The 70,999-nt window shown below is 44.3% G+C and overlaps 5 protein-coding genes and 1 long non-coding RNA gene across 9 annotated transcripts in view; 3 read left to right on the forward strand and 3 right to left on the reverse strand.

Moving 5' to 3' along the window:
- katna1 (katanin p60 (ATPase containing) subunit A 1) overlaps positions 1–1,826 on the forward strand; it is an 18,655-nt gene extending 16,829 nt beyond the window's left edge. For both annotated transcript variants that reach the window (XM_061704502.1, XM_061704503.1), the window contains one exon: positions 1–1,826. This exon is cut by the window's left edge and continues 686 nt beyond it. The gene's annotated coding sequence lies outside the window, so the exon portion shown is untranslated.
- A 4,749-nt stretch (positions 1,827–6,575) lies between these two features.
- Positions 6,576–11,932, reverse strand: ginm1 (glycoprotein integral membrane 1). Its single transcript, XM_061704330.1, has 8 exons — positions 11,792–11,932; positions 11,067–11,132; positions 10,866–10,965; positions 10,627–10,781; positions 9,644–9,803; positions 9,335–9,555; positions 8,796–8,959; positions 6,576–8,342 (listed from the first exon to the last, which is right to left on the reverse strand). The coding sequence occupies exons 1-8, from the start codon at positions 11,864–11,866 to the stop codon at positions 8,240–8,242; spliced, it is 1,044 nt and encodes a 347-aa protein (XP_061560314.1). The 5' UTR covers positions 11,867–11,932; the 3' UTR covers positions 6,576–8,239.
- A 19-nt stretch (positions 11,933–11,951) lies between these two features.
- On the forward strand, positions 11,952–33,314 carry ppil4 (peptidylprolyl isomerase (cyclophilin)-like 4). The gene is made up of 13 exons (XM_061704329.1): positions 11,952–12,049; positions 12,356–12,423; positions 13,796–13,860; positions 13,940–14,057; positions 14,365–14,507; positions 14,612–14,708; positions 15,042–15,158; positions 15,244–15,368; positions 15,449–15,515; positions 21,455–21,566; positions 21,645–21,741; positions 21,839–21,977; positions 31,966–33,314. The coding sequence occupies exons 1-13, from the start codon at positions 11,980–11,982 to the stop codon at positions 32,158–32,160; spliced, it is 1,413 nt and encodes a 470-aa protein (XP_061560313.1). The 5' UTR covers positions 11,952–11,979; the 3' UTR covers positions 32,161–33,314.
- LOC133416948 (uncharacterized) lies at positions 21,338–28,154 on the reverse strand. The gene is made up of 3 exons (XR_009770306.1): positions 27,919–28,154; positions 25,738–26,075; positions 21,338–21,891 (listed from the first exon to the last, which is right to left on the reverse strand). It is a non-coding gene; the product is annotated as an uncharacterized LOC133416948 (long non-coding RNA).
- An 11,208-nt stretch (positions 33,315–44,522) lies between the features above and the next one.
- LOC133417113 (probable ribonuclease ZC3H12D) lies at positions 44,523–57,429 on the forward strand. Its single transcript, XM_061704615.1, has 6 exons — positions 44,523–44,655; positions 47,147–47,543; positions 49,848–49,987; positions 53,207–53,441; positions 53,538–53,644; positions 53,997–57,429. Exons 2-6 carry the CDS (start codon positions 47,257–47,259, stop codon positions 54,842–54,844), a joined length of 1,617 nt encoding a protein of 538 aa, XP_061560599.1. The 5' UTR covers positions 44,523–44,655; positions 47,147–47,256; the 3' UTR covers positions 54,845–57,429.
- A 7,746-nt stretch (positions 57,430–65,175) lies between these two features.
- Positions 65,176–70,999, reverse strand: part of tab2 (TGF-beta activated kinase 1 (MAP3K7) binding protein 2) — a 70,218-nt gene continuing 64,394 nt past the window's right edge. Inside the window, exon 6 of one of the 3 annotated variants that reach the window (XM_061703846.1) lies at positions 65,176–65,363. In XM_061703846.1, coding sequence (XP_061559830.1) covers positions 65,239–65,363 — 125 coding nt within the window. In that variant the 3' untranslated portion in view covers positions 65,176–65,238. The remainder of the gene's footprint in view (positions 65,364–70,999) is intronic. The other 2 variants (XM_061703847.1, XR_009770270.1) reach the window with 2 other exon arrangements.

Consider the following 70,999-nt stretch of genomic DNA (forward strand, 5'->3'; position numbering starts at 1 on the left):
GGACCCCCGGCTACAGAAACTGGCTCTAGAGACGTGGAATGTCAGCTCTCTGGCAGCGAAGGAGCCCAAGCTGGTGTGCGATGTTGACAAGTTACGACTCACCTCCCCACACACTTTGGGCTTCGGTCCCGGTCCTCTTGAGAGGGGTTGGTTTAAAAGCTCCTCGATGGCAGTGCCCCAGGGGGGAATGAGAGCCGCCCCAAATCTGAGGCCATTGTCCTCAGGTTGAAAAGGGTGGATTGCCCTCTCCGGGTCAGGGAGGAAATCCTGCCCCAAGTGGAGGAGTTGAAGTATCTCGGGGTCTTGTTCGCGAGTGAGGGAAGAATGGACCGGAAGACTAACAGGCAAATCGGTGCAACGTCTGCAGTGATGCGGACTGTGTATTGGTCTGTCATGGTGAAGCGGGAGCGGAGGTGAAGCTCTCGATCTACCTGTCGATTTATATTCCTTCCCTCATCTATGGTCACGAGATCACAGATACAAGGGGCCGAAATGAGTTACCTCCACGGGGTGTCTGGCCTCTCCCTTCGAGATGGGGTGACGAGCTCGGGATGGCCCAGGACACGCTGGAGAGACTACATCTCTTGGCTGGCCTGGGAACGCCTTCTGGACGAATTGGCTGGGGAGAGGGAAGTCTGAGCTTCCCTGGTTAAACCGCTGCCACCACGACCTGACCTCCGATTAGCGGTGGAAAATGGATGGGGCTTCTCCAGCAAATTTGAGGAATGATCTCGCTGAAATGCACCTTACGTTACCCTACTGCAGTGCTTCTCAATTGTTTTCTGTTACGACCCCCTCAGGAAGAGGAGGAAAAAAATTTGCGGCAGCCCCCGCGAGTACGCCTCTGTATGACATTCTATGTAAAGGATAATCTAATCTAATCCTTATAAACATTGGAGAAAGTACAAAAGAAAGATATAGACTGCCATCTACTGCAGTGGATGTGCAATTACACTTCATTCTCATACAGCAAATCATGTTCTTCAGGGTCTCACATGCCCCCCCCCCCCGGCGACCCCACTATTTGAGAAGCACTGCCCTACTGTATGTACTGTATAGACCAGCGATTCTCAAAAAGTGGGTCGCGAACAGTTACGGAAAGAAAAATGAAATGTATTTCTCCTTGTTTTTTCGGTACAGTACAGAGGCGTACTAGGTTCCCACACGGAAATTCGTAGTAAAGTGACACAAAGGTTACTTCCTTGGGCTCAAGAGGCCACTAGTTTACTCTGTAAACAAATACTGTTCAGCTCAGCCCTTGACTGGCAGACTTCATGCCGAGCAATATGCCTTTGGCGGTACAGCAAATGCATTTGAAATTAAAATATACTGTGCATGTTTTCGGAGGCTATTTTTAAACCCAAATCTTTATTGTTCTTAACTTCTCGGAAAGTGGGTCACGACTTTGCAACAATAGGAAAATGCAGGTCCCAGGGTGACGACAGTTGCGAAACACTATCGGCAAATGTTTTGAGACACCCTAATGGAGGGTTAGCTCGATACATTAGAACATAGGTGTCGAACTCGAGGCCTGGGGGCCACGTCATTTCATTACCCAAATTGTCATAATAATAAACAATATATATTGATATTGCATTTTTTTTGTTACCAAACCATTCTTCTACAGTAACACATACTGTTATCGTTGTCTTCTGATTTCAAAACTAGTTGTCCCTCAATTTGTTGTGTAATGGTAATCTGTTTTGGTTATTAAATATTTATATGGTTTCACTGTTCTAACGGCCCTCTGAGGGAAATCATAACTGCAACTACATTTAAAAAAAAAAACGTAATCTAAATGTGTAAAATGAAAATGGAATACAATGATTTTAAAATATTTCTCAACCGATATTCAATTGAATACACTACAAAGACTGTATTTAATGTTCAAACTGATGAATGTTATTTTTTTGTTGTTGCTTTGTTTTGCTTGCTCGTTTGTTTTATGCAAATATTGTCTCAATTTGACTTTGATGCCAGCACCACATTCCAAAATGTGGAACAGGGGCAACAAATGACTGGGAAAGTTAAGGAATGCTTAAAAAAAAATAAACCACGTTTGGAACATTTCGCAGGTCAACAGGTTAATTGGTAACACGTGAGTGTCATGATTCGCTATCAAAAGAGCATCCCTAAAAGGCTCAGTTGTTCACAAGCGAGGATGGGCCAAGCCTTGCCACTTTGTCAAGAACTGCGTGAGCCAATATGCTCTCTTCTCATTTCTCAACGTACAATTTCAAGGAGAGTAGGGATTTTATCTACGGTCCACAATGTCATCAAAAGATTCAGAAAATCGGAAGAAATCTCTGCACATAAGCGGCAAGGCCGAGAGCGAACATTGAATGCCCGTGACCTTCAATCCATTAGGTGGCACCGCATTCAAAACTGGCATCATGGTGTAAAGGATATTGCCACGTGGGCTCAGGAACACTTCAGGTAACCATTGTCAGTAAAAAACCGTTTGTCGCCACATTTACAAATGCAAATTAATACTCGACCATGCAAAGCGAAAGCCGAAGATCAACAACACTGAAACGCTGCCAGCTTCTCTGGACCCAAGCTTATCTGAGATGGAGTGACGCAAAGTGGAAAAGTGTACTGTGGTCTGACGAGTTCAAATTTCAAATTGTTTTTGGAAGTCATGGGTGTCGTGTCCTCTGGACCAAAGAACGAAAAGACCACCCCGGACTGTTATCAGTGCATCGTTCAAAGGCCAGCATCTATGATGATATGAGGGTGTGTTAGTGCCCATGGCGTGAGTAACGTCCACATCTGTGAAGACTGAAAAGGTACATACGGATTTTGGAGCAGCATATGCTGCCATCCAAGCAATGTCTTTTTCATGGCCCTCCATGCTTATTTCAGGAAGACAATGCCGAGACACATTCTTCACGTGTTACAACTGTGACTTCAGGGTAAAAGAGTTGCGAGTACTAGACTGGCCTGCCTGCAGTCCAGACATGTCTGCCTTTGAAAACGTGTGACACATTATGAAGCACAAAATACGACAACGGAGAGCCCGGACTCTTGAGAAACCAAGATTGGGAAAGAATTCCATTGACAAAGCTTCAACAATTAATGACCTCAGTTCTCAAACGCTTATTGAGATTTGTCCAAAGGAAAGGTGATGTAACAGTGGAAACATGCCCCTGTCCCAGCATCTTTTGGAATGTGTTGCAGGCATCAAATTCAAAATGAGTGAATATTTGCAACAACAAAAAAACGAAAAGGCTTATCAGTTTGAACATTAAATATCTTGTCTTTTAGTGTGTTCAATTGAATGTAGTTTGAAAAGGATTTGGGAATCATTGTATTCTGTTTCTATTTACTTAGCTTCATTGGAATTGGGGTTTCTACTTGTGCAATCCAGTAAGTCATCATACTTTGTGCGGATTTTGGTTGAAATGCATGCACACGTTTGCTGTGTTGCTTGTCTGCCTTTCGGTCCTCTTTCCAGAAACGTCGCATGTACGGTCCCCTCCAAAGGTATCGGAACTGCAAGGTCATTTCCTTTGTTTGTGACATTTGGTTTTCAGATCAAAAGTTGAATATAAGTCAAAGGTTCATAATTCCAGCTTTTATTTCATGATATTTACATCTAGACGTGTTAAATAACTCAGGACGGAGCACCTTTTGTTTGAAGCCACCTACTTTTCAAGTGAGAACAAGTATTGGAACAGACGTGATTACATTACTAACTTAAAGTGAGTAACATTTCATATTTGGTTCCATAACCCTTACTTGCAATAACTCCATTAAGCTTGCAACCCATTGACTTCACCAGACTCTTGCATTCTTCATTTGAAATGTATTTCCAGGCCTTTACTGCAGCCTCTTTTCAGTTCTTGTTTGTTTCTAGGGGGTTCTCTCCCACCTCCGACAGAACTTTGCTCATGTTCCGGGGGAGGCAGGGGACATGGAGTCCGAGTGGACCGTGTTCCGCGCCTCCATTGCTGAGGCGGCCGACCGGAGCTGTGGCCGTAAGGTGGTCGGTGCCTGTCGTGGCGGCAATCGCTGAACCCGTTGGTGGACACCAACGGTGAGGAATGCCGTCAAGCTGAAGAACGAGTCCTATCGGGCCTTTTTGGACTGTGGGACTCCTGAGGCAGATGATGGGTACCAGCTGGCCAAGCGGAATGCAGCTTTGGTGGTCGCTGAAGCAAAAACTCGGGCATGGGAGGAGTTCCGTGAGGCCATGGAGAGAGACTTCCGGACGGTTTCGAGGAAATTCTGGTCCACCATCCGGCGTCTCGGGAGGGGGAAGCTGTGCACCACCAACACTGTGTATAGTGAGGATGGGGCGCTGCTGACCTCGACTCGGGACGTTGTGAGCCGGTGGGGAGAATACTTCGAAGACCTCCTCAATTCCACCGACACGCCTTCCCATGAGGGAGGAGAGTCTGGGTTCTCCGAGGCGGGCTCTCCTATCTCTGGGTTTGAGGTCACCGAGGTAGTTAAAAAGCTCCTCGGTGGCAGGGCCCCGGGGGTGGATGAGATTTGCCCGGAGTTCTTAAAGGCTCTGGATGTTGTGGGGCTGTTCTTGTTAACACGCCTCTGCAACATCGGGCTGTTCGGTCCCTGTACGACCGGAGTCAGAGTTTGGCCCGCATATCCGGCAGTAAGTCGGACTCGTTTCCAGTGAGGGTTGGACTCCGCCAAGGCTGCCCTTTGTCACCGATTCTGGTCATAACTTTTATGGACAGAATTTCTAGGCGTAGAGGGGGTCCGGTTTGGTGGCCTCAGTATTGCATCTCTGCTTTTTGCAGATGATGCGGTTCTGTTGGCTTCATCAAGCCGTGGCCTCCAACTCTCACTGGAGCAGTTCGCAGCCGAGTGTGAAGCGGCTGGGATGAGAATCGGCACCTCCAAATCTGAGACCGTGGTCCTCAGTCGGAAAAGGGTGCCGTACCCTCTCCGGGTCGGGGATGAGATCCTGCCCGAAGTGGAGGAGTTCAAGTATCTTGGGGTCTTGTTCACGAGTGAGGGAAGAACGGAACGGGAGATCGACAGGCGGATCGGTGCGGCGTCTGCAGCGATGCGGACTTTGTATCGGTCCGTTGTGGTAAAGAAGGAGCGAAGCCGAAAGGCGAAGCTCTCGATTTACCGGTCGATCTACGTTCCTACCCGCACCTACGGTCACGAGCTGCGGGTCGTGACCGAAAGAACGAGATCCCGGATACGAGCGGCCGAAATGAGTTTCCTCCGTAGGGTGTCTGGGCTCCCCCTTAGAGAGAGGGTGAGAAGCTCGGTCATCCGGGAGGATCTCAGAGTAGAGCCGCTGCTCCTCCGCATTGAGAGGAGCCAGATGAGGTGGCTGGGGCATCTGATTCAGATTCCTCCCGGATGCCTCCCTGCTGAGGTGTTCCGGGCACGTCCCACTGGGAGGAGACCCCGGGGACGACCCGGGACACGCTGGAGAGACTACATCTTTCGGCTGGCCTGGGAACCCCTCAAGATCCCCCCGGAAGAGCTGGATAAAGTGGCTGGGGAGAGGGAAGTCTGGGCGTCCCTGCGAAAGCTACTGCCCCCGCGACCCGACCTCGGATAAGCGGTAGAAAATGGATGGATGGATGGGGGCTGAGGACCCCACCCCAACCACCCTAGAGTCTGGGCCAGGCCCAGAAGCCCCATCGGGGTGCCCCAAAACCAGCCACCCGGAGGAGGCCGCAGGAGAGCGAGACGTCCCTCACCAACTCACAGGATGTGCCACTGTAGCCAGTCCCTGCCCAGTCAGAGGGCAAAACGGTGTCCCCAATCCCACTGCCCCCCTGGAGATCAGTGCATGTAGTGCATTAAAAAAAACAAGATGAGTGTGTGTAATGCATTAAAAGACCTGGGGGGGGGGGGGGGGGGGGGGGGGGGGGGGGGGGGGGGGGGTAGGCAGGCAGGGCAGAGGAGCATCTGGACCGGCAACCAGCACTGACATCCTGAATCCCAGTCCCAACGATCGTATCCCCTCGACCCCGCACCAGCCCCACCCCAAGAAAGCATATGTGTGTGTGCCTGGATGTGACCAGTGGAAAAAAAATAAAATATATATATATATATATATGAGATTAATTTATAAACTTTTAAGTTGTTTTTTTTCTTCCCTTTGTGGGAAAGGTTAGGGTTAGTTTAATTGTTGTTTGTTTAACAATCCCCGGCAGTTCGAGTGCTCTGAAGTGTTGGGATTATTATTTTTATTTGTTTTAATTGTTGCTGTTTTTAATAGATTGTATTGCAGGACATTTCTGCTTATTTTAAATTCTTGGAACAATTCATCACGTGTCATAAAAATATTGTTAAATAATTGTTGTCGGTGGTCAATTCCACATTGTTCCCATGTGCTGCAATAAAGGGATATGTTGTTAATTTCGAAATCTTGATTGCGCCAGATTTGGGATTGTTTGGTGGAAGTCAATAAAATGTCTGTAGCTACCATTTATTATAGTTATTATTATTATTTTTTTAATTGTCTGTCCTTTCTGCCCCACCTTGTAATTTATATTATCCAACCCTACTCACTCCTCCCAACGTGTTCAGTGTGTTCCGCTTGTCTGTATTGGGCAACAAAAGACAGACAAAACATAAAAGATGGCGATAAAGCCTTTAATTCACAGGGTTATATACACGCACACACGCGCGCGCGTGCGCGCGCACATACGCAGTCCAGTAGTAATTGATGAAATATATGCGAACAAACGTGGCCGAATACGATTCAAAGAACATTTTAATCCGTCCGTGCATGCCTATACAGTATCTTACCACCAGGAGCAATCTGTAAAAAAAACTTAGCGAATCGATTTAGAATCGAAGCCATGCGTTCCAATTAACCTGTCACCATTGAATTCCCATGCTGGAGATAGAACAGCAAAATGTATTCACTGCATTGATTACACATGCATCTCCGTAATGCAGTACGTCATGCAATGTGCCGCTAAAATGGACCACGGAGCCGCGCGGCCTCAGATGCTCACGGGTCCGTGTGCAAAATTATATAGTGTATAATAGTGTGTTTCTTTGAAGAAAGCATGACAAGGGATAAAGGCTTCTTAAATTTCCCTTGTCTGCCTTCACCGCCTCCTTGACTCCTAACTGAAGCATTCGTATTGATTTGAGTCCAGGATGATTGTAAAAGACAAGTTGGGGTTGGGGGGGGGGGGGGGGGGGGGGGGGGGGGTCGTGTTTGTATCGTGTACATGCTTTTTTTGTACTAATAGTTCAAAAAACACACATTCAACTGCCCCCGACTCATCCAACACGAAATCGCCAGTGTGGGATTGTGAAAAGGACATCAAATAACATCCCAAAACTGAGCGTATCTGGAAGGTGCCATTCACGTGTGGGGGTAAGAAAATAACAATTCTACTTGAAGTGCATGAGACAGATTTGACATGTTTATGGATATAAATGTGTCAATTTAGATTTAAAAAAAAAAAACAAAAAAAAAACTACAATAAATGCAACAATATTTTAAATATATCCACTTCCCGGCCAGACAATTAGGTACACCTGCATACCAGGATGAGGTCTAATCCGACACATGAATTATGCCTTTACAAATATAACTACAAATTGTGAACACCACAGTGCATTTCACCAGAAATCTTTAGGATTTCCCCACCCACTCCAATACGCAATAACGCGTGTGCATGCTCATCATTGTGGGTAAGTAAATAAGTCTTAACTCAGAAAATCCTAAATTTGACCAAATTGAAATAGGACTTTTTGGTCCATTTTTGACATCTGAACTTCTATTACGAACTCTCGACTAAAATGTGCAATGGATAAATACCCGTCTTGCATTTACAATCTGCTGTGGTTGTTGTTTGTTTTCAGTGCTATAGGGAAGCACGACGCCAAAGTGTTCTCATAGTTTGCCACACATCGAAATAAGACCAATCAAAATGTACCCAAGGATATGGCCATCGTGTGCGTGACGGTTCCTTGACGCCACCTTTCTTCACATCGTCTCCGCGCTTCTCGAGTGGTTCGTGTTTGGAGACAACGCGCAGACGGCAAATAAAGATCCTCGATAAACTGTGATGTCTGAAAGAACCCAACCAATTGGCCTGAAGGCAATTTGATGGATACCGACTGCATCTGTGCTAAATGCCATCAAGACAAACCCTTTTAATTTACAGCAAACGGGGACCAGGCCATGACTTCTCGTAAGACCACGAGATGCAAAAGAGAAGAAGAAGAAAAAAAAAAAGAAAAAACTGACACTAAGGTAGCCAGCCATTTTCGTCTTCCTTTAAGGCTTCATCTCATCCTCCTCTTCTAATTCTGTATTCTCCAGGAGCGTGTGCTTCTCATCGTCCGGCAACAGAGTGACTGAGTTCAGATGACAAATACGCCTGTTGGAACCCCCCAAAAAGTTGACTTTAGCTGATAACACTGGTCAACAACACATTTATTGTCTACATTTTTTTTTTTTTTTTTTTTTTTGCTGATGTAGGACAATTTTTAATGTGCTGAATCGAAATAATCAGGTCAAAGTTTTGAACTACCAAATGCTTTTGTTTAAACATGGGCAGGTATTTTTTTGCTTTCGAGGTTCCGGTTCATGCCCTGAATTATTAACAACGATGGCATAAACGTTCAATTTACAGATACTTTTATCCATGTCCACCATTCAATTTACAGTAAGCAAAGTTTGTAACATTTGATGAATAAACCTGATCTGAACAAGAGAAACAGAGGTCATTTTTGGATTCAGCAATGCAAAATTGTCCTACATCAGTGGGGGAAAAAAACTCAACAAAAAAACAATTCATCATAAGATAAATTAGAGCTTAAATCAAACTCACTTGTGTTCACAAGTTGGGAAGAACAAGTCCAATATCTTGACAATGACCGCTGAGCCAACGACACCAATGACAACCACCCACATAACCAAGAAGAAGAGGGGCAGTGACTCGGCGCAGAAGTGCCTCAAACGCTCCCTGAAATCTTCCACCCAGCGACACACGGCCTGACAAGACACACGGCAAAACAGAGATTTCATTCGACGCGCTACGAAGAGACGCATTTCGTCACCAGATTTCTATGTGCCCTGCGATTGGCTGGCGACCGCTTCAGGGCGCACCCCGCCTCTCGCCGCGATGGGCCCCAGCACGCCCGCGACCCGAGTGAGCATAAGCGGACGAGAAAAATGGAACGACGGGTTGAATTTATAAATTGCGTAATCGCGTGAGCGTTTTACAGCACCGAGCGTCACAATTTGTCATGTTTTGTTCCCCCCCCCCACAACTAATGACATTCGTTTATTTGAGATGCCCCACTGTAATGACTGTAATTTACACCCTCCCAAATAAATAGGACTGTTTATTAAAAGGTATTTTCGCACCGAGTATGAGAGGAATTCTTTTGGCGAACTCTCAATTGGAATCTGGTCTTGTTGGCCCAGGTCTCGATCTTCGGCTTCTTCATATTGGAGATCCTTCATGAGATCGGGGTCCATGCGAAGTGGAGTCTCCGGGAGTTTGCCAGGAGCTGCGATCTCCTCTTGCGTCGTCTCGGAGTGTTTCAGTGGGGACTGACTTGTCGTCTGCGGCAACATTTGCTCCTCTGATGATTTAGGGGGGGGGAAAAAAAAAAAGGGAGAAGGATTTCGGTGGACTGACTGTATGTTACAAAGACAACGTGTTGGCCGCACCTTTTCTACGCTTGGTTGGATCTGTGACGACCACGTCGTTGTCTCTGGAAACCCTGAAGATCTCACTGAGTTCGATGGGGTAAATGTTGGTCATCTGAGCCACCTTCTGGAAATCAGGGCTCATCAGTATTTTCACCTCACACATGTCAGGCTGTTGAACCTACGGAGCACAAATACAACTTTAAATGTTAAAACATTCCTTGATAAGCCTTTTGCTAACATTTTGGGGTTTCATCATACTCATGATTCATCACAACCGTTTGTCCAAAAGAGGAGTTCTGATTTATGGGAAACAAACAAAAAAAAAATAATAATAATAATCATAATCACGATGAATTAACACGATTATTCATCGATTTCAAAACTTGGGATGATTTGAGTACCGAAACTCAACTTTAAATCTAATTTAAAAGAACCGGGAAATCGCTTTGTACAAAGTAAAATAATATCTTCAAAAATATAAATAAAAACAAAAAACAGTCATGGCCGAAAAGGGTGCTTCTACTAAATACTGACCAAAGGCTCTAAATATTTATAGCTGTGTGATAGCTAGCAGTTTTTCTTTTTTTCATAAATCTGCAAACATTTCAACAATTCCCTTTTTTTTTCTGTCAATATGGGGTGCTGTGTGTACATTAATGAGGGGGGGGAAATGAACTTAAATGATGATATGTGTGTGTGTGTGTATTTAAAAATGCATTCGAGACATCCCTAATATATATTTGTCCCCAAAAAATGAAAGAATTAAAAATCCGATCGATATTCTGGCATTTAGGAACTAGAAATGATGGTAATCCTGTATGTGTTACTCCGGCATATGTGTGTGAATGTTCGTTATTCGAAGGTAAATCCGCCCTGGGATCTAATGCTAACGTTAGCTAGCCCGTCAACCGGGTTTTCCATCGACTGTCGGCGTGAGATCAAAAAAGTAAACAAAGCGCAAAAAAAAAAAAAAAGTAATCGCCACGTGAGATGACGTGTACCTGTTTGCCCTCCAACTCAATGACTTCGCTAAACACCTGCAGAGCCACCACCTCTTCCAAGTCACTATACAGTCGGTTCTGCGTCACCATAACCCGGGTGACAGTAGATACCAAGTCCCCACCTTCATACTCACTGCTTGCATTCGTGCTATCCACTGACAAAAACAAAAACAAACGGGTGACAGGCGTTAGGGTTAACAGCGGCGAAAGAACAGAAGAAGAACATCATTTTGGCTCACAGAGAAGCGCTGGACAGTTGAATCTGGTCACCCCGGACAAGTGAACAGGAACATCGTTTACCAATACCTCCTCCTTGCCCACCGAGATGTCCAAACGAAGCTGAAACGACAACAGCTTTGTCAGATTTGTCATGCTGTATGTTAGGGAAACCCCCCCCCCCCCCCCCCCCCCCCCCCCCCAAAAAAGTGCATGGATTGTACCTGCAAGTTGTTAGACTCTTGTGTATCTGCCAACGCCCCCGCTGTCACGTTGATCAGGATATTTTCCTATCATCATTCAGACAATATGAATCTCTGAGTGATTCTCAAAGTTTGGCATTGGTATCACTAGTGGCTGGCGGGATCCCACCAACGGTAAACGAATGATTGACTGCTCAACTGCACTCTCAGTTGTACTTAACATTTTGGTTCTGCACATTTGCATGAAGAATTGTTCAATGTTTATTTAGGTACAATTTTTATTTACCTTAACAATATAATGTATACTATGTAACATTGTCATCAAATATGTTTTTTCTCTCTCTCTCTCGTCATATTACGACGTCATTTTTGTGCAATTCTAAGTTTCTTTTGTTTGTTTGTTTGTTTGTTTTTGTGTGCGTGCAGGAGTAGTGCCAAAAACAGTCGTCCTAAATTAGCATACAGCACTCAACCAATTAGCATACAGCACTCAACCAACGCTTGAGTCTTTGTTTTGTTGTTTCACATTGTTGGTTCGCAGACTGTCCCAATTGTCACACATGTCTAATAAACGCCCATTCGCACAATTCACCGCACTTCGAAAGGAGGAATAAGCGAACATCAACAGTCACACGTGAAAACAAAAACAGAAATAGAAATGGAAATATCCGGAGGTTTACTACTGGCTGTAACATGCGTCATTAATATAATAGCATTAAAAACGTGTTGACCAGTGGAGTTCCTACCGTATTCGGCGATGACTCGGCACGCTTTATACTGACAAAAAATAGAAATATAACAGAAACGGTTCGCCCTGCCATTTTAATTCTGGTGAGCCGCAATGGTTCGCAAATCGTTTACAGGGAAGTCGAAACTGCGCATGCGTGTTGAAACTGGCAACCCGTTTTCTTCTCGCGAGATCACGCACGTCGACATGGCGGTCCTCCTTGAAACGACGCTCGGCGATGTTGTGATTGATTTATTCACAGAAGAAAGGCCGAAAGGTAAGAAACTCCTGTCAGTCTTTCAATGCAACGATGGTCATATGTTAATTATCGTTCAATAAAGCTACCGGGAAGGTTTAATGGATTCAAGCTGTAGCATCTGCGAGCAGTAGCGTTAGCTTGCTAAGTTACTCAGCTATGAAAGCGACACGCCGTTGAAGACTTTGCCTTTCTTGGGTTCCCTCAGGCTCAAAAAAGAAAATGGAACGCGAAAAGGTTTTACAAATGTGACGAACAACAACGTTAACCACATTGGTTTCCCCCCCCCCCCCCCCCCCCCCCCCCCCCCCCCCCCTCCCTTTGCAGCTTGCCTCAACTTTCTGAAATTATGCAAGATAAAATACTACAACTACTGCCTTATCCACAATGTACAGGTAACGTACGATCTCTTGTCGAAATCCTCTTACAGAAACTGATTGTAATATTTTTGTTGTTGTTGTTTTTAATTCATCTTTAGTTTACCAAGTGGTCTCTTACGACAGACCTGGGAACAATAAACAAATTCTAATAGCAGACACTGAATATATTAAAGAAAAAGAGAAATAAGTTAGCAGTGACAATTGTAACAATCTAATAGTGATTTAAACTCGCCAGGATCAGTGAATGAGTCAACTAATTGTAACTAATAATAATAACTATAAAAATTAAAGAACTAATTTCGGAGCCTAAAATTGGGACGAATCGACTCTTAACACACGAGACCGAAGGAGAGTCTCATAGGACACTCTTATAAGACTTCAGCATTTGATCTGGCATTTGATGTGCTCGGTCGGGGGCAAAAGGGGCACAAAAACAGCCCGATTGTCTTTGTGCGTACTGGGCCTAAGAAGCATACAGTATGTGTTAGTTTTCATGGAAAAGTCATATTAGCCATTAGAAGAAAGTCCTATACAGTGTAACCTCGGTTTACGAACTGAATTGGTTCCGTAACCCAAAACGTTCTTAACCTGAGGTAATGTTTCCCATTGAAATGATTGGAAATGCAATTAATCCATTCCAGCCCTAAAATGTAATTTAATCATATATATATATTTTTTTTGTTATCAGTGTGTGGTTAAAGATAAATATAGTGTAATATAGAAAGAAGTGAAAACTAAACTTGAAAATCTTGAATAAATAAATATGATGTTTATTGCTCATTAACCTAAACGAAGAAGGGGAAAGGGCAGGAGGAATACAACTCCTCATTGAGGAAAAGCCTTCTTCCATAATAGCACGGGGGAATTCTGATTCAGGTTTGTTTTCTAATTCAATGGTTGATTTTGGCACAACAAACCGATCAAATGGAACTTTTCTTATTTTGTTCAGAAAACAAATCAGAAAGTGGGACGGCACATTGTCATTTAAAAGACGAATTGCTCTGTTTGGCCAATTGGCTGCACATTTCTTTTATTTCTTTCTTTTTCTTTTTTCTTTTAAATTGCCTCGCTCACACTGTCACCAGCGAGCGCGTTCTCAGTTTTGTCAGTTTAATAAAGCGCAAAATAAATGTTTTCTCTCAAGAAACATGTACCACTTTACCACATTGCCTGCAGCGCAGTCACGGCATGGGTAAAGCTTACAGTGACGTTAAAACAAATTGCGCCTATCTATATGCAGTGCGCAGCTTCGTGGAGAAAAGATGCCCAAAGTTTCCACATTGACCTGAAAACAGTCGGTGATATAAGTATAGAACTACTAATCTATGTATTTGTTCCCCCCCCCCCCCCCCCCCCTTTTTAATTATTTATTCATTTATTTTTACAGAGAGATTTCATCATCCAAACTGGGGACCCCACTGGGACGGGTCGAGGTGGAGAGTCAGTCTACTGGTGAGTCATCGTCATCTCTATTGCTACCTTTCGTCAACGCAGCATATTGAAAGCAGTGTCCTCTTTTGTGCGTCATTAGCAAACTGTACGGGGACCAGGCCCGCTTTTTTGATTCAGAGAAAGCACCACGTATCAAACACAGAAAAAAGGGGGCAGTGTCTATGGTTAACAATGGGAGTGACCAGCATGGTTCACAGGTGAGTACAAGTGTTCCAAAACTTTCTGCAGCGTGATCATCAGCGCTCGGTGATATGGCGATTATATATCACGGGGGCAATAGAAAAATGTCTATCGTGCTGTTTCTCTTTCTACCGTTATTTCCGTTCCGCCGATGCACATTCGGCCAATCACAAATTCAGGCAGGCGCGTTGCTTATGAATTTGGCGCATGAAACATTTGCTATAAAAGGGCGAAAAGGGAAACTGCTACAAATATTGTTAGGTAGCAGATGGAAAGATCTGAGCTGTTTTTCTACTAGCATTGTGTAACCACCATTTTTTCTAGTTCCTCATTACCACCGGCGAAAACCTGGATTACCTTGATGGTGTGCACACTGTTTTTGGGGAAGTGTCAGAGGGATTGGATGTTGTGGCTAAAATCAATGAGACATTTGTCGACACAGACTTTGTCCCATTTCAGGACATCAGGTGAGTTGGGTTGTGACTAAAATGAAGGTCTCCTTAAGGTTGTACTAGTGGACATGTGTTCTGATAATATCTGACAAAGCTTTGTTCATGTCATGTTACTTTAGAATAAACCACACTGTGATCCTTGATGACCCATTTGATGATCCTCCAGATCTCTCCGTGCCTGATCGGTCTCCCGATCCCACCAAAGAGCAGCTAGATGTGAGTGCAGGGTTTTTACGTTTTACATACATATTGGAGATACTACTATAGTGATTCCCACGTTCGTTGCGAGAGTTCCATTACATACCCACCCGCGATATAAATACCCATTTTTATATCGTTTAAGCCTTGAAATCACCCTCCCACACGCTGTAAACACTGTCAAACGTATTCAAACTCACATGTTCAGAGATACATTCCCTCCAAGTTTGTTACACGCTGGATAATCCGCGGTTCAATTGCTATATTGAGTCCTCTGTTTAACGCTACGTCGCAGAAATGCACCAAACTATCAACTAAATATGCTCAACGGGTTATTTTCTCTGGGTGTAGAGTGGGCGGATTGGAGCAGATGAAGTCATAGACAATGCAGATGGGAAAGCAGCTGAAGAAGTGGAGGAGAGGCTTAAGGAGAAAGAAGCCAAAACCCGTGCCATCCTGTTGGAGATGGTAAGAAAAGCTTCAACCCTCAAGTGAAGTTACCCAAGATGCATCTCCATGCTTGTGTTGACGTGTCTGTTTTCCATTCCTCCAGGTGGGCGACCTCCCTGATGCAGATGTAAAGCCTCCAGAGGATGTGCTATTTGTGTGCAAACTAAACCCAGTGACCACAGATGAGGATCTGGAAATCATCTTTTCTCGCTTTGGACACATTAAAACGTGAACCAGAGTTTCTTTTCTTGTGGACGTCCTGCGTCTATGCCGCTCTAATGTGCTGTCTTTGGTTCTGTTTTGTTCAGCTGTGAAATCATTCGTGACTGGAAGACGGGAGATTCCCTCTGCTATGCTTTCATTGAATTTGAAAAGGTGAGCTCTAGCTATACTCACTGGCACAATCCAATTAGTTTAACAACGCTGTCAAAGAGTCTGCCTTTACAAAAAACAAAACAAAAAAAAATCTTGTTTTTCTTGATCGACTCACATTCTACAACATTCCTTGGAAATTGCAATGTCTCATCACTGGTTAGTTACAGTATTTGTCGTAGAACGGGTCAGAGGGCTACCTCTGGGGTCAATGGGGGTGACCTGGTGCCTGTGGGCACCGCATTGGTGCCGGCAGTAGTAAAACTCACTCGAATAAGGAAAATGGGACATAGTTGCTGTAACCTGCTGCCACTCTCATGGCACCATCTTTAAATATCCAAGTGCCTTGCTTTAAGCCTGCTGCTTCACCTTTAGAATTATCAAACCATTAACGAATTAATACATTTTTATGATTTAGATACAAACATGAACAGTGATAGTGATTGATCATAAACTACAGTTTTAAGTGGTGTTTTCCCTCAAAAGTAAAAACATTAAGCAATGATCAACCTTTAAAACAATCATTATGGTAGTTTTTTTTGTAACTTGTGTAATATCTTTATGAGCTAGCTACCTACATATATTTTTTTTTAAATTGCTGACTTTTTGGATAGCTAGAATGCAATGCATCTGGCAAATATTACAAAGCATGCATTAGTATGTCTGAACTAAAGGAATTTGTCCAGCAACTGCAATCAAAACTGCTTGCGTTTGTTTTTGTTTTTTTTTTGAAAATCTGTAGACATGAGGGAAAAGTAACAAAATTATCCGTACCGTCGGCTTTGCATGAATATAACTTTACTCCTTCTCACCTGAATACACTCACTTCGCCTTTATTTCCTGTCCTGAACATTCACCTTCAAAATAAATGCTTAAAATGCATTTATGTCCAGTGTAGTAATATATGAAGCTTTTATTTTGAAATTGGCCCTCTCGGTACATTGGTGGAGGGGCAGCGTGTCACGGTAATGCCTAGATCAGACTACAGGATTTTAGCCCCGATATTGGCGCGATTTAGCTTTTGCGGCCGATTTCCTGGATTTGTTTGGGGGAGGGGGGTGGCGTGACATATCAACGGGCGGCAGTGCGACATATATCAACGACAACTCTCCGACAGCGCACCCTGAAGTCGACCAATAGGATTGCGTATTGTCGCCGGCACTTCGCCCCCCTACTTGAAGTCGTCAACACACTAGGGCGCTTTTGTCAGCATTTATTCACGTACACAAACCAATGTTTACCGAAGCTTTAGAGCATGATTGGACAATGCTGGCATGTTTACGTACAAACGCTAGTGCTAGGACTAGCTTGCTATGCTACATATTATGTTGCCTGCTTGCTAACCGTATTGTGTTACAAGTACCTGAACATACCCCCTAGCGCTGCTTGAATGGATAGCCCATTCCTGAGCATTGGTGACGACACCACGCTTTTCCTCCTTTTGTTCTTTTTTTACCCCTACACAATACAATTGTGTGATCCATTGTTATCGTTGCAATGGTAATGGTTGTATCCAGTCGTGTTGACCAGTGACATGTTTTCTGGTGCCGCCTCCCCAACAGTGTTTGATTTGACAAGATAAAGTCCATTCTTCCATCCATCCATTTTCAGTACCACATATCCTCACTAGGGTTGCGGGTGTGCTCCATGGAGGCTATCCCAGCTGACTCTGGGCAAGAGGCGAGGTACACGCTGAACTGGTCGTCAGCCAATCGGAGGGCACATATAAACAAACAACCATTCGTACTCACATTCCCAGTAATCCGAAAAGACTGGATACAGAGCTTGGGGTTGGAATCTCTTCCACTCTGGAGTTGCCCACGGTGAGAGGCGCCGAGCAGGTGTGGGTATACTTATTGCTCGGCGCCTGTACGCTGGGGTTCACCCCCGGTGGACGAGAGGGTAGCCTCCCTCCGCCTTCGGGTGGGGGGGACGGGTCCTAACTGTTGTTTGTGCCTATGCACCAAACAGCAGTTCAGAGTACCCACCCTTTTTGGAGTCCTTCGAGGGGGTACTGGAGAGCGCTCCCACTGGGGACTCCATCGTTCTGCTGGGGGACTTCAATGCTCACGTGGGCAATGACAGTGAGACCTGGAAGGGCGTGATTGGGAGGAACGGCCCCCCCGATCAGAACCCATGCGGTGTTCTGTTATTGGACTTCTGTGCTCATCACGGATTGTCCATAACAAACACCATGTTCAAGCATAAGGGTGTCCACACGTGCACTTGGCCCCAGGACACCCTTGTTCGATGATCGACTTTGTGGTCATGTCATCGGACTTGCGGCCACATGTCTTGGACACTCGGGTGAAGAGAGGGGCGGAGCTGTCAACTGATCACCACCTGGCGGTGAGTTGGCTCTGATGGTGGGGGAAGATGCCGGTCCGACGTGGCAGGCCCAAACGTATTGTGAGGGTCTGCTGGGAACGTCTGGCGGAATCCCCTGTCAGAAGGAGTTTCAACTCCCACCTCCGACAGAACTTTGCTCATGTTCCGGGGGAGGCGGGGGACATCGAGTCCGAGTGAACCATGTTCCGCGCCTCCATTGCTGAGGCAGCCGACCGGAGCAGTGGCCGTAAGGTGGTCGGTGCCTGTCGTGGCGGCAATCCCAGAACCTGTTGGTGGACACCAATGGTGAGGGATGCCGTCAAGCTGAAGAAGGAGTCCTATCGGGCCTTTTTGGCCTGTGGGACTCCAGAGGCAGCTGTTTTGTACCGGCTGGCCAAGCGGAATGCTTTTGTGGTCGCTGAAGCAAAAACTGGGAGGAGTTCGGTGAGGCCATCGAGAGAGACTTCCAGACGGCTTCGGGGAAATTCGAAGTTCTGGTCCACCATCCGACGTCTCAGGAGAGGAAAGCAGTGCACCATCAACACTGTGTATAATTGGGCAGGGGCGCTGCTGACCTCGACTCGGAACGTTGTGAGCCGGTGAGAACCTCCTCAATTCCACCGACAGGCCTTCCCATTGGGGAGCAGAGTCTGTGTTCTCTGAGGCGGGCTCTCCTATCTCTGGGGTTGAGGTCACCGAGTTGGTTAAAAAGCTCCTCGGTGGCAAGGCCCCAGGGGTGGATGAGATTTGCCCGGAGTTCCTCAAGGCTCTGGATGTTGTAGGGCTGTCCTGGTTGACACGCCTCTGCAACATCGCGTGGACATCGGGGACAGTGCCTCTGGATTGGCAGACTGGGGTGGTGGTCCCCCTTTTTAAGAAGGGGGACCGGAGGGTGTGTTCCAACTACAGGGGGATCACACTCCTCAGCCTCCCTGGTAAGTTCTATTCAGGGGTGCTGGAGAGGGCGGTCCGTCGGGAAGTTAAATCCCAGATTCAGGAGGAGCAGTGTGGTTTTCGTCCTGGCCGTGGAAGAGTGGACCAGCTCTACACCCTTGGCAGGGTCCTCGAGGGTGCATGGGAGTTCGCCCAACCAGTCTACATGTGTTTTGTGGACTTGGAGAAGGCGTTCGACCTTGTCCCTCGGGGGGTCCTGTGTGGGGTGCTTCGGGTGTATGGAGTAACCGAACCACCTGATACGGGCTGTTCGGTCCCTGTACGACCGGAGTCAAAGTTTGGTCCGCATATCCGGCAGTAAGTTGGACTCGTTTCCGGTGAGGATTGGACTCGGCCAAGGCTGCCCTTCGTCACTGATTCTGTTCATAACTTTTATGGACAGAATTTCTAGGCGCAGCCGAGGCGTAGAGGGGGTCCGGTTTGGTGGCCTCAGTATTGCATCTCTGCTTTTTGCAGATGATATAGTTCTGTTGGCTTCATCAAGCCGTGACCTCCAACTCTCATTGGAGCAGTTCGCAGCCGAGTGTGAAGCGGCTGGGATGAGAATCGGCACCTGAAATCTGAGACCATGGTCCTCAGTCGGAAAAGGGTGGCGTGCCCTCTTCAGGTCGGGGATGAGATCCTGCCCCAAGTGGAGGAGTTAAAGTATCTTGGGGTCTTGTTCACAAGTGAGGGAAGAATGGAACGGGAGATCGACAGGCGGATCGGTGCGGCGTCTGCAGTGATGCGGACTTTGTATCGATCCGTTGTGGTAAAGAAGGAGCTAAGCTGAAAGGCGAAGCTCTCGATTTACCGGTCGATCTACGTTCCTACCCTCACCTATGGTCACGAGATGTGGGTCGTGACCGAAAGAACGAGATCCAAGCGGCCGAAATGAGTTTCCTCCGCGGGGTGTCTCTCCCTTAGCGATAGGGTGAGAAGCTCGGTCATCCGGGAGGATCTCAGAGTAGAGCCGTTGCTCCTTCACGTCGAGAGGAGCCAGATGAGGTGGCTGGGGCATCTGATTCGGATGCCTCCCGGACGCCTCCCTGGTGAGGTGTCCCACCGGGAGGAGACGCCAGGATGACCCAGGACACGCTGGAGAGACTACATCCTTCGGCTGGCCTGGGAACGCCTCGGGATCCCCCCGGAAGAGATGAATGAAGTGGCTGGGGAAAGGGAAGTCTGGGCGTCCCTGCTAAAGCTACTGCCCCCGCGACCCGACCTCGGATAAGCGGTAGAAGATGGATGGATGGATGGACTGGATACAGTGGTATCGTAATCAATGTTGTGTATTGTTGCCCAACAGAGACATACGAGTCCTTCACAATTCACTATATTGACGGAGATTTTCAAATGAAAAGTCGGGGCTTGCCAACAAATGTTATTGCCTTCTATGCATTAACTGTATTTGCTTGCATTAAGATCCAATTCGTGATTGCATCAGTTAGCCCAGGGGTGGGCAAACCTTTTGGCTCAGGGGCCACATTGACTTAAAATTTGACAGGCGGGCCAAGCCAGAACCAGATGCTTGCATATAAAAAATAAATGGTGTTCATCACACTAAAAGTCTGTTCGCACACGTAGAGCCACCAGCACCACCAGCATCCTCTGTGCCATCTTCTGGATTTTTGGAAATTTGTCTGCGTTTAATGAAGCATAAAACTCATCCAGTTTGAGAATTGAACTTCTCTTTTCACATTGGAGATCAGTTCCATCTGCAGCTCCCGTGGCGCTGTTTCAGGGTCTTGTGTGACTGAATCTTAGATGGAAGTTTGTCAGATGAAGGTGTTTTGCTGAGCCTGCAAGCTTGATTTTAACCGCTGAGCCCTAGCCATCAGTTCCTGCATTGATTGGCTGTTGGCATAATCAGCATGCTTGGTAGAAAAGTGAAGGCTTACGTGATATTCCTCTAAAACCGCAAAGCTTTCTTAACAAATTAGGCATATAGCCTGTGACCAGACGTCTGTGGAAAAAGTATTTAGTCGTACATTCTATATTAAACACTCGACTTGTCTTTTCATTGGCCCACTAATGGTTGAAGAAGTGTTCAGAGCAGTAGCAGAGTAAAAACAGAACAGCCAAAGTCAAGTCAATGTATCGCTGTACCTACTGTGCTACCTGGTGGAACCACTCGGCATTACAGGACAAGGTCAAATGAATGTAGTCGTGATTTTGATATGATTTGGGTGATTCTGTACCAATCGTTGGCGGGCCGTTAGGTAGCCCACCATTGAGTTAGCCCTTGGTAAGGTAGAATATTTTTGGATAATTTTTTTTTTAATCTATTGTTTATACTTATTTAAAGATTGATTTTGCACCCAAAACTTACAAATTGTGTGTTGAAAAGTAGTGCAATAAAAATATTTTCCCCTGAGGAGGAATATTCATGATAAATGATTGTGATTACAATATTGCTTCAAATAATTGTGATTATTATTTTGGCCATAATCGTGCAGCCCCAGCATCACCCTGTCAATACAATGTAATACAGCAATTGCAATTCAAGTCAACACTCGATAGAGCAACGCTGGTCCGATAACAGTTCATTTTATTATATCAGAGCTTTTAGAGCCAGAGGTGGATGGAATGTAGGGAAAAACTGTGCTATGTTATACCTGTGTATCCTCTTCATTTTCTTATTTGTTTACCCCCTGGTTGCACCCGTTCTGTCTTGATAGCAAGAAGACTGCGAAAAGGCCTACTTCAAAATGGATAATGTGCTAATAGACGATCGACGCATTCATGTCGACTTCAGCCAGTCTGTGTCAAAGATCAAATGGAAAGGGAAAGGTACTCGCTGCCATCTGCGGCTTGTATGATTTTAAACGTTTAGTACTAAGTAACTATTCTCCTCATGATGTGTTGTAGGCGGAAAGTACACCAAAGAAGACTTTAAGGCTTATGAGAACGACTTGGAGAAGCGATCCAAACTGACTCTGAAAGATCAAGTGAAGCCCAAACAAGAGTATCCTCACACGTTGATCTGGGACCTTTGGCCAGAACCAATTTGTACCTGTGATGTACTCATAGCATCTTTAAGCTTTCTTTAACCCCTCCAAAAGTTCCCGATATGACCTACTGCTGGAGGAAGAGGAGGTGCCGGGACGACATCACTCTGAGAAAAAACACAAAGATAAGAGAGATCATCAACATTATCATCATTCCGATGCAGAGGGAAGCAAGAAGTCCAAAAAGCACAAGGTACTGTGTAAAACAAAACCTGGTATAAAGGAGGCCATACACGTGAACAAAATTGTTTGTAAGTGACGATATTATGTAAATTTTAAGTTTTAGTTTGTATACAAACAGTTCGGTCTCTGGAGTGCCTCCCCACCCATCAAGAGTGAAGTTTAAATTTTCTTTTGTTACCTGCCTTTTTCAAAATTTGTTTTTGATGAGCTGTTCTAAATTTTGACCCATTATGATGTCACACATGCAGTCCCCTCCCAAAGTATTGGAACCGCAAGGTCAATTCCTTTGTTTTTGTTGCATACTAAAGACATTTGGGTTTCAGATCAAAAAATGAATATGAGAAAAAAAGTTCATAATTCCAGCTTTTATTTCATGGTATTTACATCGAGATGTGTTAAACAACTCAGGCCAGAGCGCCTTTTGTTTGAAGCCACACACTTTTCAAGTGAGCAAAAGTATTGAAACAGACATTAAATGAACTGAGTGATTAACATTTAATATTTGGTGGCATAACTCTTATGCAATAACTGCATCAAGTCTACGACCCACTGTCTTCACCAGACTTGCATTCTTCATTTGAAATGCTTTTCCTTTACCGCAGCCTCTTTCAGTTCTTGTCTATTTCTGGAGGTTTCTCTCTTCAGTCTCCTCTTCAGGAGGTAATGCTCGATTGGGTTAAGGCCGGTGATTTACTTGGCCAGTGTAAGACCTTCCACTTTTTTCCCCTGATGAAGTCCTTTGTTGCGTTGGCAGTGTGTTTTGGGTCCTTGAAGATTGGAGCGAGCTGTTCGGCGCAGGATGGGGGGGGGGGGGGGGTCTGGGCCTGCCGCTTTGTTAATCTTTTGTTGTTTGAAGATGCGTCTCACATCCAGTTCGTGGATGGTTAACGCAGAAGTCACAGGTGTGATTGTGGTCGGTGGTGCGGCTGGGTGGGTGTGGGTTGTGAAAGTGTTCTTTTTTTCCAAGCCATGACATTACCTCCACCATGCTTCACAAATGAGCTTGTGTGTTTTGGATCAAAAGCAGATCATTTCTTTGTCCATACTTTGGGATTTCTAACACTTTGGTATAGGTTTATCTTGGTCTCATCAGTCCATAAAAAAAGTTCGCTACAGCATGTCATCCTTTTCAATGTAAGCCTATCTACTGCATCTTCGTCTCTAACACCAACTGCCCTCATGTTTTCCCTCACTAAATCCCTCAACCTTCTCTTTGGTCTTCCTCTAGCTCTCTTGCCTGGCAGCTCCATCCTCATCACCCTTCTTCCAATATATGCTCACTCTCTCTCTCCTCTGGATGTGTCCAAGCCATCGAAGTCTGCTCTCTCTAACTGTCTCCAAAACATCTAACCTTGGCTGTCCCTCTGATGAGCTCGTTTCTAATTTTAGCCAACCTGGTCACTCCTAGAGTAAACCTCAACATCTTCATTTCCGCCACCTCCAGCTCTGCTTCCTGTTGTCTCTTCAGTGCCACTGTCTCTAATCCGTACATCATGACTGGCCTCACCACTGTTTTATAAACTTTGCCCTTCATCCTAGCAGAGACTCTTCTGTCAAACAACACACCTGACACCTTCCGCCACCCGTTCCAACCTGCTTGGACCCGTTTCTTCACTTCCTGACCACACTCACCATTTGCTCTGGACGGTTGGCCCCAACTATTTAAAGTTCTCCACCCTTGCTATCTCTTCTCCCTGTAGCCTCACTCTTCCCCCTCCACCCCTCTCATTCGTGCACATATATTCTGTCTTACTCCAGTGCATGCCTCCATCTTTCTAATTGTCTGCGCCCTGCTTTCACTGCAGATCACAATGTCATCCGCAAACATCATAGTCCACGGGGATTCTAGTCTAACGTCATCTGTCAGCCTATCAAATACCACTGCAAACAGGAAAGGGCTGATCCCTGATGCAGTCCCACCTTCACCTTAAACTCCTGTCACACCTACAGCGCACCTCACCGCCGTTCTGCTGCCCTCATACACGTCCTGTATTATTCTAACATACTTCTCTGCCACTCCAGACTTCCGCATACAGTACCACAGTTCCTCTCTGGGTACTCTGTCATAGGCTTTCTCTAGATCCACAAAGATACAATGTAGCTCCTTCTGACCTTCTCTGTACTTTTCCATCGACATCCTCAAGGCAAATAATGCATCTGTGGTACTCTTTCTAGGCATGAAACCATACTGTTGCTCGCAAATACTCACTTCTGTCCTGAGTCTAAGTTATGGGAAAGAGTAGTGGAGCTCTTTCCCATAACCTAATTGTGTGACTCATCAACTTTATTCCTCTATAGTTCCCACAGCTCTGCACATCACCCTTATTCTTAAAAATGGGGACCAGCACACTTTTCCTCCATTCCTCAGGCATCTTCTCACCTGCTAGAATTCTGAACAAGCTGGTCAAAAACTCCACAGCCACCTCTCCTCGATGCTTCCATACCTCCATCGGGACCAACTGCCTTTCCATTTTTCATCCTCTTTTTGCTGCCTTTCTAACTTCCCCCATACTAATCATTGCCATTTCCTGGTCCACCACGCTTGCCTCTTCTACTCTTCCTTCTCTATCATTTTCATCAACTCCCCAAAGTATTCTTTCCATCTATCCAGCACAGTACTGGCACCAGTCAACACATTTCCATTCTTTCCCTTGATTACCTTAACCTGCTGCACATCCTTCCCTTCGCTATCACTCTGTCTGTACAGATCCTTTTCTCCTTTGTTAGTGTCCAACCTAGTATACATGTCATCATGTGCCTCTTATTTGGCCTTTGAAAGGAATACATTTAGATGGGACGTAGGGCAGTGTCCCACTTTTTCTTAGTTAACCTCTTTCCTTGTATGATTTCCTGTACTTTGAGGTTCCACCACCAAGTTACCTTTTCCCCCTTCCTGCCAGAAGATACTCTCCTGCCTGTCTCTGATCACCTTGGCTGTAGTGGTCTAGTCTTCTGGAAGCTCTTCCTGTCTCACCTCTTCCTGAAAAAACACAACACACTTCCTTTCTCAGCTTCTACCACATGGTTCTCTGCTCTTCCTTAACCCTTCTTAATCTTCCTCCCCACCACCCGAGTCATTTTACACACCACCATCCTATGGTGTCTAGCCACACTCTTCCCTACCAGTACCTTACAGTCAGTGTAACCGCCTTCAGATTCCATCGTCTGTACAAGATTGTATCCACCTGCGTGCTTCTACCTCTGCTCTTGTAGGTCACTTTCCTTTACCAACATGTCCATTACAATCTGCACCAATCAAGACACTCTCTCTCTCTCACTCTCTCTCTCTCTCTCTCTCTCTCTCTCTCTCTATCTATCTCTCTCGCTATCTCGATCTAGCTATCTCTACTATTTAACAGCTGAGTTGGCTGTCGTTCCCTAATGCTTGCATGTTCTTATTGCATGTTCTTATAATACAACTGAACAGTCAACTGTGGAATATTTGGGGAAATTTCACAACTGGACAGGTGGCGTCCTGCAGTGGGTACGGAATGTATACAGACCCTGTTCAATTTTTCCACTCTCTTATTTTGCAGCCATTTATTAAAATCATTTAAGTTCATTTTTTTCCCTCGTTAATGTACACGCAGCACCCCATATTGACAGAAAAAAAGGGAATTGTTCAAATTTTTGCAGCTTTATTAAAAAAGAAAAACTTAAATATCACACACCCATAATATTCCGACCCTTTGCTCTATGTTTAGTAGAAGAACCCTTTTGAGCTAATACAGCCATGAGTCTTTTGTTATGATGCAACAAGTTTTTCACACCTGGATTTGGGGATTCTCTGCCATTCCTCCTTGCAAATCCGCTCCACTTCTGTCAGGTTGGATGGTGAACATTGGTTGGACAACCATTTTCAGGTCTCTCCAGAGATGCTTAATTGGGTTTAAGTCAGGGTTCTGGCTGGGCCATTCAAGAACAGTTACGGAGTTGTTCTGAAGCCACTCCTTCGTTATTTTAGCTGTGTGCTTAGGGTCATTGTCTTGTTGGAAGGTGAACCTTTGGCCCAGTCTGAGGTCCTGACCACTGTGGAGAAGGTTTTCGTCCAGGATATCCCTCTACTTGGCCACATTCATATTTCCTTCGATTGCAACCAATCGTCCAGCTGAAAAACACAACCACAGTATGCTTCACTGTTGGGAATGTATTGGATAGGTGCTGAGCAGTTCCTGGTTTTTCCACACATACTGCTTAGAATTAAGGCCAAAAAGTTCTAGCTTGGTCTCATCAGACCAGAGAATCTTATTTCTCACCATCTTGGAGTCCTTCAGGTGTTTTTTTTTTTTTTTTTTAAGAAACTCCATGTGGGTTTTCATGCGTCTTGCACTGAGGAGAGGGTTCTGTCGGGCCACTCAGACACAGTGATCTTTGGGTTCTTCTTTACCTCTCTCACCAAGGGTGTTCTACCCCGATTGCTCAGTTTGGCTGGGCGGCCAGCTATAGGAAGGGTTCTGGTCGTCCCAAACGTCTTCCATTTAAGAATTTTTTGTAACCTTGGCCAGATCTGTGCCTTGCCACAATTCTGTCTGACCTCTTCAGGCAGTTCCTTTGACACCATGATTCTCATTTGCTCTGACATGCACTGTGAGCTGTAAGGTCTTGTATAGACAGGTGTGTGGTTTTCCTAATCAAGTCTAATCAGTATAATCAAACACAGCTGGACTCCAATGAAGGTGTGGAACCATCTCAAGAATGATCCCAAGAAATGGACAGCACCCGAGGTAAATGTGTCACAGCAGAGGGTCTGAATACTTATGGCTGTGTGATTTTCTTTTTTTTTTTTTTTTTTATTTTATTTTTTTTAATAAAGCTGCAAAAATTTCAACAATTAAGTTTTTTTCTTGGGTGCTGTATGTACATTAATGAGGGGGGGGAAATGAACTTTAAGGATTTTAGCAAATTGCTACAATATAACAGAGTGAAAAATTGAAGGGGGCCTGAATACTTTCATACCCACTGTATCAACAGTTCCTGAGTGGAATTCACTGAGCTGCTGGGAGCGACCCATTATTTCACAATGCATAGGTGCTTGATTTTACACACCTGTGGCCATGGAAGTGGTTGGAACACCGATTTTGATTATTTGGAAGGGTGTGCAAATACTTTTGGCAATATCGTGTACCTCATCCGTCGTCATCAGCACAGAAAAAGTGGTATGAAAATTCAAATGAAACAGAAACTCTGCCCGGTGCATTATGAAGTACAAGTTCGGACATTTGGTGGTCAGTGGAAAGACTAGCTAGCATGAAACAATAAATCGCTTTCATTGGTTGTATAGCCGAACAGTGCATTGAAAAGTTGGCATTTGAGTGGACGGCAGTCATGTCAGTATTTGATGCTGGTGTATCAATACTGCACCACGAGCAAAATAAATGTCGATGTATTTTTTTTTATTATTATGTATTTAATTTACCCCAACCCTAATGGTTACAACTATTATTTAGACCAGGGATGTCAAATTCATTTTTGTCACGGGCCACATCGTAGTTATGGTTCCCTCAGAGGGCCATTATGACGGTGCACTAGGGGTGGATGAGTACCGATACCAGTTATCTAGTCGATACTGGCCTTATTTAAAGGTTTTGGGTACTTGTGAAGACTGTCGATACCAGCCGCTGATACTTAATGCAAAAAAAATCTGATATTGAGGTAGTCCCCCTCGCCAGTAGTTGGTGCTACACTGTGGCGGTTTGACACATTGGTGAATCATTGTGTGTAAGAAAGACAATCTGTACTTTTGGTATTTTAGCAAGAGACATGAAGTGAACGTACATACAGTGGAACCGTAAGAGAACGGACTAATAGGGGCAGGGGGTCGTCTGATATAGCCGATTGTCAGTTACATTGAATAACTTTTTTTTGAGGCCATATGCACCCATATTACTGTACAGTACAAAATTGTTTTGTAGGTTTTTTTTCATAGCCTAAAACATTTTATCCGAACTTACCACGCCGTTGTCCTTGGTCATGGTGGCATTGTTGACGTACAGTATTTCATCATAGACGACTTGATTTCATGCGCCGCGAGGAATGAGTGTGCTGTCAAATCCGTTGCCAAAGGCTTGATATGTTACTGTAGCAAAAAAGCGTGTTCCAGACTCCAGAGACTTTTGTTTTCCTGAGTTAATACACTGCCATGCAGCGCTCTCTCTCTCTCTCTCTCTCTCTCTCTCTCTCTCTCTCTCTCTCTCTTCCCCCCCCCTCTCTCTCTCTCTCTCCCTCCCTCCCCCCATCTGTGACCCGGAAATACATCAGTCCCATTCTCTGCTTGCATTGCGCCACAGCGCCAGTAAACAACAGTGGCCAATTCTGGAACTAACAGACTTTGTCAATTGCAGTTTAAGTGACAAATGGAAACTATTTTTGGACACATTGTTCAGTCCCGTTTTATCCAATATCCATTAGATCGAGGTCTGTTTTATCGAGGTTCCACTGTACAGGAAGTCCTCGAGTTACGACGCACTGGACTTTACGACGCCCGTGCCTCGTCCGCCATTTTGTCCCAGCATTATAGTGTTTCTGCTTAGGTAGTGCATCGTGCTTGTCTGTGTTTGTGCGCCGGGAGTATCATTGCCTTTTTCGCCCTCCTTTTGTCACACGCAGCAGTAAGTACAGCATCTTATTTTTTTATTTTAATGTATTTTAGTTTCTGAAGTGTTAACCTTTCCTGCTACGGTCACCTGACCGTGGTCGGGAGACGCAGGGGTTAAGTCCCTTCTCTCGTCGCACAGCTGAGCTGGGTGGCGGCAACAATAAAGGCACGAAGCACCGATTTGCTGCTTTAATGCCTTTATTAGCTCCTCTGGGTCCTCCGCTAATCGCTACTCTTCCCCGGTCGCCGTCACTACACTTGCCACTGTACACACTCGCACCGGCGCGCACTCCTTCCTCCTTCGCAGTCCCGTCTCATTCACACATCGACGCACACACACACTGAGCTTGCTGTCACAATCACGTGGGACAATAACCGTAACAGAAGTATTTTGCCGTAAATTTCGACTTTAAAGGTGAAATCCGACTTACGCGGAAATTCGTGTTACGTCGCCAGCGTAGGAACGTAACTCGTTCGTAAATCGAGGACTTCCTGTATTCGCTTTCACAAGCCACATAAAATGATGTGGTGGGCCAGATCTTGCCACTGAGCCATGAGTTTGACACCTGTGATTTAGACCAAGGCTGTATTCATGACTATATGGGCTTTATTATAGCCGCAAGCAGAAGTCTGACTCCTGTCCAGCCATGCAAACACAATAGCTAGTCTTGTTTAGTATCGCTACATTATCTTGTGTACACTTCCTTGTACTTTCTTTTAATACTACGTGATCTTCAGCCTTTAGGTTGAGTAAACTAGGCCGTAACTGCTTCCCTTTTGCTTGCTAACGCTCATAAATAAATAAAATTTTTAAACACATGTGAACACCACCAAAGTGTACACCATCAACTGCCTTCTGCATATGTCTGAATGTTGTCTTTAAAATCCTTTGTCACTGGAATTTGTCGAAAGTGGTGAGGAGAGACTGGTCCGCAACTTTGTGCAGCATTAAAATGTATGAAATGTATATCATAAACTTTTCTCATAACAAATAATGAAAATAATCCATTCCAGAGTCCAACTGTCACCGTCATAAAACCTTGATTTACTGTACAGGCACTGTTTTAAGTAAGACATTATTAGCAGCTATATCAACATTTAAACAGTCAAACACGGTGAACAAAATTTCCTCTTGATGGGCATCTTTCAGTATAATAAATTAAAAACTAGCCAGCAAAGAGGTTAACAGTTACTCAGTCACACACACAAACATTGTATGCTCAAAGTTTCTCTGTGTGACTTTTGAGGCAGTTTTTTGATACCTTTCCAAATTGTACGATTGTATTAGTTTTCATTTTGAGGCACCCTCTATATTTAAATGATGAGGTAAAACTCTTCACTTTGTTACTCTTTTGTCCCTGGCTCTATTTACATTGTGTGTCCAAGTTTCCAACTTCCCCCCCCCCATTATGTGCATTTCAAGTACATGTGACATCACTGCGTTTACACTCACAGAATACCAAAAGCTTCAACACCGGGCAGTGACAAACAGGAAGTAGGCAATACATAAATAGTAACGGATGCACGATGACTATCGGGACCAATTATTATCGACCGATATTGGGGGGTGGGGATGGCTTCACACCCCTCGGTCCGAGTTAAAAATGATTAAATCAATAAAAATGAAAACTGTGAAATATAAAACTGGACGGATAAGATCCATCCCACTCAGTGACACGCTGGTCGCCAGCAGCTGCTGTTGTGACAGTCATGGATAATTTGATTTAAAATGATTTGCCTACGGCACCAAAAATAGTCAATATCCAAAGTAAATGTTCATTTTCATGTCAATAGCACCTTTAGAAATATATTTAGTGGGGGAAATGGTGACGTGTTAAATACTTATTTCAGCCGTTGCATATGTCTCATCTGGCGTAAATGCAACGCAGCATTTCAGAAGAAGAACATGATACCAACAGTGAAACATGGTGGTAGACAGATGGTCTTGGGCTGCTATGCTCCTTCAGGACCTGGATGACTTGCTGTTATTGATGGAACCATGAATTCTGCTCTTTCAGAAAATTGACAACGATCCAAAACACTCTAGCAAGTCAGCTTCTGAATGGCTTTAAAAATAAAGAAAGAAAGAATGAAGTTTGGGGTGGCCTCGTCAAAGTCCGGACTTGAATCCGATTGAAATGCTATGGCATGACCTTAAAAAGGCCGTTAATGCTCTAATTAAAACAATTCTGCAAGGAAGAGTGGGTCAAAATATGTCCACAGATACGTATGTGAAAGACTCATAGAAAATGCTTGATTTCAGTTGTTGCTGCTCAAGGTGTGGTTAAATTAGGGGGCAATTGCTTTTTCACACAGGGCCAGGTAGACCTGTGTGAAAAAGTTTTTTTTTCTTCCCCTTAATAAATAAAATCACCATTTTAAAAATGTATTTTAGTTGGGTTATCTTTGTCTGATATTTACATTTGTTGGATCTTAAAGTAAGGCTGCGGCACGGTGGAGACTGGTTAGAGAGTCTGCCTCACAGTTCTGAGGACCGGGTTTCAATTCCCGGCCCCGCCTGTGTGGAGTTTGCATGTTCTCCCCGTGCCTGCGTGGGTTTTCTCCGGGCACTCCGGTTTCCTACCACATCCCAAAAACATGCACGGTAGATTAATTGACGACTCTAAATCGCCCGTAGGTGTGAATGTGAGTGCGACTGGTTGTTTGTTCGTATGTATGTGCCCTGCGATTGGCTGGCGACCAGTTCAAGGGCGTACCCCGCCTCCTGCCCGATGACAGCTGGGATAGGCTCCAGCACGGCCGCGACCCTAGTGAGGAGAAGCGGCTCAGAAAATGGATGAATGGATGGATGATCTTAAAGTGCGGGAGCAATGCAAAACAAATTTGAGAAAGGTTGAAAATATTTTTTCGCGGCACTGTCTGATTTCACTGCAGTGTAGTTTTACAACCACTGTATTTTAATGTACTAGTTGTTAACTGGGGAGATTCAGATGTGTATACATCAGCAATCAATATATTTTACTGACTTCAAGCTGCCATTGGCCTGCAACCAGTTCAGGGCGTACCCCGCCTCCTGCCCGATGACAGCTGGGATAGGCTCCAGCACGCCCGCGACCCTACTGAGGAGAAGCGGCTCAGAAAATGGATGGATGGATGGATGACTTCAGGCTTCCAATCAATCCGTTTTCCACTGCACTCTTATGTGCAGATATCGAATACGTATGGGATTTTCATCCACTTTTGGAACAGGCCTGATTCCAAGAGATTCTATTACACACACTCCCCCCCCCCCCCCCCCCCCCCCATCCTCCCCCACCCTCTTTCCACTGCCATGACACATATCCCAACTCTCCCTTGAGAGCAAAACGAGCAAAACATCAGAATTGTGTCACTTAGAATTATGAAGCGTTAGTCCATTCTCTGTCCTCTCTCACCTGTCCAGGACGACGAAGTCAGCCGACGGGACAGGAAGTCAGACCGGCAGCCGTCCCACTCACGTTCCCGCTCCAGAGACAGGGACCACAAGCATGCCAAGTCCCGGGAAAAACATAGGAAAGAGGGCCAGGTCAGGAGTCAAAGGAGTCGCAGTCGTTCGCCCAGGAAGTCGAAGGACAAAGACAGAAGCAGATACAGATGAAGAGCATGTTTCATCTGTCCTCATAATAGAGCAGTGAAAACTATTCTACTGCCTCTTCTGTATGTCATATTGTCTTAAATAAGGAGCATGCTTTTCATGAGACCGCTCCATAGACTACTTTCAAGTAGGTAGTGTGTCCCTTAACCTACAGTACACTATATGAACAAAAGTCGTGGGACACTTGGCCAATGTGTTTGCCCATTTCAACTGTAATAGCTACATCATGGGAGGAGAGTCTACTGAAGTATAAAATCTGATCGTGCAATTGTCTGACTTTGGCATCAATATCAGTGAATACAGTAATTCAGGTTAAATTGTGAAACAAAAATCTTTCGTTTTTACCCTTGATATAATGTATTGAGTTAAAATGCACACAACACAACAAATCTTCCCCCTTCACATGAGGTATGTAACATTTTCCTGCTTCTACAGCTATTCTTTTTCTCTCTCTCTCTCTCTCTCTCTCTCTCTGTCTGTCTCTCTCCCTCCCCCCCCTTGCTTAGCTGTCACTTAAAGCTTCAATCTACTAATGAGATTCCAGTGCAAGTACACTTGCATTGTAGTCATGCAAGATCCATTCACTTGTGCAAACACACACCTTAAGTGCAGAGTGTGGGGATCAAAGATCATTCGTTCAGCAGGTCAAGTTTCACTGGAATTCGGCCTGCAGGTATTGAATGAGGGACAGCGAGAGAGGAAATAATTTGGTATACAGTATGTGATTACAGGGCTGGACTGGTGACAGTGGGCGGCCCATTGGTCCATCTTCAATATACAATCCTGATTCCAATGAAGTTGGGACATTCATTGGAATCGGGATTGTATATTGAAGCAGAATACAATGATTTGCAAATCATGTTCAACCAGTTCAATTGAATACACTACAAAGACAAAATATTTAATGGTCAAACTGATAAACGTTTGTTTTTACCAAATAATCATTAACTTAGAACTTTATGGCTGCAACATGTTCCAAAAAAGCCTGGACAGGTGGCAAAAAAGATGGAGAAAGTGGAGGAATGCTCCTCAAACACCTGTTTGGAACATCCCACAGGTGAACAGGCTCATTGGGAACAGGTGGGTGCCATGATTGGGTAGAAAAGGAGCTTCCCTGAATGCAAAGATGGGGCGAGGTTCACCTCTTTGTGAACAAGTGCGTGAGAAAATAGTCGAACAGTTTAAGGACAATTTCCTCAACGTACAATTGCAAGGAGTTTAGGGATTTCATCACCTACGGTCCATAATATCATCAAAAGGTTCAGAGCATCTAGAGCAAACGCTGCATGTCAGCGGCAAGGCCGAAAACCAACATTGAATGCCTGTGACATTCGATCCCTCAGGCGGCACTGCAAAAGCCATTTATCAACAACACCCAGAAACGCCGCTCATCTAAGATGGACTGATGCAAAGTGGAAACGTGTTCTGTGGTCCGACGAGTGCACATTTCAAATTGTTTTTGGAAATTGTGGACGTCGTGTCCTCCGGGCCAAAGAGGAAAAGAACCATCCGGACTGCTATGGACGCAAAGTTCAAAAGCCAGCATCTGTGATGGTATGGGGCTGTGCTATTGCCAATGGCATGGGTAACTTACACATCTGTGAAGGTATTGCTGAAAGGTACATTCAGGTTTTGGAGAAACATATACTCCCATCCAAGCAAAGTCTTTTTTATGGACGCCCCTGCTTATTTCAGCAAGACAATGCCAAACCACATTCTGCACGTGTTACAACAGTGTGGGTTCGTAGTTGTGATGAACGGAACAGAAGATAGGGCCCAAAAATGCATGACTCCAAAACAAATGGACAATTTCAAAAAGAGAGGTTTAATATACAGGCAGAGGTCGGTCCACAGGCAGGCAATCCAAAAAAGGCAACAGTATACAAAAACGTGAGGCAAAAAGGCGAGGTCGATAATCGGAACAGGGTCTAGTCTTACTGTGAGTCTGTGACGTGGAAACATGGAATGCTGGAACGCGACGACTAGGTACAACGAACTGGCGACGAGAAACAATGAGACACGAGGTTAAATGCAACGGGTAATTAGAGTGAATGAGGCACAGGTTGTGAAGATGCTCTCAGGAGCAGGTCTGTGTGAAACGGGGTGAAGACAAAAACCGGAACACACACCCATGACAGTAACCCGGGAAATGTTAACACTTCAGAAACTAAAATACGGCCCCGGAGCCCCTGGATGCGCAACGTGGAACTCCCGAATGAGCGAGTCATCCACGATAAACACAGACGGCACCCATGAACCTTTCTCAGGCCCGTAGCCCTCCCAGTCCACCAGATATTAAAACGCGTTCCCCCTCCGACAAGACGACAACAGCCGCCTCACAGTGAAGACAGGACCCCCATCCACGAACCGGGGGGTAGGAGGGGGCTTAGAAGGCGGGACCAGAGGGGACTCCCGGGCGGGCTTGGAGCAGGCTGACGTGAAAAGCAGGGTGGACCCGCATCGACTTAGGGAGCCTAAGCTTCACGGTGACAGGGTTGATGATCTTTGTGATGGAGAAGGGCCCAACGAACCTGGGAGCGAGCTTCCGGGACTCCACCCGGAGTGGAATATGCTTGGTGGAGAGCCGAACTCGCTGAGCCATTTTGTAGTTCGGGGCCGGTGTCTTCCTACGGTCAGCTGCGTTCTTGTAGGACCGTCCAGGCGCAGCAGCATCTGGCGGGCTCGCTCCCAGGTCCTCCTACAGCGTCTCACCAAGGTCAATGCCGCTGGAACTGTGGACTCTGGGGCTATGGCAGTAAATAGACATGGTTGGTAAACATGCACAACGTGAAAAGGCGATAGACCAGTAGATGCAGAGGGGAGGGAATTGTGAGAGAACTCGACCCAAACCAGCTTCTGAGACCAGGATTGTGGCTCCTGTGAAGCGAGACATCGGAGCCCAGTCTCCAGGTCCTGGTTCAGCCTCTCTGTTTGTCCGTTGGTTTCAGGATGAAACCCAGATGACAGACTGACGGTTGCACCTATTAGACTGCAAATCTCCTTCCAAAATCGTGAAATGAATTGGGCGCCCCTATCAGATACCACATTCTTGGGAAAACCATGAAACTTGAAACATGACTTGGGCAAAATAGTCTTAGGGTCGGATAAAGAATTCCCTTCGCAGAAAATATGTGATAAAGCATCTGGCTTACCATTTTTAGAACCAGGTCGGTAGGATAACATGAAATTAAATCTAGTGACGAATAGAGCTCATCTAGCCTGCCTCGCATTTAATCTTTTAGCAGATTTAATATACTCAAGGTTCTTGTGATCTGTCCATACTAAAAACGGAGTCTGTGCCCCCGTCTAGCCAGCAGTTCACGGTCACCTAGGTCATAATTTCTCTCGGCTGGAGTCAGTTTTTTAGAGAGAGAAGCACAAGGATGTAACTTATCCTTGAAACATTTCTGGGAGAGCACTGCTCCAAAAGCGGCATCAGACGCATCAACTTCTACCACAAACTGGTGTTTGAGATCTGCCAAAGTGAGGATGGGAGTGGAGGTAAAGCTCGATATTAATTTCTGTAAAGCTGATTGACAAACCGGGTTCCACACAAAGGGTCTGTGTGGCGAGGTAAAATCATGCAAAGGCGAGGCTATAGAACTGAAATTTCTGATGAATTTTCTGTAGAGGTTTGCAAACCCTAAGAACCTTTGTACATCTTTGCGTGACGTGGGAGTAGGCCAATTAATCACTGCATCGACTTTGCAAGGGTACATTTTGACTTCACCTTGAGCCAGCACGAAACCCAGAAAAGAAACGGACGCCTTGTGGAACTCACATTTCTCAGCCTTGACAAATAGTTGATTCTGCAGTAACCGCTGCAATACAATAGAGCGCACATGAATAATGTGAGTCTCCTCATCCGGGGAGAGTATCAAAATGTCGTCCAAATAGACAAAAACATACACAATTCAACATGTCACGCTGGACATCATTGACAAGGTTTTGGAAAACAGCTGGGGTGAGTCCAAAAGGCATTAGCAAAATACTCATAATGTGTGTTGAATGCTGTTTTCCATTCAACCCCCTCCCTTATCCTGACTAGATGATATGCATTTCTTAAGTCTAGTTTGGTGAAAACCTTGGCTCCCTCCAGGAACTCAAAGGCGGTGGAGATGAGAGGAAGAGGGTACCTGTTTTTTACAGTTATCTCGTTGAGACCCCGGTAATCGATACGGGGTCGCAGGGTCTTGTCCTTTTTGTCCACAAAGAAAAATCCTGCTCCCGCAAGGGATGAAGATGGGCGAATGATCCCGGCTGCCAGTGATTCTTCCACATACTCCTTCATGGCCTTGTGTTCCGGCCCTGAAAGAGAGAACAATCTCCCCCGTGGAGGTGTGGTTCCAGGCAGCAAGTCAACTGCACAGTCATAAGGTCTGTGGGGTGGAAGGGATTTAGCAAAAACTTCTTTAATGTCATGGTAACAGGTGGGCACTTGAGACAAGTCAGGATCAGAGTCAATAAATACAGATGTATGAATCTCTTGAACTGGAGAGCATAGTGTCACTTTCGGAAGAAGCCGGGTAGGGTCTTCCTTAATGAAATTTAGACTCACCGCTCCCATACTCTTGTTACCGGCACCAGCAACTTTGACGTGACAGTTGCTCACGGGATGACCCAACTGTCCGCAGTAGAAGCACCGCCCCATTGACGTTCCTCAGGGGAGAGACGGAACCTGCCCAGTTGCATGGGTTCATCCGTGGTGACGCTAGCCAGTGAATTTAAAACTGGCAGAAGGGGATCTGCCTTGGTTTGGCTGGTCACTGAGGCTCGTCCTCCAAGTGCATCCCTCCACCGATCTCCATCCAGTTTGCGATCCAAAAGCCTTTTGTCGATCTTTAGGGCGAGAGCGATGAGAGTGTCCAAGTCGGTCGGCCGGTCTAGTGGGACCAAATGATTCTTGACGGTGGGGGATAGTCCTTGAAAAATGCATCGAGTAGTGCCCTGATGAAAGCGAAACTCAATCGCGTAATCTGACACCCTGCGCTTGCCTTGTTGTAAGGTGACAAGGGAGCGAGCTGCCTCACGATCTGGTGTGGAAAACTGAAAAACTTGCTCCATCGTCTTTACGAAAGAAGCCCAAGAGTTACAAGCGGCGGAATTGCGGCTCCATTCAGCGGTAGCCCACGCCTCCGCACGACCAGTCAGGTGGGAAATGACAAAAGCGATCTTTGCCCGCTCGGTGGGGAAGGCAGCTGCCTGCAGCTCAAAGTGGAGTTCGCACTGAGTGATGAATGGCTTAATGTTCCCAGAATCTCCAGAGAACCTCTCCGGTCGAGAGAGCTGTGGGCAGACAGCAACGGAGGTGGCAGGTGGCTGCATGGTGACTGCTTCACCTGGAAACGGTGGAACAGTGGCGGCATCGGGTGTTGTGTCAGCTGGTTCCTTCTTCTGAAGCACATTCATTAGCACTTCAAACTGTGAGGCCACCTGTCTCATCATAGTGTCCTGATGCTCTGACAGTCCCTTTAGATGAAGGTGGAGGGCAGCAAGCTGCTCATCCTGCTTCGAGATGCGTTGACCTTGCACTTGAAGGGCTTTGCGCACCGGGTCTGAGTCTGCTGGGTCCATGTTATGGCCAGTTCGTTCTTTCATGAACGGAACAGAGGATAGGACCCAAAAATGCACAACTCTAAAACAAATGGACCGTTTCAAAAAGAGAGGTTTAATATACAGGCAGAGGTCGGTAACACAGGCAGGCAATCCAAAAAAGGCAACAGTATCCAAAAAGGCGAGGTCGATAATCGGAACAGTGTCTAGTCTTACTGTGAGTCTGTGATGTGGAAACAAGGAACGCTGGAACGCGACGACAAGGTACAACGAACTGGCGACTGGAAAGAATGAGACACGAGGTTAAATTCAAGGGGTAATTAGGGTGAACGAGGCACAGGTGGTGAAGATTCTCTCAGGAGCAGGTGCGTGTGAAACGGGGAAGACAAAAACCGGAACACACACCCATGACAGTAGTAAAAAAGTGCGGGTGCTAGAGTGGCCTGCCAGCAGTCCAGACCTGCCTCCCATTGAAAATGTGTGGCGCATTATGAAGCGTAAAATACGACAACGGAGACCCCGGACTGTTGAACAGCTGAAGCTGTACATCGAGCAAGAATGGGAAAGAGCCGCACAGTACAATATGCTGCCTTCCAATGATGTACAGTATATATGTGGGACACTTCTTAACTTCAACCACTCAATACCAACACACCATCGTCATTCCAATGACTCATGTTTGCTGCATTTAATTGTAGCTCACCGTTTATGTTGTTGGGTAGGACCAAGTTGAAGTTTTTTCCAAGTTGGAAGTGTTTGAATTGGAATTGTGTAATTAGCATTATTCCAAGAATAATTCCAATGTGCTAAATTAACTGACAAGATGCCCGTAACTCCTATTAGGGCACAGAGAGATGGAGGAGCAAAAAGAGGATTGGAAAAATTTACATTTAAAGTATTCACAGACGTAAATTTCTGTTTAATGTGTTTTGCATTGGACTTTATATAGAAGTCACAAAACTAAGTCTAAGGTCCATTGTATTTTTAATACTACACGGGGATGGTTTACGGCATAAAAAAAAAAGGATACTCAACGTGTATGTAGAGGTGCTGTTGTATGTTATCTTCCCGCTGAATTAGTAGGGTTACATATGTTTGTTTTATGAATCCACTCCATTCCTCTTATGCTGTGGCTCAAAATTTAAATAACCTTTCTCAGATTTGATGGTTTAGTCACAGACATTCCCAAAAAGTGTTAGGCTTTTTCATAAAAATGAGATTGAAATTGCATGAGAATGTACAAAACCGTGACATTTGAAAGTGTTATCCGACTGACTTACTGGAGCTGGAAGTCTTTCCAACCTTTTTTTTTTTATTATTGTTTTTTTTTGTAAACTTTATCTTGCCTTGCCGGGAGCTCAGCACGCCTAAACCCCTGATCCTAGAATCGCCCCCGGTGTGTCGCATCTTAACTTAAACACAGTCCGTAAAGCTGTTCCTATTTTCATATTTCAGGATTTCCTTGCTCATTCATTTGGGGAAAGGTTGCCTTCTTGCTGGAGATCACGTGAAGCAAATTGAATAGGGAGTATAATTCCAAGAATAGGTTGTAAAATTGCTGAAATCTCGGCCACATATCTGACGTTGTCAGTTAGAGGTGAAAGTAAACGTTTTTCCATCTGTCACCTCGCTGTTTCACTCTTTAGTAAATCCTCTCTATGGGATCTGTACAACGTAGTTGTTAATGGGCGTGACAGTGTGGGTGAGCCTTTTCTTCCTGTCAAATGAGCTCGCCATGGAGTGAGTAAGCACCTCACCACAGTAATTAGAGTTGGGTTTGGGATATGTGATCTAATTGAATTGCATTGTGGCAGCAAAGCGGTATAGGAAATTGCATTGCCACTTCATGTCATGTTTATGATGCTATTGTGTCGGAAAATAACACTGTCACTAAAATATGTGACAAGATTCTCAAAATAAAAATGTAATAAATAAATACTTCACTCACTGGCCACTTCAGTTGGTACACAAGAAAGTAAGGTCTGATAGAAGAGCTATACCCAGTTCTCGATGTACTAAGATAATGGTCAATTTTGAATTATAATCACTTACTGTAGGTGTTTGTTTAACATGTTTTTGTTGTGCTTGTGGTTTGCAGTGATGTAGAACTGCACAGCACCATGATTACAGTTGTTTCTAATATTTTGGCCAGTATTAACTACATTAAGGGGGCAAAATACAAATCTCTTCAGAGTATGTTGCAGTCAAGTTCTGCACCAGTACAAATACAACCTCAGTATTAATAGCGTACCTCTCCATGCCATTGTTTGATACAGCTCTTGTATTGGACATCATTTGATAAACACAAAGAAATTCATGTAACTGGTGTAAATACAACCCCAATTCCAATGAAGTTGGGACATTGTGTTAAACATAAATAAAAACTGAATACAATGATTTGCAAATCATGTTCAACCTATTGAATACACTACAAAGACAAGATATTTAATGTTCAAACTGATCAACTTAATTGTTTTTAGCAAATAATCATGAACTTGGAATTTTATGGCTGCAAAACTTTCCAAAAAAGCTGAGACAGGTGGCAAAAAAGACGGAGAAAGTGGAGGAATGCTCCTCAAACACCTGTTTGGAACATCCCACAGGTGAACAGGCTCATTGGGAACAGGTGGGTGCCATGATTGCTTCCCTGAATGGCTCAGTCATTCACAAGCAAAGATGGGGCGAGGTTCACCTCTTTGTGAACAAGTGCGTGAGAAAATAGTCGAACAGTTTCAGGACAATGTTCCTCAATGTACAATTGCAAGGAATTGAGGGATTTCATCATCTACGGTCCGTAATATCATCAAAAGGTTCAGAGAATCTGGAGAAATCACTGCATGGAAGCGGCAAGGCCGAAAGCCAACATTGAATGCCCGTGACCTTTGATCCCTCAGGCGGCACTGCATCAAAAACCGACATCAATGTGTAAATAATAAACAATCAACACTTCAGAAAACCAATACAGTTCGGCACTACATCCGTAAGTGCAACTTAAAACTACTATGCAAAGCAGAAGCCATTTATCAACAACACCGAGAAACGCTGCCGGCTTCTTTGGGCCCGAGCTCATCTAAGATGGACTGATACAAAGTGGAAAAGTGGTCTGTGTTCACGAGTCCACATTTAGAATTGTTTTTGGAAATTGTGAACGTCGTGTCTTCCGAGCCAAAGAGGAAAAGAACCATCCGGACTTTTATGGACGCAAAGTTCAAAAGCCAGCATCTGTGATGGTATGGGGCTGTGTTCGTGCCAACGGCATGGGTAACTTACACATCTGTGAAGGCACCATTAATGCTGAAACAGATGCTGCCATCCAAGCAACGTCTTTTTCATGGACGCCCCTGCTTATTTCAGCAAGACAATGCCAAACCACATTCTTCACGTGTTACAACAGCGTGGCTTTGTAGTAAAAGAGTGCGGGTTCTAGACTGGGCTGCCTGCAGTCCATACCTGTCTCCCATTGAAAATATGTGGCGCATTATGAAGTGTAAAATAGGACAACGGAGACCCCGGACTGTTGAACGGCCGAAGCTGTACATCGAGCAAGAATGGGAAAGAATTCCACTTACAAAGCTTCAACAATTCGTGTCCTCAGTTCCCAAACGTTTATTGAATGTTGTTAAAAGAAAAGGGGATGTAAACACAGTGGTAAACATGGCCCTGTCCCATCTTTTTTTGGAAAGTGTTGCAGCCATAATGATTATTTGCTAAAAACAATCAAGTTTATCAGTTTGCATATTAAATATCTTTTCTTTGTAGTGTATTCAATTAAATATAGGTTGAACATGATTTGCAAATTATTGTATTCTGTTTTTATTTATGTTTAACACAATGTCCCAACTTCATTGGAATAGGGATTATAGTACAAAAGATTAAAATCGATAGATTATTGATTTTTGCAAATCTTTTGCCTGTGAATACAGTTTTCCCTCGCCACTTCGCGCTTCACGTTTTGCGGCTTCAGTGCTTCGCGGGATTTTCCAAATTATTCATCCAAAAAAAATAAAATAAAATGAATCAAAAAATAAAAATGACAAAAATACAGCCATATCAGCAGCCATATTGCGGAAAGACGCGTTGTTTCATGTTGATGCACGAGCGAGAAGGTTTCCCTGCATGCCAAACAAAGATGAGTTGACTCAGAGGATTTGTACTTACTGCACATGCCACGGGCACTCATACAAGGCGCGTGATTGGTTCCCGGCGCGACATCGACCAATGAGAGCACGAGTGGATTTTATCCCGTGAGCTGATTGGCTGCGCATCATCGCACCCTCACCCAGTATCTCCCCTTGTTGTGTCTCGCCAGTCTCGTCCACGCTGTTGACCGTCTCGCATGCTGTATCTTCGTGTTGTGTTCGTGATAACCTTCTTTGTTTAAGCGATAACGTTTTTTGGATTAGTTAAGCCATTACAATGCCGCCTAACCGCTCTGCCCCTGCAAAAGCTTCCTCCGGGGCGCCCAAGAAGAAGAAGAAGAAGATGATGACCAACAGCGAAAAAATTGAACTTTCAGATAGGATCAAAGAGGGCAGAAGGTATGCATGTGTGGCACGCCATTATGGCGTGAATGAATCTCCAGTGTGGTACATCAAGAAAGAGGAAGCAAACATCCGCAAAACTGCTTCAATAAGGAAGCAGTTTTGAAGCAAAAGAATAAAATGCATGTGCATAGCGTTTGTTATTCTTAACAAATACATCTGAACTTGTATTTGCTAATGAACCAAAGTTAAACTTTAGGTTGACCTTTGTTGTTGTGTGATTTTGCTGTGTTTATAGTTATGGCCACAGTGGAAAGTGTTCACAAACTCCCACCGAAAGTTCCTATGTGGGAAAATGGTTGACAGTAAGTTTCACAACCTGTTCCCCATTCCAAGGTGTAGCGGCCCTGAAGTGACGCTGTAAAAAGCGCCATGTGATGTCTCATGTTGGAAACACTGAGCCCCGTCGTCCCCCTCCACCTCTTCACGAGCGCTGTCTGGGAAACGTAGCTTTGTCACAATGCTCATTCTTTCCTTTACCAATATAAATAAGCCATGAGAACAATGTAGGTGCCCCCTTTATCAAACACATATAGAAGCCGTTTGTTTGAGGAAGGAACTGAAAAGTGGAAATGGATGCCCCACTGGAATGATGTACTCGAACCATGTGATTGCTCCCAGCCAATCAGTGAAAAGGTTATTGATTCATAAATATATATATATTATTAAACGTTATGTTATGAAACATTACAAAAGATTAAACATAATAATAATCAAAACTGAGCGTTATCATCATTTCGGCTCTTGCGTTGAATCTCATTGTCTTGTGCTGGTGTACCTAATTTTGTGTCCACTGACTATCTTATTATGGCCTCGAAGCTAAACGTCCTCCAGCCACCATTTTGGATCTGTGATGTATTTATTTTGTTTTATTTGTGTGTGTGTGTGTGTGTGTGTGTGTGGTTTTGAAGCTTCCCGTGTCAGTACAATATTGTCACCATGACGTGCGTATTATTTTTACAATTCAGACTTCCACTCAAGTCCACAAAAGCCTTTGCGAGCCCGTCGCTACAAATCATTTCAACACTCGTTGGAGAACTTTGACATCCTGGTTAGATAGCAGAGTTACAGCGGACTTTCATTGCGAGTAAACTACTTCCCTGTCTTTTCAGTTTCGTCAACCTCGTCATGTCTGCCCGGGCGTCTTTTTTCTATTTGAAACATTCTCACCACACTTGCATACATAATACAAGTGAAGGGAAGAACCTACAACTCCAGTCTGAGCACTTCTGAATTCACGAAACCTCCCCACCAGAAGAGCTTGTTAAACGGTCATGGGAAAGTTGCTTCGAAATGTTATATGTTACCATTTGCAACCAGTGAGTTCTAGTTCTATTCAGTTCGGGGTGTACCCCGCCCCGACACTAGGGAGGAGAAGGGGTACACAAAATGAACGGATGGATGGAGTGAGTTCTATTTCAACGTGATCAAGTCACTGATGGTCGACACACGTGTAGACAGCGTGCATTCAAGTCCCACCCAGTGGCAGCGTGAATGGGAACGTATATGGTCGTCTGTCTCCATGTGCCCCCGTGATCGACCAGCGACCGATCCGCGGTGTAGTTTGCCTTTTCGCCCGAAGTCACAGCTCTGCTCGACCATTAACGGGATGAGCAGTGTAAAAAAATGAATGGATGGCCATTTAATGGCCTTTAACATGGCAAAAATGGAGCTCTTTCTTTCCAATGTGTCGATTTCATGTCATGATTCAACTGGGGCACATCTCTTTCTGCCCCTATCCTAGTGGGTGTGGCTAGTGTTTGTATTTTTTCCAGTGGGCGATGGGGAACAAATGACTCGCAACAAGTGGCCTTTGCACACATCACGTGACCAGAAAATAAATCTAAGCAGCTCTTTCATCAACATTGCCATGTTTACGAGCTAACCCAAACGATCATTGTTGTTATCACTTTTGCGTGATTCATGCGATTTGTGCTTCAAGAAAAATTGGAATAAAAAAATCAAGGGAGAGATTCGAAGTGTTGTAAAATGTGCACATTTCCCAGAGAAACCTCCAGTAAGCCATTCTGTGATACTTAAATGCCTTTGTTGTGTTTCCAGTTAGAAAGAAAATCAGTCATGGGTGATTCCGCACTTTTACCACGTGAACAAGTCTCAACCTTTCAGTAAAGGTTTGGTAGGAACCTACCAGGAAGAGCTCAAAAGGAAAATAAAGCCCTCAGGCTGAGAGTCTTGATGAGGAAGTGAGTGCAAATTTACTGAGTTTTTTTTTTTTTTTTTTTCCTTCTTCTCTCTCTTCTACTTCTCTCAGAAGCTACTTCCTCCTATGAGTAATAAGAGTTGCTGACAATGACGGCTGCATTGCTCAGAGTGGCGAGGCACAGCAAGCCATAGAAACGCTCCAAATCAGCTCTGCGATCCGGCTTCCCTTAAGTTCTGATGTGTAAGTACTTCTTACGATTTCACCCCAAAAACAAATGTTCAATGTGAATTCTTTTCAATATGAAGCTGATTACTTTTGAGGCTTGTCATTAAGAGTTACGTTATGTGTTGTTTACATACAGCAGATGAGTTATGAACTTAACAAAAGGAACTATTGCACTCGAAGGAGGACCCAAAAGCGGCCCAATATGAACAAATTTAGTCTAATTCTGATTGCATCCGGATGAGTAACTGTCTGTCAGCAAAATAAATGTTTTCATAAAATGTCTTATTATTTTTTTTTTGTCGGTAGAAAAGTCAGAATGTGTCACTTTGTTCCTCATACTTGAAATAACACTGGGAATGCAGTACTGGCAGGCTGATAGCAATGTTTCGTTTGTAAGATAAGAACAGGATGTTTTGTGTTTGGGTTGTCGTTTAGTTTCGTCATAATTTAATTAATTAATTAATCAGTTTATTTGAAAGGGGACAATGCAATTTCATAAAACACATGAAATGCACATGGTTAAAAAAGCCAGAATTAGCCAGAAGGCTAGTTTTCATCTGTAGTCCCCTGGCCATGATGTAAAAAAGCAGTAAAATACATCTACGAGACAATATAATATAAAACAGGTTACATAAAGACTTACTATTAAGAGAGAATAAAACCACAAATCATTTGATCATAACAAAAAAAAAAAAAAAAAACATCATAACATACTTGTCTTTTAGTGTTGGCAGCTATAGGTGTTAACTAACCACATATAGCATGCGTTGTATTTTAAGCTCATACCATACCACTCAACCACATCATACTGCTGCACACAATTGCACATAAGACATCACATCACTGGATGTTCAACATCCTCCCAAATGGGACTACTTTTGTTTTGTTTTACTTTACCGATGCTGCACCATTTTTGTCCGGAATTTTGCTAATTGTTTTATATTTATTGCTGGCTGCTACCAAGCCCACAGTAACCAATTTTGTTCCAAGCGTGTGCTTTTTATCAAAATGACAAAGAAACACCTTGAATCCTTCAATCGTAAGTGGAAGAAGCAGCGTGAATGGACAAACGTATTGGGACGAACTATTATTGCATCTAGAGAAAGTTTTTATTAAAAAAAAAAAAGATTTGCTCCAGCAGCTTCTACACTTCTTGGAAGACTTTCTGCAAGATGTTGGACCAGAGAGAGGCTCTGCTGCTTCGCAATCTCTGTCCGAATTCATCCGTTAGGCTGAAGTCACGCTTCAGTCAAATTCTTCCAGAACAAACTCATTCACTCATGCCTTCACGGACCATGAACCATAGAGTTGTGGCCTGTTTTGACAGCGTCTGGAATTTTTAATGGTTGCTGCTTCACAAATTTGACATAATACTTCGATGTTTCTAGGAAGTATTGCAACAATATTACACATTTTCACTGGGAAATTCATGTTGTGCCGGGGAGGAAAAAAAAAAAAAAAAAAAAAACTTATACCAAATGGGGGACCTTAGTTTAAGACGGTCCTAACATGTGACATTGCCCAGTGAACTACTTTGGCTACTGCCCCACTTGGCCCCAATGCAAGCTGACTGTAACGGCAAACTGTGCACGTGTACACGTGACACTCCCGACCTAAAGTATTCCCACAAAGTACAGTACAGCGGTGCCTTGAAATACAACTTTAATCCGTTCCATGGCCACGTTAATAAATCAAAACACTCGTATTCCAAATCTATTAAAAAGCTATTAACCAATTGCAGCCTCCCTCCAAAAAACAACATAAATGTTTGAAATGTGTTTTTGTTAAATACGAAAAACAACACACTGTATATTTATATAAAATATAAAGTAATCACATAATCAAATAGAATGTCAAGAAATGTATCATTTCTTTGGCCACACTTTGATTCAATTCAATGGACATTGTGCTGCTCCTTCTGGTGTGCGCCTCGGCCACCAGGGGGCAGTGTGATACACACTCATACAGATATACTGTACATGGAGCCAGTCTAAATTAAAATCTAAAAAAAGTAAGCTGTAGTAACATTAGTCACTCTTCCCAGAGGGTAATGTATGCCTGAGTATTGTTATATTATCGGTTGCTCCACCTTTCTGTGTTCAAATATCTTTTGCAAATCATCCTATTATGTGTTAGCATGAAGCTAGCCGACTGTATGTGTTAGCATGAAGCTAGCCGACTGTAAGCCAAACTTGTGTGATTGTTCTAAATCAGCGATTACACGTTGCTCAAGAAATTGTTTATTTGCAAGAAATAATGTATCTTTATTCATCTATTTATGCCAGTGAGTCATAGTGACGGACAGAACAAATGAATGCTCTTCTATTCGATGGCAGGAAGTACAGACAGTAATTAACGTATCCACTTTTTGTGACATGTTTGTTTGTGGGTGTGCCGTGAGATTCTTCAATTGTAAAATATCCATAAAGGTCGGAAATCCCTGTTCTGAATACACGACGTGTAATTCTTTTTTTTTTTTTTTTTTTTTTTTTTTTTTTTTTTTTAGTTTGACAGGAAACGTTCAACTGTTTCAAAACGCAGGCCAATCACAAGCGAGATGCAGATGAACCAAGCTTAAGAAGGTGCACAGATTCCAAAATCTCCCTCGACTGTGTCATGGACCACCGAAAGCAGCCCACCAAAGTGGAGCGTTTTCTCAAGCTGGGTTACTCCCACGAGGACATTGATAGCGTACTGAAGACCCTCGACCGCGATGCCCAGACCAACGACATTCTCGAAGAGCTCATCAAGACCTGCCACATTCGCAGTGACAAAAGCGTCCCGAGCAGCCCCAAACTGGTGTCAAGAGGCTGCAGCCCCGGGCCCACCAGACCAGTACCAGACAAAGACACTGCTTTTGCGTTCAGACCGGTCGTCATAGATGGAAGCAATGTTGCCATGAGGTGAGTCAGCTGTGTTGCTTTGGTCAAGAACAGTATGTTGGGTTAATTCATGACTAAATTGGCCATATGTGCGAATGTGAATAGTCATGTCTATTTGTGCCCTGTAAATGTGGCTGGCGACATCCATTGGTAATCCTCTCGGTAATCTGAAAAGCGGTATACAGCATGCGTGGTACACGTAGTGATGAATTATTTCGGTGTCAAACCCCACTATAATGTTCCCGAAAAAAGAAAACCTTATAATTGAATAAAAAAAAAATAAAAAATAAAAAAAATAGATAAATCTATTTATTAAATGAAATAAAGTTCTTAAAATTTCCCAAAAGGCTTGCATTGGGTTTCTTAATCACACTCAAGCGACACAAATTCCCCGAAACCGCCATCAAATCTATATATAGTGGTGCCTTGAAAGTCAAGTTGAATTCGTTCTGTGACCATGCTTACGATGAAATCATCTTTCCCCATTGAAATGAATGGAAATGCGATTAATCCGTTCCAGTCACCCCCAAATAATAATAGTAAAAATAATAAAGCAAACATTTTATGTTGCGTGGTTGCTTATCAAGAGAGATGCTATGTTACCGCCCCACCGCTTGCTGGGTGACCTTGAAAATGACACAGGTGAAAGAAAGAAAATGAAAAAAGGATATTTTGAAAATATTATAAATTATACAATATGTTTATCATTTTTTTAGAGGAGTAGGATAAATAGTATACAGTTAATGATGATTGAAATGGATTCGTTTATCGCTGTTGTCTCATTTGATGACATCACTTCCGGTTTAGGGCGCTGAGACGTTTGCTCTTAGCTCTCGTGAAATTGCGACGTGCTGTGTGGTCCTGTATAATATGGAAGATATTGCTGAGGGAGGATGTCAAATTCCAGCGACATTAAAGTTAAAAGTGATGCGAACTGTTAGCATATCAATGGCATTTTCCATTTTATGTTAGCATTTAGCTGTTTAGTGGTTTTAAATACACGTGCAATTCCCTTAACAGTAAACTTCAACTGCGAGTGGCAATAAACAGCTTGAAGCCTCTTTTTTTTTTTAAGAATAGTTCACTATTTGCTCACTGTGAACTGAGTTCAGTTCACTACCAACTTACAGTCAAAGCTCTTATCTCGAAAAACCCGGAAGTCGGGTCACTTGTAGCTCGAGGAACCACGGTATCCATTTTTTTTAATTTCCAGCTAAAAGACAGATAAATTGCCATGTAGCAAGTTGAAGCTGCTGTCACACTTGGTTGTTATTTATCCCAGTCAATCTCTGATATTGCTGTTTGTAAGTGGGAGAAGTGTAAATATCATTCATGAGGAACACTGAACTCAAGGTGGGATCACCATAGTAATCAATTTATTCTTCACAAAACGTTAACCAACTAATTAATAACTGACATTTCGCCCGATATCAGCGCCTGTTAATTCAGTTCGCACCCAACCTCACTTCCTCTTTGAAGTACCAGGAAGTGAAAATGTGACATTCGCTTCTCTTTTTCTTCAGCGACTCACAAAATTCCCACAGGCCAGAGCGCCACTTTTAACTAGCCGTCGCATTCCAACGACTGCCTCTCAAACATGTAACACAACGCTTGTAACAGTTGCGTCTGAGTAATCAACACGAGCTCACAAGGAAGTTGTCAATAAAGAAAAGGAGGGATAGATTGTTCTCGGTCACACCTTTTTTTTGCTCACCTGACACATTCATGATAAGGAAGCTCCAAATACAATTGAAATGATTTGGAAAGAGAGCCAGCGCCGTTAGCAAAGTGGTGTAAACCTTTTTTTTTTTTTTTTTTTTTTTTTTAATGCACCATGGCAAATGTTTCAGTGAAATTCAACTATTAACACGTTACCATTCCAAGATGGCGCAAGACCGCCGAATAGCAAACCAATATGAAGTGCAATAACTCATTCATGTCATTCAAAATCCCCAAATTATTCGGCTTACGCACTTTGCAGTGTAGGAATAGTTTTGGAGCGTGTACAAGGCGACAACGCCACAAATGATGCCAGACAGGTTACAAGTTACTTAGTTCATTGAAAGCGAATTTTCCTCATGTGACAAGCTTTCTAGTTAAGAGGTGACATCAGGAGGAAACTAAATCGGACGGATTATATAACGTTAACCTTGGGTGCACATTAAACCACAACATTTATATGGTACTGTGTTATCGGCAGTACAGTACTCGCAGAAGTGTCACTGTTGAGCTGTCTCCTTCCTGAAAAAAACGATAGTGCGGTGCTGTTGTTGACTCCAAAGTGTGTGTGTGTGTGTGTGTGTGTGTGTGTGTGTGTGTGTGTAGCTATGGAGACAAGAAAGTGTTCTCGTGTCAGGGCCTCCAGATGGCAGTGAACTGGTTCTGGGAAAAGGGACTGCGAGACATCACCGTGTTCATTCCCCTGTGGAGGAAGGAGCAGCCGCGACCCGAGGCCCCTATTACAGGTAAGGTCACATGACCCATCATTGCAACATGAATCAGCGGGTTTTAAATGGAAGAATTCTCAACCTTACCGCACCCACCTGTGAAGTCACGATGATGCCATGATTCCCCGCATTAACCGCGGACTCAGGAGGCACGGCATTTTTCATTTCGCCGCCATCCCTTCGCGGAATCCCTGGGTCTCATAAACATCACTTTTCAAGAAACCAAAAAAAAAAAAAAGTTCCGTGATTAATATTGCATCGTCAAGCCATTTTCAACGCTTTAGATTGGTCAGTAATTAGTAAAAAGAACAGATCCACCTGGGGACTGACCAATACTATCGATTTTTGAAAAACTTGGACATAGGAGGTTTCTTCCAACAGTGACAATTTATGACTTTAACATACAGTGCATTGTGCAACTGTGCTAGTTTTACAACAAACAAAGTGCATGAATTCTACCACAAAGCTGACATCTTAACTGTTTTTTAAAATCATGTTCAATTATGAGAATATGGACTTTCTAATTGCCCTAATGACCCTCTAACACCTTCTTCCGTGGTCGATTATATTGGTGGACCGACCACGGCACCTCTTGTCATAGTTAACAATGTTTGGCGTGCTCGTACCAACATTGCCATCCATTTTCTATATTGCTTGACCTTTTGAAAGCCGCAGGGATCTGGAGCCTTTGCCAGCCGACTTCTGTCGCAGGAATTTGAGTTTGTCGGCATGAGATGAAGCAAAAACGTATCTGATCCAGACACCTGTCTTTAAGAAATGGATTATCTTGGGGCTGAGCATGAAGAGAGACAGACAAGTTAGAGATGAACGTGTTCAGTGAATCATCCTCCTGTCTCCCTGCATCGCTGACTACTTATCATGGCAGAAACATTATTATAGCTTGACTGGGTGAGGGAGCACAAAACGTAGAGACCTGGAAGACAGGTTCTCTTATCCGTTTCGAACAACAAATATATAGCGGACATGCACGCCGCAGCTTTGAGGCGTCACAGAGAGTCGCGACGACCTGAGAACCCCCTACTCCTCCACGCTGCCCTGCTGTGAGACAGCAGTGCCTAGGACAGTGCCTGGTGGACGTCGAGTGGACCGTAACCTAATTAGCAGCTTCCCGTCAAATCTTGATTCCTGTCTTCAAAAGACTCCGTCCCTGACCGAAAGATTGGAGGGACACTCCTTTCAAGCAGACTATGTGGTTTAATATTCACCCATGCACGTGAGGCGCCACACACTGGCATTGAGAGGAACTGCAAGCGGAGCTTGTGGACGTGCCGTTGATGTTTGTTAACAGAAGATAAAATGTCCGTTTTTATACCTTGCAAACTGTAGAAATATTCCAAACGCTAAACTCACCCCTTTCTCAGTTGAGTGGAGGAGAACTGGAGTAGAGTTGATGTGAGGCTGCTTTTTCCTTCCGTGCTGGTAGCTCGCCGGCTGGGTGGCCGCAGCAAGACATGCTATAGGCCAAAGGCAGTCCCCGTGTTTTTTGTAGAAGTACTGATGTTGTGCAGCCTGCATATTCATCCGCAGTCTGTGTTGGCTGGTTTGGTGAGATCAGGGATCCCAAAGTGGGTCCGATTGCTATGCTCACATCATTGCAAGAAACCCTTCCTCCGCTACACGAGTCCAAGCGAGACATTCCCAAAAAGGACATCATTTGTGGTTTTGGTTCTGAATGGCATCAGACCTCTTTGGAGAGATACGTTGTCCTGCCGTTACAGACTCTCCTTGTGACCCTCCCCTTCTGGAAGGTTGAGAAGGGAGCCATGTCTGCATTGCTGCTCTGTGGCAGCACAAACCAACAAGTCGCCAACACACTGTGTCAAAATAGAATCATAAGACAGTTGTGGGGCTTCTAAACTGTCGCAATTTGCAGCATTGTAGATTGTTGTTGGCTCACAATAGCCCTGGAACACCCTCGTCAATGGGTAGCTTCTTCCCTTGAAGTCAAATCAAAACCAAAAGTGACTATCCAGGACTGCGACATTGGAAAAAGCAGTAGGCAGGTAAAGCACAGTGAACCAGAGAGCTTTGACAAAATTGTATGAGGTCTTGGCTGAACTGCCGCATTCATAGGGGCTCAAACCCTTTTCTCTCAGAAATTTCTGTGATCTGATTCAGACACTCGGTTCCGAAATGTATCTATCTAGGTGCTAGTAAGCGAGGAAAAACAACTCAGAGAAGAGTGCGTGTACAGTAAAGCATATCCTCATGTGTCCCCGGTTTTCTGGCTCAATATCATGGCAGTGACATTATTTATTATAGCTTATATTATAGCTAAAGACTACAAAACATGGAGACATTACAAGCAAGGCATTTACGAAGCACCTATGTTGATAGTTTGCAGAGCATAGGAGCGAGATTTATGCTCGGCCGACTCCCTTCCAAGGGAAGGAGAGGTTCTCTCATCAGTTTCAAATGCCAGATGTGTAGAAGGCCTCCGTTCACACACACACACAAAAAACTGTTGCGTTGTCCTCGAACACGAAATGCGCACCCTTGACTCCGAGATCTCTCTTCGCATGCCTGCCATGTGTGTGGTCTGGTTCTCTGTGTGGCATGGCAACTCAAAAACATACAGCAGAGGGTGACTTTGAATTTTACTGAGTGTAATAAATTACAAATTAAATTATACTGTATTGAAAAAAAAAAAAAAAAAAGCTTCGTCCAAACCGGTGGCGACTGCATTGGACCAGTGCACCACCAGACATTGCTGTTTGTTCTTCTTACAAATGTGAGTTAACAAAAAACAGAGTAAAATTACTGTTGAAATAAACGAGTTGTGCTTACCTCGTAATGTTCTATTTTATATTAAATACACAGCACTTATTCAGTCTTCCATTCCATTCATATTCATCCCTGTGGGTGTGACTGGCAAATAGCATTTTTTCCCCCCTTTCAGCTATAAGGGCTGTGATGATTGAGCAATATGAATTTTGCCCTGCACCGCAAACCATGTGAATAGAAAAATTCCGTTGTCTGCTAGATTATTGTGTTGTTTGTTCTATTATATCACTGATGTTGAAAACCCAATTGAAATTTATAGATACATGTAAAAAAAAAAAAAAAAAAAAAAAAAAAAAAAAGCACAATAGACAAGCAAGAGAGAATTTTTTTTTTTTTTTTTTTTTTTTTTTTTTATAAATATATCCATTTCCCAAGAAATCTTCCATTGTATAGAAATGTGATTTTCGGCTAATCTTGTCTTGTGCCTGACAGATCAACACATACTCCATGATCTCGAGAGGAGGAAGATTTTAGTGTACACACCATCCCGTTGCGTGAACGGCAAGAGGGTGGTGTGCTACGACGACCGCTACATCGTGAGGCTGGCTTACGACGTAGACGGGATCATCGTATCCAACGACAACTACCGTGACCTTCAAACGGAGAATCCCCAGTGGAAGAAGTTCATCGAGGAGCGACTGCTGATGTACACCTTTGCCAATGACAAGTGAGACATATGCTGTCAAACACTTTTTTGCGTACAATATTCATGTTGTCAAGTGAATCTATTTGATATTACCGACTTTTTTTCCCGCCGCTACAGGTTCATGCCTCCAGATGATCCTTTGGGTAGAAACGGTCCCACCATTGATGATTTTCTACGAAAGAAGCCAAAGAATGCAGACAACAAACTGCTCCACTGTCCTTACGGTTGGTTCATGTCTCTGTTACACATCCAATTTTATTATGAACGCACCGACCACAACATTATCGGTCAATCCGATTCGATCCGATACAAAAGCTGGGGTCAAAAAGTCTGCCTTTACATTGTTCAGACGCAAAAACAATGTTTATTATGGTGTCGTAACTTATAGTTGGGATAGGCTCCAGCACGCCCGCGACCCTTGTGAGGAGAAGCGGGCTCAGAAAACGGATGGACGGATGGATGAATCATAATTGCCCCTTAGATCAATAACCAATAACAATATAGCCATACATCAGCCATGCTCGCGAGGCTTTTTGAATGGCATACTAAGGGCTGACATCACTTTTTTTCTTTTAGGAAAAAAGTGTACGTATGGCGTGAAGTGCAAGTTCTATCACCCGGAAAGGACCAACCAATCACAACTGTCTGTGGCCGACGAGCTCAGGGACAGAGCCAAGACCTCAAGCTACAAACCGACCATTCAAGACACGCATCCACGCGAATATACCCCCTCCGCCAACACAGACGAGCCTCCGCACGGTGACCACTTCGTCTACCGGCGAGACAGCAGCAGCCCCAAGGGTCCGGCAGGCCCCCCGCCTTGGCCAAACATGGAAGCGGATGAAGCGTTCAGCTCACTGGACAGCTGCATGTCCAAACTCCAATTCCAGGATGGGCCCTACGGCGTAAGCAGGCCCCCCTACAGCTTCAGCAGCGGGGTGGCCAGCTACAGCCCGAGCCACGACGACTACTCCCTCTCGGGGTCGCACAGCGGCAACAACCAAAAGTTCAGCGGAGGAACTTACTACCTCCCTCGACATAGCTGCGAGCGGTCCGCGTGCCCTCGCTGTACGTGTGGTTACCATCGGGCTGGGGCGCGACCTCACGCCCGCCACCCTGCCTGGGCCTCCTACCCGGCTGTGCCTTTCCATCAGCAGGAGCATCCCTCACACTTTTCTGAGACGCACTACTTCAGGCAGCCCGCACACAAGCAGAGCCAAAGCCTGCCCAAAGACGCGTGGGCGCACGGCAACCGCGCTGGGAGCCCGTCAGGCGAGCTGCGCAAGGAGATGAGGACCCAGCTGAGCACACTCTTCCCCAAGGACACAGTTGACGGCGTCATGAACGCCTACCCGCATGTGTCGGACATGTCGGAACTGATGTCTCTGATTCAGAGCTACAGGAGTAATCACAATGGCTTCTGATTCGAGAAGCAAATTACTGTACCGGAAAAACAAAATCATAACAAGGCGTCCGATTTGTTCGGATTTCAAATCGGTTTTCCCATAGGAAACAATGGAAATGTTATCAACCCATTCCAGGGTCATACTGTCGCCGTCATAAAACCTTTATGAATATACAGGTAATGTTTTTATTCGTGGGTTTACATTCTTAATTATCATCGAAAAAGAAGGATGCTAAAAAAAAAATATTTTTTTAAATCATTATGAAAAGCTGTTTGAGCATTTATTTGTTATCCTTCATATCCAGCATTAGGTCCGTGTATGAGTACACTCTTTGTCCTCTCTAGCGAGACAATTCAGCACTGCACTAGTAGGGCCCGACTCGAATGACCTCAGGGGAAATGTGTTAGCTTAAGGCAAGCAATTTGAGAATAATAAGAGATATGCATTGAAGGAGACAGTTCCAGACTGCTGCTAAGAAGCGTCTGCCTATTTCAACTTCAGTGAGGTCATAGATACATGAACAGGCAGTTAGTTATCATCTGACTCATGCAACTGGCGCCCCTCCCCCTCAAACAAAGACATCTTGCTTTGTCATACAGCAATATACTAGTACAACCCCAATTCCAATGAAGCTGCGACGTTGTGTTAAACATAAATAAAAATAGAATACAATGATTTGCAAATCATGTTCAGCCTATATTTAATTGAATACACTACAAAGACAAGATATTTCACGTTCGAACTGATCAACTTTATTGTTTTTAGCAAATAATCATTAACTTCGAATTTGATGGCTGCGACACGTTCCCAAAAAAAAGCTGGGACAGGCTCATGTTGACCGCTGTGTTACATCACCTTTTCTTTGAACAACATTCAATAAACGTTTGGGAACTGAGGACACCAATTAAATTGTTGAAGCTTTGGAGGTGGAATTCTTTCCCATTCTTGCTTGACGTACAGCTTCAGCTGTTCAACAGTCCGGGGTCTCCGTTGTCGTATTTTACGCTTCATAATGCGCCACGCGTTTTCAATGGGAGACGGGTCTGGACTGCAGGCAGGCCAGTCTAGTACCCGCACTCTTTTACTACGAAGCCACGCTGTTGTAACACATGTGGTTTGGCATTGTCTTGCTGAAAAAAGCAGGGGCGTCCATTTGAAAAGACGTCCCTTGGATGGCAGCATATGTTTCTCCAAAACCTGTATGCCCCTTTCAACATTAATGGTGCCTTCACAGATGTGTAAGTTACCCAAGCCATTGGCACTAACACAGCCCCATAGCATCACAGATGCTGGCTTTTGACCTTTGCGTCCATAACAGTCCGGATGGTTCTTTTCCTCTTTTGCCCGGAGGACACGACGTCCACAATTTCCAAAGACAAGTTGAAACGTGAACTTGTCGGACCGCAGAACACTTTTCTACTTGGCGTCAGTCCATCTGAGATGAGCTCGGGCCCAGAGAAGCCGGCGGGTTTCTGGGTGTTGTTGATTGGCGTTTGCTTTGCATAGTAGAGTTTCAAGTTGCACTTACGGACGTAGCACCGAACTGTATTTACTGACATTGATTTTGTGAAGCGTTCCTGAGCCCATGCGGTGATATCCTTTACACATTGATGTCGGTTTTTGATGCAGTGCCGCCCGAGGGATCGAAGGTCACGGTCATTCAAGGTTGGTTTTCGGCCTTGCCGCTTCCATGCAGTGACTTCTCCAGATTCTCTGAACCTTTTGATGATATTACGGACCGTAGATGATGAAATCCCTGAATTCCTTGGAATTGTACTTTGAGGAACATTGTCCGTAAACCGTTCGACTATTTTCTCACACACTTGTTCCCAAAGAGGTGAACCTCGCCCCATCTTTGCTCGTGAATGACTGAGCCATTCAGGGAAGCAATCATGGCCCCCACCTGTTCCCAATGAGCCTGCTCACCTGTGGGATGTTCCAAACAGCTGTTGGATGAGCATTTCTCCGTCTTTTTTTGCTACCTGTCCCAGCTTTTCTAGTTGCAGCCATCAAATTCTAAGTTCATGATTTTTTTGCTAAAAACAAGAAAGTTGATCAGTTTGAACGTGAAATATCTTGTCTTTGTAGTGTATTCAATTAAATCTAGGTTGAACATGATTTGCAAATCATTGTATTCTGTTTTTATTTATGTTTAACACAACGTCCCAACTTCATTGGAATTGGGCTTGTAAATGGATCTCAAGATGGATAACAAGGACACTGAATAAATGCTCAAATGGCTTTCCCTATCTCATCCTTAATTTCTGGTTCACTCGGATTGTTCACATATGCAGAAAAATGCTGACCAATCACTGAGTGTGTATTGTATGGCTGAAAGAGACCAAGGGTGCCCATAAACGTGATGTAAACATACCTCTTCTTTTTGGCATCATAAAATAAATCGTATTTCTTTGCTCTTTACAAAGTGTAAAAGTGCAATGCACTATGCTCCCGACAAGCTACTGACTGGAGCACTGACTTTTTAAATTGAAGCAGCACGTGTTGTTTTCTCATGTTGCCTCAAAGTGAGGAAGGCTATTCTGTACATGACTCGATTGGTATGTTGTTTTTTAAATGAAATACACAAGCAATTGAAGCAGTCATTCTTGTTCCGTTCTTGTCCACTACAAATCACAACTGCTTTTCGCAGTCTTGGCGCCAAGATGTAATTGGATTTAACTTCGGCGTCATTCTTATACATTAGAAAGCACTTGTGGCAAGAGTTCCAGTTGAAACCAGACATTTACATCCACAATATAAAGAGACCCACATGCTTTTTTCCCCCTCACTCTCTGACATTAAATCAGACTAAGCTTTCTGTTTTATGTCAATTAGGATGACCAAAATTATTTATATTTGCTAAATGCCAGAGTAATGGGAGAATGATTTTTTTTTTTTTTTTTTAAACAATTGTTCATGACTTTCTTCAAAGTCAGAATTTTACATACATTTCGTGAGTATTTGGTACTATTGCCTTTAAACTGTATAACTGGGCAAATGTTTTGGATATCCTTCCACAAGCTTCTCACACAATAGTTAGCAGGAATTTTGCCCCATTCCTCCTGACAGAACTGGTGTAACTGAGCCAAGTTTGTGGATGCCACCTTGCTCGCACATCCCTCATCAGGTCTGCCCATACATTTTCAGTAAATTATAAACTTTGCCCTTCATCCCAGCAGAGACTCTTCTGTCACACAACACACCCGAGACCTTCCTCCACCCGTTCCGACCTGCTTGGACCCGTTTCTTCACTTCCTGACCACACTCCCCGTTGCTCTGGACGGTTGACCCCAAGTATTTAAAGTCCTCCACCCTTGCTATCTCTTCTCCCTGTAGCCTCACTCTTCTCCCTCCACCCCTCTCAGTCATGCACATATATTCTGTCTTACTTCGGATAATCTTCATTCCTCCGCATGCCTCCATCTTTCTAACTGTTCCTCCACCTGCTCCCTGCAGATCACAATGTCATCTGCAAACATCACGGTCCACGGGGATTCCAGTCTAACCTCATCTGTCAGCCTATGCCCACTGCAAACAGGAAGGGGCTCAGGGCCGATCCCTGATGCAGTCCCACGTCCACCTTAAATTCTTCTGTCACACCTACAGAACACCTCACCGCTGTTCTGCTGCCATCGTACATGTCCTGTATTATTCTAACATACTTCTCTGCCACGCCAGACTTCCGCATACAGTACCACAGTTCCTCTCTGGGTACTCTGTCATAGACTTTCTCTAGATCTACAAAGACACAATGTAGCTCCTTCTGACCTTCTCTGTACTTTTCCATCGACATCCTCAAGGCAAATAATGCATCTGTGGTACTCTTTCCAGCCATGAAACCATACTCGCAAATACTCACTTCTGTCCTGAGTCTAGCCTCCACGACTCTTTCCCATAACTTCATTGTGTGGCTCATCAACTTTATTCCTCTATAGTTCCCACAGCTCTGCACATCACCCTTGTTCTTAAAATAATTCTATTGAACAAGCTGGTCAAAAACTCCACAGCCACCTCTCCTAGATGCTTCCATACCTCCACAGGAATGTTATCAGGACCGACTGCCTTTCCATTTTTCATCCTCTTTAATGCCTTTCTAACTTCCCCCTTACTAATCATTGCCACTTCCTGGTCCACCACACGTGCCTCTTCTACTCGCCCTTTGCTCTCATTTTCCTTATTCATCAACTCCTTGAAGTATTCTTTCCATCTAGCAAGCACACTGCTGGCACTAGTCAACATATTTCCATCTGAGACGCATCTTCAAACAACAGAAGATTAACAAAGCGGCAGGACCGGACCATGTGTCCCCATCCTGCCTCAAAGTCTGCGCGGAGCAGCTCGCTCCAGTCTTCACTCAGATCTTTAACAAATCTTTGGAAATATGCGAAGTTCCATCCTGTTTCAAACGCTCCACCATCATTCCAGTCCCCAAGAAACCTGCAATCTCGGGTCTGAATGACTACAGGCCTGTCGCTTTGACATCTGTGGTCACGAAGTCCTTTGAACGTCTCGTGCTGGACCACCTCGAGAGTGTCACAGGTCCCCTGCTGGACCCCCTGCAGTTTGCCTACCGAGCGAACAGGTCTGCGGATGATGCAGTCAACACGGGACCGCACTTCATCCTAGAACACCTCGACAGTGCAGGGACCTACGCGAGGATCCTGTTCGTGGACTTCAGCTCAGCGTTCAACACCATCATCCCTGAACTCCTTTCAACCAAGCTTCTCCAGCTCAGCGTCTCACCTGCCATCTGCCAGTGGATTTACAGCTTTCTGACGGGCAGGACACAGCAGGTGAGGCTGGGGGAGGCCACCTCATCCACACGCAGCATCAGCACTGGGACGCCCCAAGGTTGTGTCCTCTCTCCGCTGCTCTTCTCTCTCTACACGAACGACTGCACCTCAGCGAACCCGACTGTCAAGCTCCTGAAGTTTGCAGATGACACCACTGTCATCGGCCTCATCAAGGACGGTGACGAGTCTGCATATCGACAGGAAGCGGAGCGGCCGGAGCTGCGGTGCGGCCGACGCAACCTGGAGCTGAACACGCTCAAGACGGTAGAGATGATCGTGGACTTCAGGAGGCATCCTTCGCCACAGCTGCCCCTCACGTTGTCCAGCTGCCTTGTGTCAACCGTCGAGACCTTCAAGTTCCTGGGAATTACAATCTCTCAGGACCTGAAGTGGGCGAACAACATCAACTCCGTCCTCAAAAAGGCCCAGCAGAGGATGTACTTCCTGCGGCTTCTGAGAAAGCACGGCCTGCCACCGGAGCCGCTGAGACAGTTCTACGCAGCGGTCATCGAATCGGTCCTGTGTTCTTCCATCACAGTCTGGTTCGGTGCTGCTACAAAAAAGGACAAACTCCGACTGCAACGGACAATCAAAACTGCTGAAAGGATTGTCGGTACCCCCCTACCCACCATTGAGGACTTGCACGCTGCCAGAACTAAGACAAGGGCGTGCAAAATCCTCTCGGACCGTCCGCACCCCGGTCACCGGCTCTTCCGGCTCCTTCCCTCAGGTAGGCGCTACCGATCAACGCAAACTAGAACTAGTAGACATTCCAACAGCTTCTTCCCTCTTGCGATCAACTTCTTAAACACCTAACCTATAATTCCATTACAACAAGCCGGCAATTTTTTGACTTGAGTTCGTTGTCACATTTCTGTGGGGCCAATTATTTATTACTTGTGCACTCACTGTAGTTGTCTCGCCATGCTGCACTATTTGCATATACTGGCCACTCATGCCAAAGTAGCATCTGCTCCATTTGCACACTGATTGAGGAGTATCTGTCACATTTGCACAACCGACATTGTCCCAGATGATCGCACTACTTGTCACTTTAAACCGCATACACTCCTTGAAGTCTCAGCGCCCTTTGCACAATGGTCATTGCACCGGACTATTGCAATATGAGTCGTTCGAACTGCTCTAAGTGCTCGAGGTCAGGTTTTTGTCAATGTCTTTATGTCCCCAAAGTGTTCTGTAAATTGACTGTCTCTTGTCGTACTCGAGCGGCTCCAACTACCGGAGACAAATTCCTTGTGTGTTTTGGACATACTTGGCAAATAAAGATGATTCTGATCTCTATCCTTAATCACTCTAACCTGCTGCACATCCTTCCCATCTCTATCCCTCTGTCTGGCCAAACTGGATAGATCCTTTTCTCCCACTTCTTCTTAGGTAACCTTTTTCCTTGTATGATTTCCTGTACCGTGAGGTTCCACCACCAAGTCTCCTCCTCTCCTTTCCTGCCAGAAGATACACCAAGTACTCTCCTGCCTGCCTCTCTGATCACCTTGGCCGCAGCGGTCCAGTCTTCTGGAAGCTCCTCCCGTCCACCGAGAGCCTGTCTCAGCTCTTCCCGAAAAGCTGCACAACACTCGTCCCGTCTCAGCTTCCACCACACGGTTCTCTGCTCTGCCTTTGTCTTCCTCATCTTCCTCCCCACCACCAGAGTCATTTTACACACCACCATCCTATGCCGTCTCGCCACACTCTCCCCTACCGCTACCTTACAGTCGGTAACCTCCTTCAGATGACATCGTCTGCACAAGATGTAATCCACCTGCGTGCTTCTACCTCCCTTCTTGTGGGTCACCCTATGTTCCTGTCTCTTCTGGAAAAAAGTGTTCACTACAGCCATTTGTATCCTTTTTGCAAAGTCTACCACCATCTATCTGCCCCTCCAAGTTCCTTTCCTGGATCCCGTACTTACCCGTCACTTCTTCATCACCCCTGTTTCCTTCACCAACATGTCCATTAGGATCTGCACCAATCACGACTCTCTCTCTGTCTGGAATGCTCAGACGTTGTGAGCTGGACAGCGTGCGAGGGTACGCTGCCACTCCCAAATGGTGTTTAATATTTGGGTGCAAGTTTCCAACGAAAATACTTTTCAAATGTATGTCTTCTTCCATCTTCAGTTCATTTAGAAACACGACATATGCTTTGCACAAACGACAGTAATAAGCTTGTGGTGTCTCAAGTCTCCCCGGTTTAACTGTGAGATCTGCAGATAAGCCGGTCGGTCGCGGTCTCTGGATCACCGAATTCTTGAGACAATGCCTGGCGGAGAGCCGGGTAATCAGCCAGTTGTTCAATTAAGCTACTTACTCCTCGGCTAGATGTAAGTTTAATAAGGTACAATCCGTCGTCAGTAGTAGCAGAAGGAAATCGCTTAAGGTAAAAGTCAATGTCTTTAAGGTACGCGGCTGTGTCGTGTGACCCGGGTTGTTAGGGTTCGAACCTCGGAATGTTGCGCGCAAGTCTTTTAAGGTCATACCTGCAGAGACACCTGGAAAAGAGAGCAACCCATGCGAGTCGTTGAGGCAGACCACACTTGGCACGGCACCCCTGGGAGGTCTGGACCGAGCTCTGGGACAGGTGCGTCGAATCTCGGAGACAGGCTGACAGGTGTGCGCTCGCTGATTTCATCGGACAGTCTTTGTTGTAGGAAGACAATGAATTCACGGGCCGCCTGTAATTCTCGTCGTGCGATTTTAGCCTCTGAATAAGGCGCACGTCCGATTCCAGCGCTGTCACTTGTAACAACGCTTTGAGAATGTTCCACTTTGAGCATCTCAACGGTCTGCTTGAGCTGGCTGATATCCTCCGCGGCGCGACGCAGGAACCGCTTGTTTGAGCTCCCAGTTTTCACGGGCCATCGCGGCACTAGGGAGCAAGCGCCGGCACCGGGGATGAGGTGCACATCGCACTTTGCATCCTCAGACTGAGCATCGACATCAACTCGGCGGGCTTGTGCAATGTTTTAACGAGTGTTCAGACTCCGTCAGCTGTGCCATTAAGTCTGAGTTTCGTTGGGTTGTACTCCAACTCGGAGACCAAGTTTACAACGATGCAAGCGAGCGTTCGAGCGAGCTTTTTTATCTTTTAAAGGTTTTGGGCTCACCGTCACTCATGAATTGTGGGATGTTGCGATTGAGGACTTCCAAGGTTAGCATCTTTGACAGATTCTGCACAACTCGGAACGAGATCTTCAGTAAGGCTACTTACAAACTGTGTTAACGTGTCATAATGACTGGGACTTTTGACTAGTTCTGCCACAATTGCCGGAGTGACTCTGACCCGGTGCCAAAACCTCCCCCACAACTTGATAAGCTGCATTCTTCCAAGCCGCCCTGCCGGGAGACAGCCGCTAAGCGTATATCGAGTGGACCCTAAATCAATTGGCATCGATATTCTTCCATCCCTCGAAAAACAATTGATTCCATTCTTAAATGCTCACAAGTTGACACGTTGATGATCAGTTTGAGGATGGGTGCTTGACAAGCTTTTGAAAGCAATTGAAAATTGGCAGCAATAAGGATCATTCATGCATGCTGGAGGACTCTGCATCTTGTTGCGCAATTGTCAAAAACACATTTTAAAAGTGTACCAGATAACCAGCAAACCCTTTACTGCTCAGTGACTGTTTTTTTTTTTTTTGTCAATGTCTTTTGTCGTACTAGAGCGAGCGGCTCCGATTACCGGAGACACATTGTTTTTTTTTTTTTTGACATACTTGGCAAATAAAGAAGATTCTGATTCTGATGACACCTTGAAACCAAGCCATTATCTGCCACCTAGTGGACAAAACACAACACAGTCATACTCACGCTCTTTCCCAAAAATCTTTTCAGGTTTTATTTCCTTTTTTTTTTTTTTTTTTTTTTTAAACAAATAACTTATCTGTTACAGAGTTTTCCCAGATAAAACCAAAAAGATATCGAAATTATTTTTTTCTCCTCTCCATTTGATAAAATCCGAATAAACTTCCTCTTCAAACCAAGTTCCAGATCAAGCTGAAATGTTTTTCTTTGGGCTGCAAAAAAGGACAAAAGTTTCGCATTAAGTGCTTCGGAGACATTTTTCATCTTCTGCTTTTGATGGATTTGAAATTTGGTTATAAAACACAGATTAAAAGATACAAATTTAATAGTTCTAAAGGAGCAAATGCAAATATATTTCATTTTTAAACACGAAGGGCGAAAACAGAAAATAAAAACTCCACATTAAGGTTATTAGGTAGAAGCACCCTCACCAATAAAAGCTGAGGATCAACTGAGCCAAATGATAATAAAAAAAAAGTAGACAAAAGTGAATAGTCAAATTGTGCTTATTTGTAGTTCCACTCAAAGTAAAAATTCCTAACTTTATTAAGGACACTTTAGACATATTCACTATGAACCTCGGTACCGCAAAGAAAAAAGGATTTTTTTTTCTTTTTTTTTAAGCACAAAGGACGTACAATAACAAATAGGACATTTTCCTTAGCAGTCGGAGGAGCATTCAGATGTTGAAGATTGGACTGGAAATGATGTCTTTTTGCACTCAGGTGTTGCTGTCCCCAAAATATTCAACCCACATTCCAGTTGTCAGATAAAAAAAAAAAAAAGGGCAGATTGGAATTGTGATTTCTGGCATTTTTGGTGTCCTGGAAAAAAACCATAAAAGAAATGCTGCTTTGCTTCCTCTGCAGATGGTCCACAGAACAGCGAGGAGTGACACAGAGCGATAGCAGGTGGAGCTTTGTGATGACTGCGAGATTTTATTGACTTTCTTTCCTGCTCCTGCAGAACTCAACTAAGAAGCTTACAAAGGAGGGGGGGGTTGTTTCACTTATTGGTTTAATAAGAGGGAAACTAAAAATGTCTATAAAGCTATACTTACCGGAAATACATTTGATTCATAGTGTGAGGAAGAAGGCACATTCTGAACTTATGTACAGTAAAAAGGGACTTTCTGTACACAAAGCATGCAATTTTTCATTTTTTTAAGTCAAAAGGAAGGAATATTGGAAAAAAAGGGGGCAGGGCTATGAGGCACATTTCAAAGGCAGTGATGCTGCAAGCTTCCCCTTTAACATCCTCTAGAAACAGCAAACCAAGTCCACGAGTAGTCTTAGTTTTCCCTTCAGATAGAGAGCAGCGGCCCGACATTCCCAAATCCCCTTGACGTGCCACCACACGAGGAAAAACTCCATTCCGCAAAAGGCACATTGGAACCTGTGTTGTGTACATGTGACACTGCAAGGGGCTGCAATCGTAATACTGGAAGTGGGAGCAGCGAGGTATCCCCCCCGCCCCCCGAGGGAGGGGGGAAGTTGAGCGGAAAAAAAGGACCCCACACAATCTTGAGTGTCTAACGTGAGGTATTATCCAACTGTGCCTGCCTTAAGTATGGAAGAAACAAGCTGTAAACAGTATCCAGTCAAACCTTCAGGAGGACAGCATTCTGCAAATTTTAGAGGGGTAAAAACAAGGAGGAAAGAGGCTGCACGATGATTACACCCCATCAGAGATTTCATAGGGGAAGAATCACATAGCCTGATTTCCCCCCCCCCCCCCCCCCCCAATTCAAGCGTGGTAGAAAGCAGGTAGAGGGGCGCGTCACAGCCTCTCTGGCTCAGAAGTCCCGTAGGAGGTCACACTCTTCACAGCGGTTGAGGGCCGGGTGGTTGAGGAAGGTGCAGCCGGTGCAGCTCCACTGCGTCCCCTCGTCTTCCTCCTGCTCTGCCGCACTCTTACTGTCTGCCATGGAGAGGAATACAGCGTGAGTGCACTTCATCTGTACAGCGGACTCTCCAAATTTCACAAACCCAACAATTTGGTATTATACCCGCAAAGGCGAACAGAACACTGCCCTCATACGTGACGTTATGTGACACGCCATCCAACCGGTCATCAGTGTTGGTCAAATTATTTTGGAAATCGAGTCGGTTACAATTACCGTAAATTCTTGTGTATAATGCGCATTCCCCCAACCCCACCCAAACAATTGCCAAAAGTCAATAGTGCGCATTATACATAGGTATAGGGGCAAATGGGGGGAAAAAAACTTTCACATTTTATAAATGTATGCCGCCATCTAGTGGTTATGAAAAAGCTGTACACTTTCATTCCAAAATGCCACCGCCACCTAGTGGTTATAAAAATATATGTGTATAGTTGTGCTCATACGTTTGCATACCCTGGCAGAATGTGTGAAATACTGTTTTATTTTGAAATACGACTGATGACTAAACAACAACCGTTATTCATTTCTTTATGGTTATGTTTTGTTTATTGACAATGCTATTTTGAAATGCTTGACCGTTTAATTCGAATCCTATTAAAATAAAATGAAATGTGTTTTGCCAGGTCCTTCATGTTTTCTTTCAAGAATTGTACCCATCTTACAAATTCTGCCTGGGTAATCAAACATATGAGCACAACTGTGTGTTTTCTCATTTACTCAATAAAAGTAGGGCTGTGAATTTCAAAATAAGATCAAGTAAATAAAAAAAAAGGATTACGTGTTCAAATAAAGTGCTTAACTTCAGTAAAATTATTTGAAAAAAAACCCCCAATAAGATACAGATAATACTTAATGTTTTGATCATCATATGGGTTGTAAAAATGCATTATACAGAGGTAGAAGGGTTTTTCCAGAATTTTGAGGTCAACTTTGGGGGTGCGTATTATACACGAGAAATTGCAGTACATATTACCCTGTTGAAAATGTAATAGGAGTATTACTATTTCAATTACTTTCTCAAAGTACATAAACGGTTTGCTTTATCGCAGTTCACTAATTGCGGATTTAGTACATCACAGATTTGTTTTCTATAGGTCAGTGTAGTGCCGTTAGTCATCGGTTACTAGCGAACCAAAACAAGCTCCGTACACAAGGTGTTCTTTTCTTGCTTTTCTACGGCCAATTTAGAGTCTTCAATGAACCTAATATGCTTCTCATGCTTCTGGGATGTGCGAGGAAACCGGAGTACCCAGTGAAAACCCACGCAGGCACAGGGAGAACATGGAAACTCCACACTGGCGAGGCTGGATTTGAACAATGGTCCTCAGAACTGTGAGGCAGATGTGCTAACCAGTCGTTCACTCTGCGTCTAATAATAATAATTATTATTATTAGTAGTAGTAGTAGTAGTAGTAGTAGTAGCCCGCAACCCTAGTGAGGAGAAGCGGTACAGAAAATGGATGGATGGATAATTATTATGATTATTTTCACTCCTCCAACCATATTGTACTGTCGGACTAAGTACAGGGTTAAGTACAGAGTAACAAGGGAATAACAGCGCGGGACGAAGACATTTTGTTTGAGCATTATCATCGCGCAATAGTCACATCGCAGCGGGACCTGCGTCAGACATGCTCAAAAGGTTAAAAGATTGTCGATCTGCTACAGTTCCTATTTCGCTTTTCAGAATAAAACTTGACAGGCACACGGCAGTTGCGTGAGTGCGCGAGGTGTGTTCAGGGACACTGCGTACATGGGAGTGAATGTGTTCTTTTGTAATACAGTACATAATTGGACGACTGGTTAAGACATCTGCCTCATAGTTCTGAAAACCCAGGTTCAAATCCGGCCTCGCCTGTGTGGAGTTTGCATGTGCATGTGTGGGTTTTCTCCAGGTACTCCGGTTTCCTCACACATCCCAAAAACATGCAAGGTAGGTTAAATGAAGATTCATTTTAAAAAACACAATTCAAGCAACAAGTGTTTCCTCATGTTTTTGAGATTGTAGGGTGAAAGCTGTAGCTGGCTACTAGTGTCGACTTAATTGGGTGGCAACAATGGGGAAATGAAATGGCTTTTTTTGAGGGTCGCAACATTGGTGAAAAAAAACCCCAAAAACTAGGAACTAGTTCATTAATGGACTGGTGAACTTACAACCCCAATTCCAATGAAGTTGGGACGTTGTGTTAAACATAAATAAAAACAGAATACAATGATTGGCAAATCATGTTCAACCTATATTTAATTGAAAAGTCGACAAAGACAAGATATTTAATGTTCAAACTGATAAACGTGATTGTTTTTAGCAAATAATCATTAACTTTGAATTTTATGGCTGTAACACATTCCCAAAAAACTGGGACAGGTGGCCAAAAAGACGGAGAAAGTTGAGGAATGCTCATCAAACACGTTTGGAACATCCCACAGGTGAACAGGCTCATTGGGTACAGGTGGGTGCCACGACTGGGTAGAAAAGGAGCTTCCCTGAATTGCTCAAGAGGTTCACCTCTTTGTGAACAAGCGCGTGAGAAAATAGTCCAACAGTTTAAGGACAATGTTCCTCAACGTACAATTGCAAGGAATTGAGGGATTTCATCATCTACGGTCATCAAAAGGTTCCGAGAATCTGGAGAAATCACTGCATGTCAGCGGCAAGGCCGAAAACCAACATTGAATGCCCGTGACCTTCGATCCCTCGGGCGGCACTGCATCAAAAACCCACATCAATGTGTAAAGGATATCACCGCATGGGCTCAGGAACACTTCAGAAAACCAATCTCAGTAAATACAGTTCGGCGCTACATCCGCAAGTGCAACTTGAAACTCTACTATGCAAAGCAGAAGCCATTTATCAACAACACCCAGAAATGCTGCCGGCTTCTCTGGGCCAAAGCTCATCTAAGATGGACCGACGAAAAGTGGAAAAGTGTTCTGTGGTCCGACGAGTCCACATTTCAAATTGTTTTTGGAAATTGTGGACGTTGTGTCCTCGGGCCAAAGAGGAAAAGAACCATCCGGATTGTTATGGACGCAAAGTTCAAAAGCCAGCATCTGTGATGGTATGGGGCTGTGTTCGTGCCAACGACATGGGTAACTTACACATCTGTGAAGGCACCATTAATGCTGAAAGGTACGTACAGGTTTTGGAGAAACATATGCTGCCATCCAAGCAACGTCTTTTTCATGGACACCCCTGCTTATTTCAGCAAGACAATGGCAAACCACATTCGGCACGTGTTACAACAGCGTGGCTTCGTAGTAAAAGAGTGCGGGTACTCGACTAGCCCGCCTGCAGTCCAGACCTGTCTCCCATTGAAAATATGTGGCGCATTATGAAGCGTAAAATACGACAACGGAGACCCCGGACTGTTGAACGGCCGAAGTTGTACATCGAGCAAGAATGGGGAAAGAATTCCACCTCCAAAGCTTCAACAATTCGTGTCCTCAGTTCCCAAACGTTTATTGAATGTTGTTCAAAGAAAAGGGGATGTAAACACGGTGGTCAACATGAGCCCGTCCCAGCTTTTTTTGGAACGTGTTGCAGCCATCAAATTCTAAGCGAATGATTATTTGCTAAAAACAATCAAGTTGATCAGTTTGAACATTAAATAGCTTGTCTTTGTCGACTTTTCAATTAAATATAGGTTGAGCATGATTTGCAAATCATTGCATTCTGTTTTTATTTATGTTTAACACAACGTCCCAACTTCATCGGAATTGGGGTTGTAGTTCAAAATGTTTAATTATGAACTGAACGAGTTAATTTTTGGACCAACGAATTGAACTTTGAACTAGTTTGTGTAGAGAATGAACTTTTCCAAAACTGATCCTGTATTATTTCACATTGCAATATATAAGGTAGGTTTTTATAAAATCAAAAAAAAATCACAGTCATTCCCCCCCCCCCCCCCCCCCAATATCTCGTGACAGCTACTGGAAATGTGAGCCTCCAGGATTTCACAGAATAAAGCCATTTGAGGATGCAGTCCAGGAATCACATAAAAGTCGATATAGATTTGAAATATGAGACATTTCATTCAAGGTGCATCGTATAAGACTTCTTGAACTTGAAAGTGTACTTAGGAGAGTAATGATTAGAAAGTGTTAGAGTCAAGAGATAAATATAGGGTGTGGCAGAAAGGACAGATGTTTCTGAAAAACTCACAAAATAGTAAGCGGTAGCTGCAAACACATTTTATTGACATCAATGTGCTCGTATTGAAATAGCATTTGACACAATCAAGTTTGGAAAACAACATTCATCACGCGGTGTCCGTTTTCATCGATGCATTTCTGAAGGCGTGGATGGAAGTGCCAGAATTCCAATCTCTCCGACAGCGCTTTGTCGATTTGGTCGGCGGTCTTCCATCACCTTTTGATCTGTCCCCGTCACCGCTGAGCGTGACATTGAGACGATAAATCAACGATTTGTGCCTACAATTGCGACAAAGACCACCCACCAAGTAGCTTGTTTGACAATAGAAAATGATGAAAGCTCAGCTGACTGTGAGAAATTCTGCACAGTGACCTTTTTTTGCGTATACTTTTGCAGACACTGTAGGAGCGGGTCTTTTTTTGTCGTTAAGGCTGTAAACATCCTCCCTGTGTTTGTCTCCCGTCTTGTATTGTACTGTATTACACTTTGAACTTTTACCCACTTTCAAATCTAGCCAAAAATGTTAAAAAGCAATGTCTGAGTCTTTGTTAGCCGTTTGTGCTCGCGCACGACTTTCGCTCACATCCTGCGCATCTCCTTTTTAACAGCAAAGTTATTAACCGTATGAAATATGCATGCCATTTAACCTAAAGAGATGACAACAGTATTGATTGCACAGTAACAAAATTCATTTTCATCGCATCGCAATCGTATTGTACAAAAAAGGCACTTTTATCCGTATTATTATACTATAATACGCATTGAATACTAAATAATAAAATTAAAAACAGACTGAAATACTAATAATCAAATTAATAATTACGACAACAATAGTAATAATCACAATAATAATAATATTAGTATAATACTAGTTTAATTGTAATTATATTTTATATGAATAAACAGGCATTCTAGGCGGCATGGTGGAGACTGGTTAGAGCGTCTGCCTCACAGTTCTGAGGACCGGGGTTCAATCCTCGGCCCCGCCTGTGTGGTATTTGCATGTTCTCCCCGTGCCTGCGTGGCTTCCCTCCCATATCCCCCAAAAAAACCATGCATGGTAGGTTAATTGAAGACTCTAAATTGCCCGTGGGTGTGAATGTGAGTGCGAATGGTTGTTTGTTTGTTTGTTTGTGCCCTGCGATTGGCTGGCAACCGGTTCGGGGCGTACCCCGCCTCCTGCCCGATGGCAGCTGGGATAGGCTCCGGCGCGCCCGCGACCCTGGTGAGGAGAAGCGGCTCAGAAAATGGATGGATGGATGGATAAACAGGCATTCTATTATAGATCCAGTTTGATATAAAACAATTATATACACAGAGGTGGGTAGGAACGCGCAACATTTACCATAATGTCTCGTGTAAAATGCACATTCCCCCCCTTAAAAAATGTCAAAAGTCAGCCGTGCGCATTATACATAGGTAAAAGGGGAAATGGAAAAAACCGTTCACATTTTATAAATGGGCGACACGGTTACGACTGGTGAGCACATCTGC

Source organism: Phycodurus eques, chromosome 18 (genome assembly GCF_024500275.1).
Source record: "Phycodurus eques isolate BA_2022a chromosome 18, UOR_Pequ_1.1, whole genome shotgun sequence".
In the NCBI taxonomy this organism is placed as follows: domain Eukaryota; kingdom Metazoa; phylum Chordata; class Actinopteri; order Syngnathiformes; family Syngnathidae; genus Phycodurus; species Phycodurus eques.

Coding starts and splice junctions, on each gene's coding strand:
- ppil4 (XM_061704329.1), top strand. CDS start 11,980: ATGGCGGTCCTCCTTGAAACGACGCTCGGCGATGTTGTGATTGATTTA. Junction 14,709..15,041: donor CCACCAAAGAGCAGCTAGAT/GTGAGTGCAGGG, acceptor CTCTGGGTGTAG/AGTGGGCGGATTGGAGCAGA. Junction 15,516..21,454: donor CTTTCATTGAATTTGAAAAG/GTGAGCTCTAGC, acceptor CTGTCTTGATAG/CAAGAAGACTGCGAAAAGGC.
- ginm1 (XM_061704330.1), bottom strand. CDS start 11,866: ATGGCAGGGCGAACCGTTTCTGTTATATTTCTATTTTTTGTCAGTATA. Junction 11,133..11,791: donor CCGAGTCATCGCCGAATACG/GTAGGAACTCCA, acceptor GAATGATGATAG/GAAAATATCCTGATCAACGT. Junction 10,966..11,066: donor AAGAGTCTAACAACTTGCAG/GTACAATCCATG, acceptor TTGTCGTTTCAG/CTTCGTTTGGACATCTCGGT.
- LOC133417113 (XM_061704615.1), top strand. CDS start 47,257: ATGGACCACCGAAAGCAGCCCACCAAAGTGGAGCGTTTTCTCAAGCTG. Junction 49,988..53,206: donor ACCCGAGGCCCCTATTACAG/GTAAGGTCACAT, acceptor TGTGCCTGACAG/ATCAACACATACTCCATGAT. Junction 53,645..53,996: donor ACTGCTCCACTGTCCTTACG/GTTGGTTCATGT, acceptor TTTTTCTTTTAG/GAAAAAAGTGTACGTATGGC.